Below are 72,089 nucleotides of genomic sequence, written 5' to 3'. Positions count from 1 at the left end.
TTTTGGACAAAATACTCTTTGTCTCCCGGTTGGAGACTTCCACTTGACCGCTTGCTTGTGGATGATAGGGAGTCGTGACTTTATGAGTGACACCATACTTGGTAAGTAAGGTGTCGAAGGCTTTGTTGCAAAAATGTGACCCCCATCACTTATGATAGCCCCCAGAGTACCAAACCTTGTGAAAATATTCTTCTTCAAGAACGCCACCACGCTTCTCACCTCATAGTTGGGTAGAGCAACGGCCTCAACCCATTTGGACACATAACCAACCGCGACCAGGATGTAGGTGTTTCCATAAGAACTCACAAAGGGACCCATGAAGTCAATACCCCACACATCAAAAATATCAATCTCCAAAATGGTGGTGAGGGACTTTTTATTTTTCTTTGAGATTCCACCGGCTCTTTGACATTCATCACATCATTTCACTAGATCACTTGCATCCTTATAAAGAATGGGCCAATAGAAACCGCAACTTAGCACTTTGGACACCGTTCTCGCTCCACCATGGTGACCACCATATGGCGAAGAATGACAAGTCCCAAGAATTTCTCATTGCTCCTCCTCCAGTAACCCCATCCGTAGAAATTCAAAAAAGGTACGGTTCATCCCAGTAATAGTCCTGACAATTGATAAGTAGGGATTCTAACGTGTTTTATGCTCCTACTTGCCTATGCTTTGAATATAAATTGTTACAAAATAGTCCCAAAAGGCTCATCAGTTGTGCTTGATTGTAGGTTTGATCGACAAAGTGACGAAATGTCAAGGATCGGCTCAAAAGGAGTGAAACCTGCTAAGTATCAAAGACCAAGTAAAACAAGCCTAGTGCGGACCGCACAAAATCGAATGCGGCCGCACTAGATGGTTCAGAAAGTTGGCAAAATCAGGCCTCAGACGACGCGATCGCGGTACACATAGCGCGTCCCGCGCTGAAGACTCCGCAGCCGCACTACCTTTTTGTGCGGTCCGCGGACAAGAGATTCAGAGAGATGGAATTATGCCAAGTCCAAGCCATGCGGTCCGCGGTCGTGATTGTGTGGACCACACCAGCCGCCTCCGTGGCCGCCGTCCATTCTACGCGGTCCACGGAGCCCAAGTTCAGAGAGCTCAGAATTGAAGTCAAAGAGCCAGCGCGGCCGCGGTCCATTTGATGCGGCCCGCGCTGACCCCGCAGGGGTATTTTTGTCCAGTTTTTCCAGCCTAGTATAAATAGAACATTTTACCATTTTTAGGTCATTAGTTATTTTCCAGACTTTGAGTTGCGCTCGTGAGACTCATTTTGTAGCCATTTTTGGCATCTTAGCTTCAAATTAACGATAGATTCTTGTACTTTAATTTAGTATTTAATTAATATGTCTTGTTCTTCATCTATTTCTTCATTTTCTCCTTCAAGCATGAGTAGCTAAACCCATTAGCTAGGGTTGTGGCTCAACCCTAGTGTGGGTAATTGATGGGTGTTGCCATCTAGGGTTAGATGACTATGGGTGTTTGCTATTTGGGTTGATTTTATGTTTTAATCTATAAATTGGTGGTTACAAACACTGATTTGTGCTTTGTGGATTTGACTCTTCTTGAGAAAGAGAGTCTAAGTCTCCAAAATTGACCCAACAAGGAATTGGGATGGACTCATGAGAAATGATAGTCCCAATTAACGGGTTAAACCTCGAGAGAGTAATCACCCTACTTGAACCCTAGTTGCTTGACCTAATTTGCCTACCCATTTGGTCTCGAGAGAGTCAAGTGGGCAAAATCACTCTCTCTACCGAGAGGTGTGAGAGTGGATAAAATTATGCAACGGTTATAGCATAAGCCCCAATTATGTCAATCGAACCTTAGTAGCATCTACCCGTCAATTAGCCACCTAGGTGAAGTCATGACCCTAGTGCCCTTCTTCCCATTAGATACAACCTTAGCAATTATTTCATAGCATAATCTAGTTTCAATTAGTAGTTTGATAATAGTAGTTTATAATTGAAAAACCCAAAAATGTTGGAAGTGACATCTAGAACAATTACACGACTCTAGTCTAGATAGATACCCAGCTCCAATTTCTAGCTCTCTGAGGAATTCGATCCCGACCCTCATATCGGGTAAAAGCTATTGCGACCCTCTCTTCCTACTTTATAGTAGTGTGGAGTTAGCAGCGATCACTTTTTGGCGTCGTTGCCGGGGAGCTAACGGTTTTGGCTATCTATTTAGTTAGTTTTGTGTGTTGTTCTTCTTTCCTTCTTATTTACTAATTTATGTGTGTGATTACTACATGTACCTAATGGCTTTAAACGAGAATGACCCTCTTGGAAACGTGCTTGCGGGGGAGGAGGTAGATGAAATTGGAGATGATGAGGTTCCTTTGCACCTCCCAGACGTGGACGAGGCCGCCAGGCCAATGCTAATGACAACGTTCTAGACCCTCCTCCGCCACCTCCAAGAGCGGTTCCTCGGGTGCTACCAAATCAAGGATATGCGAGCGCGATTGTCCCTCCCAGAATCCGGGCGGGCAATTTTCAGATAACTAATGTGATGCTGACCCTACTTGAGCAGCGTGAGTATATCACGGGTGCTGCGGATCAAAATGCCTACAAACATCTAAAAGGGTTCGTGGATACATGTTGGGGTAGCAAGCAGACGAATGTGTCCGAAGATGCTCTTAGGTTGAGACTTTTCCCGTTCTCACTCCGGGGAAAGGCATTAGATTGGCTAGAGAGACTCCCCAATCATTCCATCACAACTTGGGATGAGTTGGCAGATAAATTTATTGCTAAATTCTTCTCACCCGGGCATATGGCGGCACTTCGAGATGAGATATTGGCTTTCAAGCAAGAACCCACGGAACCCTTGCATGAGATTTGGGAGCGGTTTAGAACAATGGTGAAAGAATGCCCAAACAATGATATGACGGAGGCGATGATCCAACAAACCTTCTATCGGGGCATCAATACAACAAATCAATGCATAGTCAATCAATTGGCCGGGGGTAACTTCATGAGGTTGACTTATGACCAAGCTTGTGAGATTCTTGATGAGATGGAGGACACATCTTCCGCATGGCAAAGTAGAGCCAATGTTCCTCAAGGTGACCCTACAGTTATTCATTTGCATAAGGAGTTACATGACCATGGACAAGCTATAGCGGAGTTGACAACTACTATGAACCAAATTGCTAAGGCACAGTTGCAACAAGTCCAAAACCCTCGCCAAGTGAATGCTATGGAAAGTGTTAATTTGCTTACCAACAAGAGAAGGCAAAGGAGGCAACAAAATCAAGGGAATTTCGAGCAATTTGATGATGATTGTGATGGGTTTCAAAATGAGGGCTATGATGAGCAAAATGAAGAGGTACAATATGTTAACAACTATCAAGGCAATAGAGGCAACTCTTCAAACCAACAATGGCGACCTCAAGGTAATTGGGGCAATCAACAACAAGGTGGTGGTAATTGGAACAACAACAACCAAGGCGGTAATTGGGGGAACAACAATCAAGGCAACCAAGGGCATTGGAATGGTAATAACAACAATTGGAACAACAATGGTCAAGGCAATTGGAACAACAATGGAAACCAAGGCAATCGGGGGCAAGGCTTTCAAAGGCCCCCTATGTACCAACAACCGAACAATCCACCCCGTTCCCTTCTCAAGGATCTAGTTCTTCGGGTAATGATATGGGAAGAATAGAAATGATGTTCGAACAAATAATAAAGAAGAACCAAGATTTCGATGCTCAATTGGCTTCCCACAATACCTCCATTCGGAATTTAGAGGTGCAAATAGGCCAAATCTCTCAATCGTTGAATACTCGCCCAAAGGGTGCTCTACCAAGTGATACGGTAGTGAACCCTAAGGGTGGGAACAATCATGTGATGGCGGTTACAACACGAAGTGGGAGAGGCGGTGATGTGCATGCCTCGAAAGATAAGCAAGTTGTAGATGATGATGTTGAGTTGCAAGAAAATGATGTTCCTTTGGTAGTTGAAGATGTGGTTGAGAATGAGGTGAACAATGATGTGAGGATTGACATTAATGAGGCCGAGGTGGAAACTCAAGAGGTCGTGAACCCGTCTAGGAAGCACATAATTGACATGCCGGAGTCGGTGGTGCCAAAAGCCAAGGCACCTTTGCCTAGACCACCTCCGCCTTATCCTCAAAGGCTAGCCAAGCAGAAGAGTGATAATCAATTCAAAAAGTTCATTGACATGATGAAGAGCTTATCCATCAACGTGCCTTTGGTGGAGGCTTTGGAGCAAATGCCTGGGTATGCGAAATTCATGAAAGATTTGGTTACAAAGAAAAGATCAATGGACTGTGAAACTATCAAGATGACCCACCAAGTTAGTGCCATAGTACATTCAATGGCCCCGAAATTAGAGGATCCTGGTGCTTTCACTATCCCTTGCACTATTGGTAGTGCAGACTTTGCCAAGGCTTTATGTGATCTTGGGGCAAGCATCAATTTAATGCCCTTCTCAGTTTTCAAGACTCTAGGTATTGGGCCACCATGGCCAACCTCCATGAGATTACAGATGGCAGATAGATCAATGAAGCGTCCTCTAGGTATAGTAGATGATGTGCTTGTCCGGGTGGACAAATTTATCTTGCCGGTAGACTTTGTGATTTTGGACTGTGAGGTGGACTATGAGGTCCCAATTATTCTAGGGAGACCTTTCCTTGCAACGGGGAAGGCATTAGTTGATGTTGAAGCAGGTGAACTAACTTTCAGGGTAGGTGATGAAAAGATAGTCTTCCATGTTTGCAAATCCATGAAGCAACCCAATAGCACCGAGGTGTGCTCATTTGTGGACATTGTCACAGCTGTGATAGTGGATGACACAAGTTCTATGATTAACGTGGAGGATCCCCTTGAGGCCGTGCTATTAAATCTTGATGTTAATGATGATGCAAATGGAGTGTGTCAATGCTCTACATGGGATGGGCTCTTATTCCTATGAGCCGAGAAAATTGTCTTTGGATCTTGAAAATCGAAAAACTCCACCAACCAAACCATCAATTGAGGAGCCACCAGTGTTGGAGTTGAAGCCACTTCCTCCACACCTCAGGTATGAATTCTTGGGCTCCAATTCAACTTTACCAGTTATTCTTTCTACTTGCCTTACTAACATGCAGGTTGAGGCCACTTTGGCGGTGCTTCAAAGGCGAAAAAGGGCAATTGGATGGACTCTGGCGGATATTCGGGGAATAAGCCCCGCATTTTGTATGCACAAAATTTTCTTGGAGGATGATGAAAGGCCTTTCTTAGAACATCAAAGGAGGCTCAATGAGGCAATGGACTTCTCCGATAGCTCATGGACTTCTCCGGTGCAATGTGTGCCGAAGAAAGGTGGGATGACTGTGGTGACTAATGACAACAATGAACTTATTCCCACTCGGACGGTTACCAAATGGCGGAATGCATGGACTACCGGAAGCTAAACAAGGTGACCCGAAAGGATCATTTCCCTTTGCCATTCCTTGACCAAATGCTTGACCGCCTTGCGGGACGAGCCTTTTATTGTTTTTGGATGGATATTCGGGTTATAATCAAATCTTAATTGCTACGGACGACCAAGAAAAGACAACATTCACCTGCCCATATGGTACATTTGCTTTTTCTCGGATGCCATTCAGGTTGTGCAATGCTCCGGCGACCTTCCAACGATGCATGATGGCTATTTTCACCGACATGGTGGAAGACATTTTGGAGGTCTTTATGGATGATTTTACTGTGTTTGGTGATTCATTTGAAGAATGTTTGAGAAATTTGGATAGAGTCTTGGCCCAATGTGAAGAAACCAATCTAGTTCTTAATTAGGAAAAATGCCATTTATGGTGGAAGAGGGCATAGGGTTGGGTCACAAAATTTCTGAGCATGGGAATGAAGTAGACAAAGCCAAAATCGAGGTGATTTCAAGACTTCCTCCCCCCACTTCTGTCAAAGGGGTGAGAAGTTTCCTTGGACATGCAGGGTTCTACAGGCGATTCAGAAAAGATTTCTCGAAGGTTATCAATCCCCTTTGCAAGTTGCTAGAGAAAGATGTTAAGTTTGTGTTTGATGAAAATGCATGGAGGTCTTTGAACTTCTAAAGCACAAATTGACCACTACCCCGATCATTACCGCACCCAATTAGAGCTTGCCCTTCGAACTAATATGTGATGCAAGTGACGTTGCGGTTGGGGCAGTGTTAGGTCAAAGAGTGAACAAAATGTTTCATCCCGTGTACTATGCAAGCAAGACAATGAATGAAGCTCAAAGGAACTACACGGTGACGGAGAAAGAATTGTTGGCCATTGTATTCGCCATGGAAAAATTTAGGCCATATCTTATGAGGGCCAAAGTCATAGTGCACACCGACCATGCCGCCCTTAGGTATATGATGACCAAGAAAGACTCCAAGGCAAGATTGATGAGATGGGTATTACTTCTTCAAGAGTTTGATTTGGAAATAGTGGAACGGAAAGGTAGTGAGAACCAAGTTGCGGATCATTTGTCCCGCTTGGAAGAGGAAGGAAGGCCGTGTGATGGCTTGGAGATCAACGATACATTCCCCGATGAGCAACTACTTTCTGTGTCAATGTGTGATATGCCATGGTTTACGGATATTGCTAATTTCATTGTGACTGGCATCATCCCGTGTGAGCTCTCTTCTAACCAAAGGAAGAAGCTCAAACGGGATAGTCTGGACTTCTATTGGGATGAGCCATACTTGTTTAAGATTTGCACGGATGGTGTGATTCGAAGGTGTGTCCCGGAGGGAGAGCAAGTGAGTATTTTGGAGGCTTGTCATTCCTCCCCCTATGGTGGCCATCATGGAGGGGTGAGGACGGCTTCGAAAGTTTTGAGTTGTGGTTTTTATTGGCCAACCTTGTTCAAAGATGCAAGTGATTTAGTGAAAAGATGTGATCAATGTCAACGAGCGGGCGGGATTTCCAAGAAAGATGAGATGCCTCTGAACACAATTCTCGAAGTTGATATCTTTGATGTATGGGGTATCGATTTTATGGGCCCTTTTGTTAGCTCGTGTGGGAACACTTACATTCTTGTAGCGGTTGATTATGTGTCAAAATGGGTTGAGGCCATAGCCTTGCCTAACAATGAAGCTAGGAGTGTGGTGTCATTTCTAAAGAAAAGCATTTTCACAAGGTTTGGTACACCCCGGGCAATCATTAGTGATAGAGGATTGCATTTTTGTAATAGAGCTTTTGATACCTTACTTTCCAAGTATGGTGTCAACCACAAAGTCTCTACACCTTTCCATCCTCAAGCAAGTGGCCAGGTTGAAGTGTCTAATAGGGAGATCAAGAGCATTTTATCCAAAACTCTCAATGCCAATAGGACCGATTGGTCTAAAAAGTTATATGATGCTCTATGGGCTTACCGGACTGCTTACAAGACCCCAATTGGAATGTCACCGTATAGGTTGGTGTTTGGGAAAGCATGTCATCTACCAGTGGAGTTGGAGCATAAGGCCATGTGGGCCTTGAGGAAGCTTAATCTTGAGTGGGATGTTGCGGCCAACCTTCGTGTTGAAAAACTCAATGAACTTGACGAATTCCGGTTCCATGCATACCCTAGTTCGTCCTTGTATAAGGACAAGATGAAGTACCTTCATGACAAATATGCTCGTGGAAAGGATTTCAAAGTTGGTGATTTGGTCCTTGTGTTCAATTCTCGTCTAAGGTTGTTTCCGGGAAAGCTGAAATCAAAGTGGAGTGGACCATTTGAAGTTGTGTGTGTGACCCCATTTGGTGCTCTAGATTTGAAGAACAAAAGTGGTGAAATCTTTAGAGTGAATGGCCACCGTGTCAAGCATTATCTTGGGAAGTTTGATGATAGCCATGTGGTGGCTATGGTTCATTTCAAGTGATGTGATGGTAACATGCGTCGTGCCGCGGCGCTAAATCAGGCGCTTCTTGGGAGGCAACCCATGTGTTTTTCTTTTTGTTTTCTTTGATTTTCTTGGTAGTATAGGATTGATTTTTGGGCTAACTGGTTGTGAGATGTTGCAGGGATTGAGTTGATGCAGTGCATGACATAATTGCAGAATTGCACAGTCTCTAATGTTTCCAGTGCGGACGCACTATATTTTGTACGGTCCGCACTGGTGAAGGGTNGTAACTAAGGTCGTTGTGGGCCCTCGACTCGATGTCTTTAGCAATCCTTGAGGGTGTGTGGTGAGAATTAGAATTGTGAGTCCAAGTCCCGAGCCGATGGTCTAGAACTTGCCCCGAATGTTTGTTGAGGCGAAATCCTAGGTGAAATTTGACTTGAGAAGTGATTATAGGCTCTCCTTGATCCAAATGCTAAGTTGAACAACTCCATAGCCTACCAATGAAATGATTCCCTAGTTAACCCTTTTGAGCCTTAAACTTCCTTCTTTCAAGAACCAAAACTACAAGCCTATACCCGTTTTTAATGAGACCCTCTCTTGGCACCCACATCTTCCCTTGAGTAAATGACAAATGTCTAAGTTTGGGGGAGAGGCAAGAAAGGAAACAATGTGGTAAAAGGTACAAAAGCAAAACAAAAGAAAGGCAATGAAAAAGGAAGAAAAGACAAGACAAAAAAAACGACCAAAGTGAATAAGTTCAAAAAGGGGATTCAAAGAAAACAAAGGTGAAAAAGGAAGTGGAAAAAGAAGAAAAAGGAGAAATGTGTTGAATTGCATAAGAAAGAATGACAGTGTGTCTCTCTAACCCCTTGAAAAAGAAGTAAAAACTCAAATGAGTCTAGAAAAGTGTGCCAAAATGAATCAAAAGAAGTGCTTAAGGGAAGATTGAACCCACTTGAACAAAAACATGTCCTATCTTTGCCCAAAAGCCTTTACAATGACTCCACAAAAGCCCTATATGATCTTGAGTTGAACGAAACCTACATTAGTGGATACTTACATAAGGGGCAAGCATATGGTACCTAGAGCCGGATTTGTGACCTTCTTTTTGAGAGAATTGAGTGAAAATCCCATCAACCTCGGTTTGTGTGTCACTACTCTAAAATGTGAGGTTCGCTTAGGGAGAGTTGAGGATGTTTGAGTTTGGGTTCCACAATGACCAGGTATTTGAGAAAAGCTCTTTGATGAAATGTGTCAACCCTTGATGCTCTTGTGGCACACTTAATCCATAGTTTTCAAAAGCCTAAAATGTGTTAATGATGCATTCGTATTGAGGGCAATTGTTAGTCCCAATTGATGCTTGTTGAGGTACTTTAGGATAGCTGGAAATTCTTGGATTGCTCTTTTGGGGTAGGTCTTATTTTGTTTGCTTGAGGACAAGCAAAGGTTTAAGTTTGGGGGAGTTGATAAGTTAGAATTTTAACATGATTATACCCCTACTTGCTATTGCTTTTGTTATGAACTGCCACAAAATAATCCCAAAATCCTTACAAGTTGCGCTTGATTGCAGGTTTGAGCGACAAGATGACAAATGTCAAAGATCGGCTCAAAACGGAGTGAATCCTGTCAAGTGTCAAAGACCAATTGAAGTGGGGAACAAGAAGACCTAGCGCGGACCGCACTGTTTTGCCACGCGGCCGCGCTAGGAGATTCAGAGACTGGTTCATTAAAGGGCAACCTGCGCGGTTCGCGCTCCTTTTTACGCGGTCCGCGTAGATGAGATTCAGAGAGATGGTGTTTTTGCCAAAGTACTGCCACGCGGCCGCGCTCCATTTATACGCGGTCCGCGCCCGTCCTTAAACGCGGCCGCGCTCCATTTCTGCGCGGTCCCAACTTCAGAGAACAGAGTTCAAGAGTCCAAGAGCCAACGCGGTCGCGCTCCCTTTTTGCACGGTCCGTGCCTACCCCACAAGGGCATTTTTGTCCAGATTTTCTAGCTCATATAAATAGATCTTTTTGACATTTTTAGGTCATGTTTGAGCTGCTGAACGAGAGCTGCGCTCGTGAAAAGTATTTTGTAGCCTATTTTGGCAATTTTACTCTTGAATATCATAGATTTTAAGTAGTAATCAATTATTATGTTCATTTCATCATCTATTTCTACTGTTTCTTCTTTAATTATGTCTAGCTAAACCCATTAGCTAGGGTTGTGGCTCAACCCTAGTGTGGGTAGTTAATGGGTGTTGCATTCTAGGGTGAGATTGAGCTTGGGTATTTGTTATTTGGGTTGATTTTGTGTTTCAATCTAGAATTTGTGGTTGCAAACATGAATTCAAGCTTAGTGGGTCTAACTCTTCTTGAGAGAGAGAGTCATATGACCCAAAAAGTTAACCCAACAAGGAATTGGGATGGACCCATGAGAATGGTAGTCCCAATTAACGGGTTAAACCTCGAAAGAGCAACTACCCTACTTGAGCCCTAGTTGCCCGGTCTAATTGGCCTACCTAATTGGTCTCGAGAGAGTCAATTGGGAAAAATCGTTCTCTCTACCGAGAGGTGTGAGAATGAGTGAAATTGTGTAACGGCTATAGCACTAAACCTAGATTTATCAATCTCCCCTTAGTAGCTTCTACCCGTTAGCTATCCACCAAGGTAGTGTCACAGCCCTAGTGCCTTTTTCCTATATTAAGCACAACTTAGCAATATTTCCTTAGCATTATTTAGCTTTAATCCTTAGATTACAAAAGTAGTTTTAAATATAAAAACCCCCAAAAATGTTAGGAGTGCAATTAGAAGTGCAAACGCAATTCTAAACTAAACCGGCAATACAACTCCATTCCAAGCTCCCTGTGGAAATTCTACCCCGATCCGCTATTCGGGTATTAGTTATTGCTACCCACTCTTCCTACCAATGTGTAGTGTTGAGACGGCTGCGATCACTTGCCAGGGAGCACAGGAAACTGCACAAAACACGGGCTTCCAAGGAGTCTGTGAAGGAGATTAGAGCAGAGGTGGACAAGCTGAAGGCAGACCAGCTGCCCTTAGACTTGCTATTTGAGGATCCAGCTCCAGCAGCAGCACCAGCAGCAGAGCCACAGCAGGAGTAGACACAGAGGCTTCCTAGGAAGAAGAGGAAGCTCCCCAGTGCAGATGAGGCGATCATCTAGTTGGCAGACCCACCGGAGGTTTCCTCCAGTCAGCCATAGGATGTTCCTGATATTCAGCCCGTCCAGGTCCAGGCCCTAGTCCCAGTAGCTGAGCAGCAGGAGACCGGGAACCAGTCTGAGGTTCCCACGCATACAGAGGACCCGAGGACCACTCATGATCCTATGCAGACGGACGAGGCTTAGGGAGTCTTCATATCCTTTACTTATTACATTTCGGTGCTTATTTTGTTAGTTGGCATTGGGGACAATGCCAGCTTTTATTCGAGGGGGTGTGCCCTTTATCTATTGATACTATTTTATGCTTTCTTGATTTTTCATTTGGTCTGTATATAACTTTACATTTAGTTACTTTCATCGTACTTTTTATCTTCCTGTGGGTCTGTATATAAAGTTACATTATTGTATATATTCATCCCCCGTTGTATATTCATTCCCCGTTTGTACATATTCATTCTATTTTCTATTTTTCGTAAAAAAAAATTCGTTTTTAGCTTCTTATATAGGCTCGTAGCTTTTTGTTTTGTTTTGTCGTTTTTAATAAGCCTTTGATTTTCTTAATGCCACGGTTCTTTCCAAAGGTGGAGTATTGTGTGAACCGGGTGGCTCTTCCCAATGATAGATGGCGTGACAACCTTCTTAAGGGTTTGAGTCCATTTTTGTTTTTTTTTTTTGTTTTTGGTAGTTTATGGTTAAGGGTACCTCAAGCAAAGCTTCACTTAGGCCTAGCACAGTTGCCTTTGATCCCATGGTCAAAGACAAAATATTGTGTTTAGGATGATGAAAGTTGTGGCCTTGAGACTCTTGCGTTGGCCAATGATCATCAAGTGGTTTTTCGGGACCATTGTGTGCTCAAATCGTATCTAAGGTCGTTGTGGGCCCCCGACTCTATATCTTTAGCAATCCCATAGCTTGTGTGGTGAGAAATCGAATTTCGAGTCCAAGTCCGAGCCATTGGTCTAGAACTTGCCCTGAATGTTTGTTGAGGCAAAATCTTAAGTGAAATTTGACTTGGGAAGTGATTATAGGCTCTCCTTGATCCAAATGATAGTTGAACAAATTCCATAGCCTACCAATGATATGATCCCTAGTTAACCCTTTTGAGCCTTAGACTTTTTTCTTTCAAGAACCATGTTACAAGCCTATACCCGTTCTAAAAGATACCCTCTCTTGGCACCCGATCTTTCCTTGAGCACATGGCAAAAGTATAAGTTTGGGGGGAGAGACGAGGAGTGCAACAAAGTGGTAAAAAGGCACAAATGTGAAGAAAAGGAAAGGCAATGAAAAAGAAAGAAAAGCAAAAAGACAAAAAGAAAGTTCAATGTCAAGAAAGGGGTGGAAAGTTGAAAAAAGGAGAAAAAGGTTTGAAATGCATAAGAAAGAGTGACAATGTGTCTCTCTAACCCCTTGAAAAGAGGTGAAATGACTCAAAGAGTCAAGTGAACTGTGCCAAATGAATCAAAAGAAGTGCTTAAGGGAAGATGGAACCCACTTAGACCAAAACATTTCCTACCCTTAACCAAAAGCCTTCACAATGACTCCACAAAAGCCCTATATGATCTTGAGTTGAATGAAGCTTACATTAGTGGATACTTACATAAGGGGCAAGCATATGGTACCTAGAGCCGGATTTGTGACCTTTCCTTGAGAGAGATGAGAGAATTCTCATTAACCTCGTTTTGTGTGCCACTATTCTAAAGGTGAGGTGTGCTTAGGGAGAGTTGAGGATGTGTGAGTTTGGGTTCCACAATGACCAAAGTAATTGAAAGAGTTCTTTGATCTGTTGAGTCAACTCTTGATGTTCTTGTGTCACACTTAATCCATGGTTGTTCAAGGTTTAAATGCTGTCAATGATTCATTCGTATTGAGGGCAATTGTTAGTCCCAATTGATGCTTGTTGAGGTTACATTAGGATAGCTGGAAATTCTTGGATGTACCTTAAGGGATGGGTCTTATTTTGTTTTCTTGAGGACAAGCAAAGGCTTAAGTTTGGGGGAGTTGATAAGTAGGGATTCTAACGTGTTTTATGCTCCTACTTGCCTATGCTTTGAATATATTATTACAAAATAGTCCCAAAAGGCTCATCAGTTGTGCTTGATTGCAGGTTTGATCGACAAAGTGACGAAATGTCAAGGATCGGCTCAAAAGGAGTGAAACCTGCTTAAGTATCAAAGACCAAGTAAAACAAGCCTAGTGCGGACCGCACAAAATCGAATGCGGCCGCACTAGATGGTTCAGAGAGTTGGAAAAATCAGGCCTCAGGCGACGCGGTCGCGGTACACATAGCGCGTCCCGCGCTGAAGGCTCCGCGGTCGCACTACCTTTTTGTGCGGTCCGTGAACAAGAGATTCAGAGAGATGGAATTATGCCAAGTCCAAGCCATGCGGTCCGCGGTCGTGATTGTGCGGACCGCGCCAGCCGCCTCCGCGGCCGCGGTCCATTCTATGCGGTCCGCGAAGCCCAAGTTCAGAGAGCTTAGAATTGAAGTCAAAGAGCCTAGCGCGGCCGCGGTCCATTTCATGCGGCCCGCGCTGACCCCGCAGGGGTATTTTTGTCCAGTTTTCCAGCCTAGTATAAATAGAATATTTTACCATTTTTAGGTCATTAGTTATTTTCCAGACTTTGAGCTGCGCTCGTGAGACTCATTTTGTAGCCATTTTTGGCATCTTAGCTTCAAATTAACGATAGATTCTTGTACTTTAATTTAGTATTTATTCAATGTCTTGTTCTTCATCTATTCCTTCATTTTCTCCTTCAAGCATGAGTAGCTAAACCCATTAGCTAGGGTTGTGGCTCAACCCTAGTGTGGGTAATTGATGGGTGTTGCCATCTAGGGTTAGATTGACTATGGGTGTTTGCTATTTGGGTTGATTTTATGTTTTAATCTATAAATTGGTGGTTGCAAACACTGATTTGTGCTTTGTGGATTTGACTCTTCTTGAGAAAGAGAGTCTAAGTCTCCAAAATTGACCCAACAAGGAACTGGGATGGACTCATGAGAAATGATAGCCCAATTAACGGGTTAAACCTCGAGAGAGTAATCATCCTACTTGAACCCTAGTTGCTTGACCTAATTTGCCTACCCATTTGGTCTCGAGAGAGTCAAGTGGGCAAAATCACTCTCTCTACCGAGAGGTGTGAGAGTGGGTAAAATTGTGCAACGGTTATAGCATAAGCCCCAATTATGTCAATCGAACCTTAGTAGCATCTACCCGTCAATTAGCCACCTAGGTGAAGTCATGACCCTAGTGCCCTTCTTCCCATTAGATACAACCTTAGCAATTATTTCATAGCATAATCTAGTTTCAATTGGTAGTTTGATAATAGTAGTTTCTAATTGAGAAAACCCAAAAATATTGGAAGTGACATCTAGAACAATTACACGACTCTAGTCTAGATAGATACCCAGGTCCAATTTCTAGCTCTCTGAGGAATTCGATCCCGACCCTCATATCGGGTAAAAGCTATTGCGACCCTCTCTTCCTACTTTATAGTAGTGTGGAGTTGGCAATGATCAACAATCCTTTTGAGCTTCTTCCTTTAGTTTTAAGAGAACTCAACCGGGATGATACCACTCACGAGAAAATTTGCTAGTTCCGCGAACCATGACACCTCTTTCATTGAAATAGCCAAAGGTTTCTCATCGGCGAAGGAGTCATTGATTTCAAGGCCATCATGCAGCCTCCCCTCCTCCTCCAAACGAGACAAGTGGTCCGCCACTTGATTTTTACTTCCTTTTCGATCTTTGATGTCAATATCAAACTCTTGCAACAAAAGCACCCATCTCATCAACCTGGCTTTGGAATATTTCTTGCTCATAAGATAAAAACATGCCGCATGATCCGTGTGGACAATCACTTTTGCACCCATCAAGTACGGGTGGAACTTCTCAATAGCAAACACAATGGAAAGGAGCTCTTTCTCCGTAACGGTATAGTTGACTTGGGCACTATTCATGGTCTTACTAGCATAGTACACCAGATGAAAAATCTTGTTGATGTGTTGCCCCAAAACAGCCCCAACCGCTACATCGCACATGAGCTCAAAAGGAACACTCCAATTTAGAGCGGTGATGATGGTGGGAGTAGTCAAAATGAACTTTAACAATTCAAAGGCTCTCATGCATTCATCATTGAAGTGGAACTTAGCATCTTTCTCCAAAATCTTGCACAGCGGGTTCACCACTTTAGAGAAATCCTTGATGAAACACCGGTAAAACCTCGCGTGGCCTAAGAAACTCTGCACGCCCTTCACCGAAGTTGGAGGTGAAAGTTTAGAAATCACCTTAATCTTTGCCTTGTAGACTTCAACGCCATTGTTTGAGATGTTGTGGCCAAGGACAATGCCTTCCTCGACCTTGAAATGACATTTCTCCCAATAAAGCACCAAATTTGTTTCTTCACATCTTGCAAACACTTTATCCAAGTTTGCGAGACAATCATCAAAGGAACTCCCGACCACCGAGAAGTCATCCATGAAGACTTCAAGGTAATCCTCTACCATATCCGTAAAGATCGCCATCATACACCTTTGAAAAGTCACTGGTGCACTGCACAACCCAAATGGCATCCGCATGGAGGCGAAAGTACCACAAGGACATGTAACGGTAGTTTTCTCTTGATCGTCTGGAGCAATAAGAATTTGGTTGTATGCGGAATACGCATCAAGGAAACAATAGAAAACACGGCCGGCCAATCTATCAAGCATTTGATCTAGGAAGGGAAGTGGAAAATGGTCCTTCCTTGTGACTTTGTTGAGATTACGATAGTCCATACACACTCTCCACCCGGTCACCGTTCTTATAGGAATCAAATTATTATTGTCAATGGTGACCACCGTCATGCCCCCTTTCTTTGGGACACATTGAATCGGAGAAGTCCACGAACTATCGGAAATGAGGTAGACAACCCTGGCATCCAACCACTTGAAGATCTCTTTTTTGACAACCTCTTGCATGGCTTCATTGAGTCTCCTTTGATGTTCAATAGATGGTTTGGCACCTTCTTCCAAATTAATCTTGTGCATGCAAAATGCGGGGCTTATGCCCCGAATTCCACCAATGTCCATCCAATAGCCTTCTTCCTCTTTTGTAGCACCACCAATGTAGAGTCTACCTGCACGTTAGTCAAACAAGAAGAAAGAATAACTGGTAAAGTAGAATAAGGGCCAAGAAATTCATACCGAAGATGTGGAGGCAATGGCCTCAACTCCAAGACAGGAGGCTCTTCAATTAAAGGCTTTGTAGGAGGAGTTGTCCTATTTTCAAGATCCAATGACAATTTGCGGGGTTCATGCGTGTACGGCCTCATTCCTTGCAATGAGTTCACACATTCCACGAAGCCATCCATCTCGTCATCATCAAAGTTGAGCAAGACGGCCTCCAACGTATCATCAACATTTATCACAATACTTGTTTCATCCACAATCACATCGATCACCAAGTCCATGAAAGAGCACACCTCATTGCTATTGGGTTGCGTCAGAGACTTACACACTTGGAAATCCACTTTTTCATCACCAACCCGGAAGGTAAGTTCTCCGAGTTCCACATCAACAAGATCCTTCCCCGTAGCAAGGAAAGGTCAACCAAGAATAATCGGCAGTCTATAATCAACCTCACAATCAAGAATGATAAAATCCGCCAGGAGAATGAACTTATCAACACGAACAAAAACATCCTTAATCACTCCCAAGGGTCTCTTCATAGTTCGATCGATCATTTGCAATCTCATAGAGGTGGGTCTTGGTTGCCCAGTTCCCAAAGTCTTGAAAACCGAATAGGGCATCAAATTTATACTTGCCCCAAGATCACAAAGGGCTTTTAAAAACTCGGCACTTCCAATTGTACAAGGAATCATGAAAGCACCGGGATCTTCCAACTTGGAGGCCATTGAATGCACAATTGCACTCACTTGATGAGTCATTTTTGTAGTTTCAAAATTCATCGACTGTTTCTTTGTCACAAGATCCTTCATGAACTTTTCATAACCGGGCATTTGCTCCAAGGCTTCAACTAATGGAACATTAATTGAGAGACTCTTCATCATGTCAATAAACTTTTTGAATTGATTCTCGCTATTTTTCTTGGCAAGCCTTTGAGGATATGAAGGAGGAGGCTTAGGAATTGGTGCCTTAGCCTTTTGCACTACCAGTTTCGGTATGTCAATAACGTGATCCCTAGACGGGTTCACTTCCTCTTGAGTCTCTTCCACATTGTCATCAATATCAATCCGAACCTCATCTTTGGATTGCTCAACATTATTCGAGATCTCCTCTTATTGCACTACTTGCTCTCACATGTTGCTTTTTGCTTGAGGTGGGTTCATTCCCACCTTTTCCACTCCTTGTAGTAATGGCCATGGCATGCCCTGTATTTTTCCCAGCCTTTGGTTTCACCATCGTGTTAGTTGGTAGTTCCCCCTTAGGACGAGTATTTAGAGCTTGTGAACTTCCAAGTTACGGATTGATGTATTGTGGTAGGCAAGTTGGGCATCGGAATCGACACTCCTCTCCATCATTTTCTTGAACATATTCTCAATACGTCCCATTTCATTGTTGGAAGAACTTGGACCATGGGAAGAATAAGGAGGCGGGTTGCTCGGTTGTTGATACATCGGGGGCCTTTGAAAACCCGACCCCCGATTGCCTTGATTATTGTTCCATTCCTCTTGATTGTTACCTCCTCAATATCCTTGATTGTTACCACTCCAATTGTCTTGGTTATTTCCTTGATTGTTGTTATTATGCCAATTCCCTTGATTGTTGTTATTATGCCAATTCCCTTGATTAATGCTACCACTCCAATTACCTTGGTTATTAGAATTCCAATTACCTTCAGGTCGCCATTGTTGTTGATTCGGGCCTTGAGAGTTGTTTCTTTGCCCTTGAAAGTTGTTCACATATTGAACTTCCTCCTCTTGTTCATTGTAAGATTCATCTTGATCAAAACCACTATCTTCTTGCACATAATTCTCCATTCGGTTTTGAAATTGTGGACCCTTGGTCCTTCTTTTGTTCACCATCATGCTTACTCCCTCCATGGCATTGACTTGCTTAGGACTTTGCACTTGTTGAAGTTGAGCATTTTCTAATTGATTCATTATGACGGTCAATTCGGAAATGGCTTGCCCATGGTCAGGCAACTCTTTATGGAGGTGAATTACGTTCGGATCACCTTGAGGAACATTAGCCCGACTTATCCATGTCGATGAGGTATCCGCCATTTCATGTAAAATCTCACAAGCTTCCGCATACAGCATTGTCATGAAATTTTCACTGGCAAGTTGGTTTAGCACGCACCGATTGGTCGTATTGATCCCCCAATAGAATGCTTGTTGAATCATAGCTTCTGTCATGTCATTATTGGGGCACTCTTTGACCATTGTTCTGTACCGCTCCCATATCTCATGTAACGGCTCATTGGGCTTTTGTTTGAATGCTAGAATCTCGTCTCTAAGAGTAGCCATATGCCTGGGAGAAAAGAACTTGGCAATAAATTTCTCCGCCAACTCATCCCAAGTATGGATAGAATGGTTTGGCAATCTTTCCATCCAATCTAAGGCTTTTCCCGCAGAGAGAAGGGAAATAGCCTTAACCTCAAAACATTCTCGGAGACGTTTGTCTATTTAATCCCCCAACAAGTGTCCACAAATCCCTTCAATTATTTGTATGCATTTTGACTTGGAGCCCCGGTGAAGAATCCTCATTGCTCTAGCAATGTGAGCATTATATTTGTGATTTGAAAGTTGCCCGCCCTAATACAGGGCGGGACTATGGAACGTGCATACCCTTCATTCGGTAACACCCAATGTGGAGCCGCTCTTAGTGGAGGTAGGGGTGCAATTGGGACGTTGTCTTGAGGCCCCCAGCCTCTTCTATTTGCTTGAGATTCAAGAAGAACCTCTACAACTTGGTCATCATCAATGTCCATATCCCCCAAAGGTATGTTTCCGAGTTGATCATTGTTGTTTGCCATTGTTGCACCTATAATTGATTCATAAAAATCAGTAACACGGAAGGAAAAGAAGACAATTCACACACAAAATCCAATATATGGCTAAATCCATTTTTAGCTCCCTGGCAACAGCGCCAAAAATTGATCTCGTCCAATTCACACCTGAAATCAAGGTTATGAAACGGTCAATTGCAATAGTAATACCCAACAAGGAGTCAGGATATATTTCCACAGGAACTAATGGGAGTTAGCAGTATATATTATAGTACTTGAGTTTGAACTATCTCAAATTACACTTCCACAAATTGGGGTTGTTTCTATGTCTATTTTAAACTAGGATTGCAAAGTTAAGAAATGAAACTAAGAAATTATTTTTGTTGTTTTTCAAGTTTTGTAAAAAACCCAGGGTTATGACCATAACCTAGGTGTTTGCCTAATGTGATATAAACCTTAATGCTTGTTTTGTTGATTGGGATGTATTATAGCTATCAACACTCAATTACCCACTCAATACCTCTCGGTCAGAGAGTGATTTTGCCTAATTTGGCTTTCTCAAGTCTAAATGGGTATTGCTCAAGACGATTGATAAAAGCTCAAGTAAGGTTATTACTATCTCTAGATTGAACCCTTTAATTGGGATTATCAATCTCTCGATTGACCCAATTTCTTGTTAGCCAAGTATTTTTTAGACTAAATCTCTTTTTCTCATATAGAGACTAAGTCAAATAGGCATGAACTAATGTTTGCAACCATTAATTCCACAAACTAAAGCATGAACAAGGCTAAATAATAAACACCCAACCATAAACAAGCATTAAATTAGACACCCATAAGGTTTACACACTAGGGTTGGGTCACAACCCTCGTAAAAATCTAGCTACTCATGCTTGAAATTAAAGAAACAGAAGAAGAGATGCTAATTAAACTCATATTGTAAAATCAAAATGATAGTATCTATGTTAAGAATATCCCAAAATATGAAAAACTACTAAAAGAAGTAAAGAGAAACAACTATTATAGTCGCTTCATTTCAAAAGCTAACCTAAAAATGTGAAACGTGTCTATTTATACAGGGCTAGAAATTTTGGAGAAAAATGCCCTTCGGGAGGTTCTACGGCCACACAATTCCATGTGCGGTCCGCAGAATTCTTCAACTAGTCAAGACTGGAAGTCTGTGGCTGCATAATTCTGATCTGCGGCCGCATAGCACTACTTTTACGGCCGCACAATTCTTGTGCGGACAGCACTTTTGATGGACTTGGAATGCACATTATCTGAACTTTGCTCCCGGCCCAGCTTTTGCGGCCGCACAATTCATGTGCGGATCGCACGTTGCACCAAACTCTACTAACTTTTCCTTCATAATCTGCGGCCGCAGATGATATTCTGCGGTCCGCACTTATGAGCTTCCTTGCCTTTTTTGTCCTTGAGTTCAGATTACTCCTTCTTGAGTTGGTTTTCATCTCGGGAGTCCATCTTCCAATATTCCTGTAATTAATCACATTTTATAAGTTTTCGGAACACAATTAAATATTTTTGGACTAAAACAAAAGTAAAAGGCGCTAATGAGTAGCCAAAATCCCCACTTATCAACGGTCTCCTCGACCTCAGTGGTTGATCGGGAGGAAGAAGGAGAATCCTTCTGAGGAACAAATTTTGAGGTTTTTGCTATTGTTATGAAAGAAAAAGCTTGGAAAAGATGAAGAAGATTGAAAGTTGAAAAGTCAAACTTGTTGGCTTGAGTAGAAGATGCGTAAAAGTTCTTTGCAAAGTACTGAAGAACCTTGAGTAACGGAGGTAAAAACGCTAGAAGATTATTGAAATCTTGAAAGTATGAAGGCAGAAGATTTGGTGTAAAGTGAAAAATGAATGAAGGAGGGGTATTCATAGGAGTTCAGCGAGTTTCGCATCTAGGGACATCCGACCGGCGAATGACATGCATTTAATACCATTATGACATGACTGATGAGACGTTTCAGATGTTTTGGTTATGTTACGACGTATCGAAGTAGGAATCGGGAGCTCATGTCGTTTCTCGTCATTTACTCTTCGAGAAATGAGGGGACAATTTGTATACGGGTAATACCGGACTCGTGGTACACCCCGGTCCCCTATATGATAAGCCAAGCTCGAGACTTGATAATAAGGGGCCGAAATCGAGGCAAAGGTCTCATCGAGTCGGAGTCCGGAGGCATGACACCCACCCTCGAGAATATCGGGGTCATGGTTCGGGATCGGTCCTAGACTTGAACGACTTCGAAAAATATTGTCGGGCAATCAAGCACGGCCAATAGAAAGTCGTGTGATCTGTGACTGGCCGGATATCTCGGCGAGGATCTCGGCAAGTATCGATGGGGAACCGACAATCAGTTAATCAAAAGATTTTTTTACTTTTTAGGCAGAATAGCCTAGTAAATACTTGTACTTATTCACGTTTGTCATCCCGGTCCCTTTATTTAACGAAGTTTCATTTAGACACTTATCATTGTTCAAAATCAGTATTTTAAACCCCTTTGACCATTGACCGAGCATATGTGGCAACTTTATTACTGAGGTGTACAAAACGCGTATATTTCACGCGTACAAGGAGCGTGAATATAAAATTTTAGAATAAAAATGATTAAAATAAAACCGAAAAAAAACAAAAGAAATTAAAAAACATACTGTAAGTTTACCCACTCCCTCCCCTATTATTTTTTTCTTTATTCCTCTCCTTCCCGTCTTCAACCCAGCCAATCCCCCATTTAATTTCTTTCTCTTTTTCTTCCCTTCTTCTTCCCCAGCCTTTAATCCATTTCTTCTCGTTCTTCCCGCAGCCCCTTCCCCATTTATTTTTCTTTTTCTTTTCAAAATAGCTTATGTATCTGATTTCCACCATTATTTTTTGCTTTGTCAATGTTTGTTTTCAGTATAAAATCGTGCAATTTGATTGATAGAAATCTTTATTTTTTATTATGTTTGTACGGTTGTAGTTATGTATGGATGAAATTAAATTTACCCAAATATGATGGAGTGTAATATTAGGAATCCTTTCTGAAAGCGAGATTTAATGGAGGAGGGACGGGATTTGAAGCTAGTGAAATCGTGAAGATGGATAGGAAGTGATGAGTGAAGGAATAGAGGCTTCTTCTATGGATCGCGAATCTCTGCCACTTACCGCCCCCATGGACGCTTCCGAACGTCGCGTAAATCTCAATGAAAACTACTACTGTTGTTCTGTTCTATACCTATCAGTCAACATATTCAATTTTAATATTATAATAATAAAATATTGATGAAGTAAGCCTTGTGAATTAAAGGATACATCTTATCTTGCTGGGTGGTTTCTAAAGTTAATCCAGTTTGTAGAGACTCAATTAGGACAGAAGAATCGAGTGGTGTATGTTATTCCTACTCAATTTAATAATTCCACCATAAATGCCTTGATGAACGCCGACAGATTTAGGTAGTGCTGGAAGAAGGTTTTTTTATAGAGGAACTGGAAATGGGAGTGTTCATGGTGTTCACCAAATCTGGTGGCATGACAGTGAGGGAGAAGGTGATGGTATTATTTCTTTTTCATGTAAAATTAAAAAGAAAAGGTGATGTGGCATATTTTATATGACGTGGATTCTAACATCATGTGATTGAGAGACACGCGATGACGAAGGGATTTAAAATATTGATTTTGAACAACTATAAGTGTCTCGATGAAACTTTATTGAATATAAGGACCAGCATGACAAAGTGGCACAAGTATAAGTGCTATTTAGGCCATTCTGCCTACTTTTTATAGAGTTGTACCTAGAATGGGACTCCCCTACTATATAAAGGGGGTTAGATAAGTTCAAAACAAACATTATAACACGCATTCCAAGGCAATATATTATTATTTTTCTCTGTTATTAACTCTTTTTCTTGCTCATCACTGTTGGCCATTGCGAGCTTGGATTGATGGTGAATATTTAACTGAGACTGGAACTATCCTCCTCATGTGGTTTGAATTCATCTTATCTTCGTTTATTCAATCTAACTCAATTTATCGCTTTGTATCAAATTATCCCGCGTATCCTTAAAACCACTTACAAACTTAATTGTTATCCGATTTCGAGGGTAAACAATCTTAGTTTTAGTTTATAACTTAATTTAAAAGTATTGATTAGTAATCTAAAATAAGTAATAAGTAACTTACTATAATGAGTAAATTACGATGATAATGTTAGAAACTATTATATTGTATGTTTATATATCTACTTTATTTATTTATAAAAAGTTTATATATCTTACATCCTGAATTAATTACATGTAAGGCTGCATGTCGATCAATTGCAATATAATGCGTTTGATATCACGTGTGAAAACACGTATACCTGGGCGAATTTTCCTAATAAACTAATCAGTCGTTAGCTTTGAATGTTATAATAAGACGTACTATTGCAAGTGGGCAACTACAAAATTTTGACATAATGCCGGTAGTCATTGGTAAAGTCACTTTCAGTCTAGCTTTATTCCACAAAATACAAAATCATACCACCATTCATGTGCATGTTAGCCACCTTTACATTTTACACATGCATGCAACTAATGGCTTTAATATGTTCACTCTACAATTAGTAATTGTTTTTGGGTAATCGTACTTTAATCATTCTCCATTTCTACCGTTGCTTATATTCATACGAGTAAATAGTGAAACTTGGGGTCGAGAATGAAATTATAATTAATCTAGTGTACTTATATTGCAAATAAATCAAAATATCACTGAAAAGACAATAAAATAAGAAATTTGGACACTTACTATTCTACTTAGTGGAAGGGCTAAATATTCACTTTTCAAATAACTTGGCGTCTTCCTGTTCTACGTATATATAGAAGGGCTAAGTATTCAGAATCCCCAAGGTTGCGCCGCTGCCATACTAACGATAAAATTTTCAATTTTCCTCGTAAAAAGTACATTAATTCCCTTATTTATTGTTTTTCATACAAGAAACGAAAGCACATTTACTGACTGAAATCAGAGGACTACTACTACGTAAAGCAAGCATTTTGCATTCTCTCAAATTTACAGTTATCATGTATACATACAGAGGCGGAGTCAGGATTTATGGTTTATGGATTTGATATTGTAGTTCTTTTAAGTTATTGAGTTCAAAATTAATAATTTATATATATTTAATGGATTTCTTAAGACAAATACAAAATTTGAACCAAAACTACTAGATTCGGCCGAACCCGTATCACATGCTAGCTCCACCCCAGTATTATATGTATATGTATGGATTTAATTTATATATAGCATAATTTTATGTGTTCGTACTTTTCATGTGAATAAGTTACCTGTTTTTTCACAAGAATAGTAGAGCATGTTAACACGGCGTGGGATTGTGCGAGTACATGGTACAATGACACGGGCAAAATATTAGAGAAATCACGACATCCGCTAGTCTTGTAACATTAGGAGGGAAGACCAAACTAGCTGGTGGGGATGTGGGAAATAAGGTAAGGTTAGATAGATAAAAGAAAAAGGTAACAAACAGCCTTATGGGCGTCAAAACTGATCCCACCTCGGGATTGAAGCCCACATTAGGGGTCAAACTCAACACAGCATCTCTTTTCCCTTTACTTTTTCTATATCTACGCCTTCATGCATATGTCTCTCTCATGTTCCACCGTTTTAAATTATGTGAACCTGTTTAATTAAGTACAAAGTTAAAAATAAAAAAAAAATTTAAACTTGTGGTATAAAATGAGCAAATTGTTATATAGAGTAAATTGTTTTCAAATATGACACGAACTAAAAAAACATAGGTTCACATAAACTGAAATAGGGGGAGTATAGAAAACGTATATTTAAATATATGTGAATGTATATTTAGTCAATTATTTGAGAATCTTTAAAACTAAATTCGATTAGATTATTTTACTATTTTAGAATTAAAATTTAAATATTTGAAAATTATATGAAAAATATTATAATTTGTAATTCTTCTCATATCAGTATAGTAAAAATATTACATATTAAAATATTGGTGAAAGTTCATGTAGTTTGAATTTCGAAAAAGTAAAAACAAAGTCTTTTTAAAAATAATCTTTTTATTCAAATTATAACTGATCTGCAGAGTCGTTATATGGTAAAAACTGGTCCATTTGATTGGAAATAAGGATATCCAAATGTCATAAAGAATGCTTTGTGCCGGTCGTTAACATGTGCCTCACCAACTCGACAACAAGTATAATTGAAAATTTTGTCCTTATATTACATGCTTATGCAGAACCCACTTCCAATAATATAATATATAGTACTATTTTATTATCATGTCACGTCATTTAATATTTACTACTACCATATAGTATTACATTAACGCACCGGCCGGCCGGTCATTACTCTTTACTCATTATATCAAATGATTATATAGGGGAATTGCAATAAAAGCTACCATCCCTTAAATTTATAAAGAGTTCGTTACATCAACTGATTTTGAATTTAATTTAGATGTCACTGCCAAAAGAATTATAATAACACAAACATGTTTTCACAGCATACCATTTAAGATCATGAACAAAATCAATATAGGAAAGAGTGTAAGTGACCAGAAACGTGGTCCAAGTACTAACCAACAATAAATACACATCATATATATAGAATGAAAAAGTTCAAAAAATTCAGAAAAACAAAAATCCATCAACCAAGAATTTAATTTTACTCCTCCGAGTGCTTGAAAATGCACTTTTGTGTATAAAGATGTCACTGTCCATAACAGCTGGGCAACAACAAAGAGACTATCTAGCTAGGGTTTCCATTCTCAGTTCTAGATATCTCTTTATTCTGTTTAAAAAGCATAAACCAAAAAAAAAATTACAGATTTAACAATTACAGCCATTAGCATCCAAAAAGAGAGAGAAGGACAAAAGAACCTGCATTTTGCAGGTACTATATATGCTTAGGCGGCAAAGTAAATTGTTCTTGCTTAAGGATATTTCTGAATTAACTTTGCCATGTTTTGTGATTCTGAGACTGGTTCTCATTTGTAGTAGTATTAACTAGACCAGCTATGTTGAAAATATCGCTCTGAGAAAGTGGTCTTAAACCCAAGAAATCTTTAGTCATATCATCATTACCATCGTTGTTTTTCTTCGAACTCAAAATGCCAATGCCACCAAATTCATCTTCGAAATTTGGCCCTTCAAATCCAGTAGTATTAGCAGAAGAAAACGAAGTCATTATAAAAGAAGTGGGAGATGGTGATGGTGCACTCGTTAATGGACCTGTTACAGGGACTGTAGCAGCAGTAACAGTAGCAGCTTTATTCCCATATGAAGCTAAGCTATTGAAAAAACCAGTAGTGAAGTCTTCACGTGAGGACAAATTAAGTCCAACATCAGTTGTGTTGTTGCTAACAGACTCAACAGCTGCAGCAGACACGTGAAACTGGTGGGGTCTCATTAGCATGGTTGGGCTTGGGCCTGTGGCTGCTGCAGAGACAGTACTGGATTTGTTACTCATGGTCGCACCCATCTGTGCTGCCTTCTGCAGCAACGCTGTTGCAGAAATATGCGGAGAGCCTAGTCCTCCTGTTGAATTGAAATTAGGACTAGGATTAGGGTTTAAGTCTTGGCCATGGCTCGGCGTACTGTAGTCCTGATCGAACCTAGTGGGTTGGAAAATCGACGAGCTTAGGTCAATGGGTTGCGGTGGTAGCGGACCAGGACCTGGACCACCGCCGGCTAATGGCTGGCAAGTCATTAGCCATGCCGGAATCTCAGGCCTCAAATTGAAACCACCGGTTTGTTGCTCTTTCTTCAGTGAAAATGCAGCTGGAAATTCATGGCTATTAAACTGAGATTGTTGAAACTGAAGGTTCATGTGAGAAGAAGAACCAGTTTGAGATGAGAGCATTGGATTTCCTGTTATTGCTCTTGCGCTCTCTTCAGCTAATGCATCACAAAATGCTCTGTGTGTGATGAAACTATCCCTCCTAAACAAACAAAAAATAGAAAAAAGATAAAATAACAAATATACTAAATACTACTGAAATATATGCAAAAATATTAATAATGCTACTCAATTGATGACTCTTTATGAATCATGTTCAAACGCCTATGCTTTAGACCCCTAAAAGATTTAGAGAAAAAAATATAAATTACTAAAGAGAATGAAGATGAAGAAAGAAATAAAGACAATTTTTGCATTGTAAAGCTATATGAATATTACTACTATATGACTAGACTCTACGGTGTGCTTTTTTTTAAAAATAGACTTTTTTTCATGACTTTAAAAAATACAGTATGATATATTCCATGTTTAGTTACCTTGAGAAAAGAGTTCCACAATCACATCTATACTCTTTAGTACCACAAGTCTTAGAGTGAGCTTTCCAGTCAGATTGAACTGCATATTTCTTTGAACATTTCTCACATTTCCACTTTTTCTCACCATGTTTTCTGCAAAAGTGTTTCTTGATTCCAGTGAGATCTCCAAGTGCTCTAGATGGGTCATGGTGCACACAACTTGGCTCAGGACAAACATAAACTTTCTTCCTTATCTCTTTGCTTGTTCTCTGCTTGAGTTTCCATGGTAAATTGTGTCCTCTTCTGTGTAGCTGCAAATTCTGATCTCTTTGAAATCCTTTGTTGCAAATTTCACAAACAAATCTATTTGTTGCCATTAGTGTTTTTGGTGACAAAGCTATCACTTCAGCACCAGGGTCTGTTCCAAGAAAAAGGAAAAAAGTTAAAGAGATTTTGTGAGTAAAAATAATGAAAGTAAGCATCGTTAAATTTACCGACCTGGATTGCCTGGTTGGTTTCTCTTTTTCTTGATTTGATGTTGAGCCTGAATTTGTTGATTTGTAGGAGCAAAGTTATACTGAGGGGGATAGATTCCTCCGGCAGTATTATTATTATTATTATTATTATTATCATTTCTGTTGCAAGAAGATACACTTGCTGCTTCACCAGATGCAGATGTTAAATTGGACATGTTTTCCTCTACAACAACAGGTTGATTTTGTTGATTCATAAAACCTTTTATCATCTTCTTCTTAGCTTTTCCTTCTTCAAGGTAAAATCTACCTGTTGATTGTGAAATTTAATATGAGTACAAAGATCTTTCCTTAAAATCAGTATAAATATGTTTGAGATCTAAAGACAAAAACAAACATGGAAAAAGATAAAAAGTATTAGGTGATATATAATGGACAAAATAGAGGAAAAAGAACACAAAATTGGTTACTTTGAGTTGTTTGAACCTGAAAAATAACTTCAACTACCTTGTGGTTTCTTCTTCCTTTGGCATCAACCCAACAGACAAGTCTTGTTTTTTGTTCAAACCCCAAAAAAAATATAAAAACAAAGAGAAGAAGCAAGCTTAATAGTTAGAGGGAGAGAACACTATTCTTATTCAAGTTTTCAATGGATATAGTCTTGCTAAAATCAAGAAAATCCAATAATAACCATGCATATAAGAACAAATGAACTGGACCAAATTTCTTACAACTGTTAAGAAAGAGAAAGAAAGAGAGAGAGAGAGGAGAGAGATATGGATGAGAAGAGGGAATCCTCTCTGTAATCCTCTCCACCCGATGAAAGAAGGAGACCACTCTACGGCTAACTCTGACGTGCACTTTCTGTCTTTTCTTTTGTTCTATTCTTAAACCCAGAAAAAATCTCTTCTTTCTTTATTTTATTTCTACCTTTTAAAAAAGTTTAAAAAAAAAAAACTTTAAACTTTTTACAGAGTAGTGTATTAGTATGGATGAGATATTTGCACATTCTAACTTGAAATTTCGAGTTGAGTCTTAACGACAACAACAACAATAAATCCAGTATAATCCTATATATAGTAGGGTTGGGAGAGGGTAGTGCTATGCAGCCTTATTTCTACCTTGAGGAGGTAGAAATGGTGTTTCAAATAGACGCTCGGCTCAAAGAAGCATAAGCACTACATTATAAAAGAGAAAAACAAGAATCGTAATAGAGAAAAAAGCTATATAAAAGTAGCATAAATCACAACAAATAATGAGGAGACCCCAATGAAAGAAATGACATGTAGATCATAGAAATTTAATGCCAATAGAAAACTAAAGTATGTGCTAATACTACCGGTATGACGGGGAGAACACTAAACTAGCTACCCTACTATCCTAATCTTCAACCTCCACACCTTCCTATCAAGGGTCTTGAGAACAAAAAAAATTCTCAATAGGAATATATACTTCGTCCGTAAATAGCTTACGAGGCGCGAATCTGAATTAATTGGGACCGGTGAGTTCTGAATAGCATATGGTTTTAAAAAAACTATGTCAAGAACACTTTTGCTTATTGAACCACCTTTCCCTTATCTCATAAAGTTAAGTGGAAAAAGCAAACCATATAAAAAGAGAGTTTGATTTGTATAAATGGAGATTGAGATTTTGAAATAAGAGAAAAGTAAGGACAGAGAGATGGAGATGTTGATTTTGCATACAATAATATACATTTTAAATCATTGGTATGAGTAGACCCCTCCTCTCAATGCAACTTTCTCTTATTTACATTGACATGATTGAGTTATTGATTAACTCTTAATACTACTAACATGCACACTGTTGCTTAAAAGTTTACTTATTTTTCTTCTTTTTAAGTAGCTTCCACTTTCTACCTTTCACTTCATTATCATTCATCCTTAATTTTATTTTTTTTCAAAAGACAAACGTTGCAGAAATTTCTGACATACTACAGTCCATTTAGAGTATTTTTAAAAAAAATAAATGGATATGGTAGCTAGCTGCCTAACTTTGGTTAAATATAAACACGAGTAAAACATCGGATATGAGATAAATATATATCGTCTACCTTTATCCTCCTAATTAGTTACCTTAATTCTTATACTTAAATTTTTAATACTACTGATTGTTTTTTTGGTTTCGATTACCTTATTATCTTACTGTTGCTATTACTTTTTTTTTCATTATCGTATTTTTTTCAACAATATTATAACTATATGTTTTTACAGAGCCGAGAGTCTATCGGAAAAAACCTCTCTGCCTTCACAAGATATGGATAAAATCTGCGTACACATTATACTCCAAAGACCTTACTTGTGAAATTTCACTGAGTTTGTTATTTTTGCTGTTATCTACCTTTACCCTCTTTCCTCTTTCCCGACTTAAATCCTAAAACTGTAAGATAATTAAGCATTTAAGCTAGGGACATTTTAGCATTTCTTTCTTCTAGATTAATTTCAAAGATCCCCATAATATTAGCAAGAACATTTTCGAAACCAGTGTATGTATTGAAATACGTCTATAATTATTATTTTTACTTCACGGATCCCGACGGAAGTAAAACAGCTATCGACCTGGAAAACTGAATAACTTTCACGAGGTAAAAAGACTTCACACTGAAAAATCTACTGTGGTTTGATGACTAATAATGTACTATATCATCAGTTTAAGTAAACATGCACTATATAACCACCGGTAAAACAAAAAAAAATAGAGTGAATTATCTGTTATAACGGATTACACTATATATATTATACTTCTCCTGTCCCAATTTATGCGGAGGAATTCAAATTTAAAGAGTCAAAGACCGTAAATTCGGACATAAAATCTTTAGATTTTTTGAAATAAAATTTATATATTTGGAAACTACGTAAAAAGTACTATAAGTCACAATAATTAACAAATTAATATATCTAGAAGACATATGAAAAGATCACAACCAAAAAAAAAAACTCGCTTAACTCTCGAAATTGAACTCTGCCACATAAATTGGGACGGAGGGACTGAGAATTATTCCACAATCTCAAAAGCCGGGACTATCTGTTTAGGGATAATCCATGTAATTAAGGATTAGTTGGGACAATTACCAAAAATGAAAGAAGACACATATGCTAGCATATATATGAAGTAAACCCAACATAAAACAGCATGAATTATCATCTGTAGACATTCAACATGAAGTTTCATGTATAGACACTTTTATCAGTTAGATATATGAATCTCCACTGACTATGTAGCTCTGTATGCTAATAGTATACAAAATAATAACAACAACAACAAACTCAGTGTAATTTCATAAATGAGGTCTGAGGAGGGTACTGTGTACGTAGACCTTACCCCTACCTTATAGAGATAAAGAGGTTGTTTCCGATAGATCCTCGGCTCAAAGAACAGTGGAGATAAAGCAACCAAATAGCAAATAATAGTAACAACAATGTAATAGGCACTAATGACACAACATGTAATTATAAAGAATCGTGAATAAAAAATACAAAAATATTCCTAGTATTATTGGCCAATAGTATACAAAATTTTTAAAAAAAAATTAGAAATGCTCTATATTGTCTACTGGTTTATCTTTACAATGATTTTGTGAGAATTCTATGGTCAGGCACACATGGTAAAACTCGGTGTGGTAAATTCAGTATCTAAGATTATTTTATAAAATAAAGACCGTCTATTGTATACAGATCCTACTTTCTTTAATTAGAGATATACTAATTAGCATCTACAGAAGTTATGAGTGGAAATGAGCCTAATAACTGTACTACTGGAAAAAAAAAAAGCAGTTTGGTGTACTAAGTTCTCGCTATGCGTAAGTTCGAGAAAGGGCCGGATCACAGGAGTTTCCGCCGCCTCACCCTGCATTCCCGCAAGAGGTTGTTTCCACGGTTCGAACCTGTGACTCTTGGTTATATGACAACAACTTTACTAGTTACGCCAATTTTCCACCGTAGTACTTGTATAATTGTAATTTATAAATATCATCTTCGAGTTTTCAGGATTAACACTTAAAAAAGCAAAGTAAATAAAAAAACAATTAATATTTATTAAAAAATGAAACACAAGATTGTCTTATTAGGTAGTGTTCAAATTTAAAAATATGAACCACAGTTTACGAGGAAAAAAGTAAGGTAAAGTCGAATAAAATAATGGTATTGGTTTGTCATTATCTTGTTTATTCCTCAATGATTTAGTTTTGGAAATGGGATCTTGCTCTACCCAAAGTCTCAGACATGCTCTCCCAGCTCATTTCTCACTTTTAAATAGTAATATTCTGTATCTGCTTTATTTTTTAAATAAATAAATATTGTTTAAAAGGTGATCAGAAAACATAAACTAAGAGAAAAAGCTCTAATTATGTGAGCTCCCAGAGTGCTGCTCGTGTTGTTCTCCACACAAGTTTAATAGATTCCATAACTAATTTACTATCAGAGTGGACATCTCTTAAACAATTTATGTGCGTAGATTGAAAACAGAAAAAAAAAAAAAAAAAAAAAAAAAAAAAAAAAAAAGAAGAAGTCGGGTTCGATGTATTTGCATAGAGGTATTTTAAGTTATACAACAATAATACAATTAATATTTACATTTTCATTAGGTCTCCTAAAAGATATCTATTAGTAATTGTTATTTAAAAAATATGGCAAGTTACCTACTACCGCAAGTAAAAGTGATTTGACATTATAAAAAATTTTCGCCATCGGGAATATTAGATAAACTAAAAAATGAAGCCAGAGACAAGACAAGTGAGTATTCACTTAATTAGCTAGGAATTATCAAGGGGTGTGATAAGATGAATATGATTCCTCCATTATCAATCAAAGATTTATAGTTTGAGCTCTAGAAATGAAGAAATTCTTAATAGGGGCAATGCTTCCCCACAAGAGACCCTGAGGGCCCAATTGAGAATTAATCAGGTTAGTAAGCAGGGATGGAGCTAGAGTTTAGGTTACATATTCAGTCGAACATATAGCCCGTTTGGCCAAGCTGCAAAAATCAGCTTATTTTGAGAAGTGCGTTTTTTCAAAAGTGCTTTTCTCAAAAGTACTTTTGGTGAGAAACAGTTTGTGTTTGGCTAATTAGTTTGAAAAGCACTTCTGAGCAGCAATTAGTGTTTGGCCAAGCTTTAAAAAACTGCTTCTAAGTGTATTTTTCTCAAAAGTGCTTCTCAAAAAAGTGTTTTTGGGGAGAAGCTACTTTTTTCTGCTTCTCCAAAACTGTTTCTGCTTCTCCTCAAAAGCACTTTTTTTCCTTCCAAAAGCTTGGCCAAACACCTTAATTTTTGGCCAAAAGTGCTTTTGGCCAAAAACAATAGCACTTTTGGCCAAAAAGAAGCTTGGCCAAACAGGCTAATAGTAGCTTTAGGCCAAACTCTTTTTAAAGAAAGAACTCAAAGAAACTAGAATTCCGAATGTCGACTCTACTTTTGTTGGTAAATTTTAAATGTCAGAAAAAAAAAAAAAAAAAAAAAAAAAAAAAAAAAAGAGCAGCTCGGTACACAAGGACGCACACGTAGGGGTTGGGGAAGGGCCGCATCCCAAGAAGTGTGGTGTTGAAAGCCTACCTTAATGCAAATAATAGTGGTTATTTCCACCGGTCGAAACACTAACTGTATGGATCGAAATTAGGTCGAGTTTAGTGAATACAAACAGACGATATGAGGCCTAGCTCGAAACCAAGCACGGTCCAGTGGCGAGGAGTCGCCCAGAGAGAGAGGCCAGTGCCAAGGTCGAGTAGAGAACAAACAGCAGTAACGGTTAGATATTCCCAGGACTATGAATAGGAATATTCAAATAGAATATTCCCCCAATTATACTATTTTAGGGTTTTCTAGGAATATCCCTTATAAATAGGTAGAGAGAGAGAACATTTTGGGGAGCTTCCGGACTTTTATGAGGGAACATCTTGTAAAGGGTTGACTATCAAGAATATACAAAAAAGCTTGTCTTGTCTCCTCTGTTTGATTCCATTACTATACATTCCTCTTCTATTCACAAGATCCAAGAATACTTTGTTCATTTCTATAGTCTGTTGTCACACGCTATAGTCAGAAGAAGGAATCATCCATCTCATTCAACATTTGGGTGACAAATTCCTTCTTATTACATATAATGCCATTTGTCACATTTATTGCATGCTTTCATTCTCATATTTATTAATAGTCATTGAGCATTAACTTGGCATTCGTTGACTTGAATACGGTACCATCAAAGTTATTGAACTTCAGATCTGGGATTTATTATATTTAACTAGGATTCATCCTTTATCTATTTATTAAATTGATTTAACAAAAAGAACTTAAAAGTTTTTGGTCAAATAATTTGGCGCCGTCTGTGAGGAGGTCCTAGTTAAAAAGTTTAGTTTCTTCTAGATCTAAAAAAAATAACAACAAAAGCTTCCTTTTTCTTGTTTGCACAAGCTAACAATGGCAGGAAAAGGAGAGAAAAGACTGAAAGCAGTGATGGGTGTCACCACTAACCTCCTAGGCACCATCAACGAGGTGGACAGGGAAGACGAGGAGAATATGACGCCGAGTGCCTCACCCAGGCGAAGTGACTCACCTCCTCCTCAAGGGAGTGTAACCGCTTCACATGAGAAGGGAGACTCCACGTCCACGACAGAGGAAGCGCCTCCCGCAATAAAAAAGTTATTGGAGGCGTGGCTGACAAGTACCCTAAACAATATACTCGACAAACCCGCTCAAGGGGCGAGTAGGAACTCCGCACGAGTCGACAACCCAATAACCATCAACGAGCAACACGCTCCTCCCCCAACAGGTAACGCTCACACCGTTGTTAATGCAGGTAACGACACCATCGTAGCTATTCTGAAGAAAATGGAAGAAATGGAGAATGAGAATAAAGCGCTCCGCGACCAAATGAGAGAGCACCAAGAAAGGGTTGATAAGATACCAGGCGCCCCAAAACTTCTGCCAAAACGGGACGTCTGCCGGTTCGTGGAACAACCATACAGCGAGTAGGCAGCCTCACATGCCATACCCAAAACCTTCAAAGTGCCACCATATTTGAAAATATACGATGGCACAACGGACCCTGAAGACCATATTATTCATTACGTCACGGCGGTAAAAGGTACCGACCTCTCGAAAGTGCAGTTCCCGTCAATGCTGCTGAAGAAGTTCGGCGAAACCCTAACAGGGGGAGCCTTAACATGATACTCAGAATTAGCAGCACGTTCCATAATGACGTTCGAGGAAATGGCCGAGAAGTTCATCACCGCCCATGCCGAGGCCAAGAAAGCAGAAGCCAGAGTGAATGACATATTCGCCATCAAACAATCGCCTGGCGAAGGACTCGTAACTTCCTCGCCCGGTTCAACAGAGTAAGAATGAGCCTGCTAAACGTGTCAGAGGGGATGGAGGTAGCGGCCTTACAAAACGGGTTAAACAGGAACGGGTCGAGGGCGACCAGAAAATTATTAAGCAGACTAATGAAATACCCTCCCACTACCTGGGAAGAAATTCACAACGCTTACGGTGACGAGGTGAGAGCAGACGAAGACAACCTCAATGGTCCAACCCAACGGCTAACGACAGTACAAATGGAATCAAGGAAAGATCGTCGGGATGATGGCCGAAGAGATTACGCAGTTCCACGCCTCAATTGGAAAAGGCACCAACCGTACATTAGAATGGCCATCCCACTACCTCCCCGCCAAGCCGAAGGGACGTCCAGGCCATAAACGGGGACTCACTGAAACAAAAGAGGTATGCCTCCACTTTTATCTGCTCACAATTTTTGTGTTTCTCCTTCAGAAATAGTTTACGCCCTAGAGAAGCTCGGTCCCAAGGTAAAATGGCCACAAAAGATAAAGTCGGACCCGAATTCCAGAAAGTCGAATTCCCTCTGCGAGTTCCATTAGGAACGAGGCCACAAGACCGAGGATTGCATAGCCCTACGACAAGAAGTAGTAAACATGCTCCACAAAGGACATTTAAAGGAGCTGATGAGCGACCGAGGGAGAGCCAATTTCGCCCGTGGATGAGAACAACAAGGCCCCCCAAATTCACCCTCCCCCGCCCGCACCATCCAAATGATCATCGGCGGAGGTGACGAAGCAACAATCAACCATGTGAAGTTCACCACCACACACAAATTAAAGCGGTCGATCACCCAAGAACGTTATGATGACCTCGAAGACTGTATTATCTTCGATAAGTCAGATACCCACGGTTTGACCTTTCCTCATTTCGACGCTCTTGTCATTACTGTATGAATTTCAGATACCGATGTGAAAAGAATAATGGTAGACGACGGGAGCGGCGCGTGTATTATCCACCCTAGAGTTCTCACACAAATAAGACTCGAGGATAAGATAGTACCACGCTGCATAACACTAACAGGTTTTAACAATGCAGTTGAATGAACCTCCGGAGAGATAACATTGCCCGTTCTGGCCGGGGGCGTCACCCCTGGAAACAGCATTCCATGTCATGAACCAAGACACAGCCTACAACGCTATTATAGGGCGACCCTGGATACACGCCATGAGGGTCATCCTGTCCAGTTTATATCAGGTCATCAAGTTCCCTACCCCATGGGGAATATTCAGCATTCGCGGTGAACAACGCACAGCTCAAGAATGCTACCGTATCGCCCAAGACTGCACATACACTCAACAATTAAGAAGGAAGGACTCGGGAGCATAGCAATTACCAAAGTCGGGGCCCGAGTCTAAAGAACAAACAGACGTCGTCAAAGGCCCCGACGTCATGGAAGCCATAGGGTCAACAGTGGAAGACCTCAATCTCATCCAGCGAAACAAAAACGACCACAACACGAAACCCTACATCGGTTACAAACTCACATAACCATGTAAGTTCCATAAATTTTTAACTGACAATGCCGATCTGTTTGCTTTCTCCCATGCAGACATGCCAGGTATCCCGAAAGACATTGCAACACACAAGCTGAATGTCGATCCACTCTACCCTCCGGTACGACAAATCAGAAGAAATTTCAATACTGCAATCAACGAGGCCGTCCGCGAAGAGATAGAAAAATTGCTCGCCAGCGGTTCCATTCGAGAGTCAAAGTACCCCCAATGGGTCGCTAACATGGTCATGGTGAAAAAGAAAAATGGGAAATGGCGCATGTGCGTAGACTTCAAGGACCTGAACAAAGCATGCCCGAAAGACTCCTTCCCGTTGCCCCACATCGACCAGCTCATCGACGCAACAGCAGGGCACGAGTTATTAAGCTTCTTGGACGCCTACTCAGGCTACAATGAAATCCCCATGGAGGAGGAGGACCAGGAAAAGACCACCTTCATGCCGTTCGGGTTGAAAAATGCAGGTACGGCATGAAGTTGAACCCCAAAAAGTGTGCTTTCAACGTGACCTCGGGAAAGTTCCTCGGTTTTTTGATGTCGCAGAGAGGCATCGAGGTCAATCCTGACCAAATCAGGGCTATAGAGGGAATACCTGAAATTTTTACCAGCAAGAAACAGGTGTAGAAGCTGACCGGCCGTATAGCATCCCTGTCAAGGTTTATCTCACGATCCTCTGACAAATGCCACAAATTCTTTAACGTACTCAAAAAATACAACGGACTCCAGTGGAATTCTGAATGCATCAATGCCCTAAGAGAATTAAAGGCATACTTGTTCTCGCCCCCGTTACTTGCCAAGGAAGAACCTAGCGAACGTCTCTTAATCTACCTGGTCGTATCCGACGTCGCAGTAAGCGCAGTCTTGGTCCGTGAAAACAAAGGTACGCAATTCCCAATCTATTACATTAGCAAAACCCTGGTCGATGCCGAAACGAGGTATCCCCACCTCAAAAAACTGGCTCTAGTATTAGTCGTAGCTTCACAAAAGCTTAGACCCTATTTTCAATGCCACCCTATCTCGGTGGTCACTACCTTCCCCCTAAGCAGCATCCTACATAAACCCGAGCTATCGAGTATATTGGCCAAGTGGTCCATCGAATTAAGCTAGCACGATATAACATATCAGCCGCGAACAATGATAAAGTCGCAAATACTCGCCGACTTCGTAGCTGACTTCACCGCCAAAATAATGCCTGAGGCCGAGCAGGAAGCCTCCCGTACCTCCCCCAAGTTATCCGACCTATGGGTCCTATACACCGATGTTGCCTCCAACGCGTCAGGATCTGGAATGGGACCCGTTCTCGAGGTCCCAACAGGCGAAGTCATCTGCCAACCCATACGGTGTCCCGACATGACTAAAAATGAGGCCGAGTATGAGGCCGTAATTGCAGTATGGAGCACGGCGAGTCATCCTCCGATGTGACTCACAACTCGTCGTCAACCAAGCCACAGGGACTTTCCAAATCAAAGAACAGAGGCTACAAAAATATCAGGCAAAAATTCATATGCTACTTCCCGAGTTCGACGAGTGCCAACTCGACCAGATACCTCGAGTACAAAACATAGAAGCAGACTGTCTTTCCAAATTAGCAGCGACCATCAAGAACATAAGCGGAAAAGAAAACGTGGTCACCCTCTTCCATTCGTCAATAGACCAAATTAAGGTACGCAGTATAAACTTGACTTGGGACAGGCGCAATCGTATTATGTCATATTTGCAGGACGGAGTGCTCCCACCCGATAAAAAAGAAGCCAAGAAGCTTCGAATGCAGGTGGCCAGATACAGCATCATCAACCATGACTTGTATAAAAGAGCGTTTGGCGGTCCCTTGACGAAATGCCTAAGACCAAACCAGACTAGGCACATCCTCGAAGAAGTACACGAAGGCCATTGTGGAGCCCATACCGGCAATTGAGCCCTCGTTAGATGCCTCATACGAGAAGGCTATTACTGGCCCACCATGAAAAAGGAAGCTGCCGATGTAAGGCCCCGTAAAATTCTTCCTAAAACCGGAATATCGTGGTGCCAAGTTAGGAGAAAATGTTCGCAAAGTATGCATTTCAGCGGCTCATTATGCGGCCGCATAATCACTCTACGGGCCGCATAATGGCCGCAGAGTGAGGCAGTCTTTTGGGGTAATATCTGATATCATTTCGCGACCCCATTACGCGATCGCATACCCATTTCGTGGGCCGCACATTGATCGCATATTCGCCTTTGAGATTTGTATGTGGGAGTTCTGCAGCGCATTACGTGGCCGCAGAACAGGTCTGCGGACCGCAGACTGGTAGCAGACCGAGGAAGATAAATGCCAGGGGTTGAGGCCAATTATGCGACCCATTTGTGGACCGCAGAAGCATTACGCGGTCGCATATGCAACCGCATATCTGTGTCGGAGCTCCTATTTTCTTACTTTTAAACCCGACCCTACTCCGTTAAAACACCCATTTTTGACCATTTTGAACACATTTTCTGATATTTCTAGAGTGAGAGAGAGAGAGAGATAGAGAGTCCTAGAGGAGGGCCTAATCTTCATCAAATTGTTCTTCAATTATTACTTAAAACTTTGAAGATATTCAAGTGAAGCACCTAAGTATTCTTCCTAAGAGGTAATACTTCATCACCCCAGCTCTTAATTCCAAACATAGCTATAATGGGCCATTAGTGAGATAATTCATGGGGATGAGGGTGATTACATTGCATGCATGTGTTCTTAGAAGATGAGGGGGAATTGTAAATCAAAGATAGAGAGTTATGGGGAATGGGTTGGTGTAATCTTCCATAAAAGGACCATAAAACCTTAATGAACACATAATGTTTGATAAAATGCTCAAGTGAACTAGGATTATGATCATTTTCCTAATTATGGGTTCAATTGTGCTACATTGCTAAAATATATTGAAGTTGCGAACATTCCGAGACATTGTAGGAATTAAGGAAAGCTCAATTGAGGTATGTATGGCTAAACCCCCTTCTTCTTAGAATCGAACCCCTAGTGTTCATGTAATTGGTGTAAGTCCCTAAATTGATCATACTAGAATCGTTTGCCCTAATGTGTTGTATTGAAAGATTCATGTTAAATGATTGTTCTAAATGTTTATCATGTCGTTATACTATTCGAGAATGTGTTTAAAATGTGGAATATATGTGTTGAGAAAGGTCAAGAATTCATGTCAAGAATCGAATAAAGCTTGCTGTGCTAATTTGTATATAAAGCCTCCGTGTGATTAAGATTTTCCACGCTTTCCCCTTATGTATGCAATGCCTCATATGAGAGGCCTTATTGATGTGGATGATAATGTTATTCGAATGTATAATTTGAATTGTAAGATATGGCCAAGTGCCAAGAACAATTTAATAAATGAGGCTACTCGTGCCATGTAATGAAAGATGGGAAGGAAATGTGAATTGAGATGAACGATTGAAAGGATGATGTCTCAAGTAAGATGGCTTAGCCGATCGGGCCGTGATCGCACACCATGCCGCACACATGGTGGTAATTGTGCTGGATTGATTGATTGAAATTGTGGATATGGTTGATGTCTCAAATGAGATGACCTAGCCAATCGGGGTCAAGATCGGACACCGTGTAGGAACACGGTGGTATTGTGGATTGTGGTACATGGCACTGAGATTATCAACCTAATAAGATGGAAATTTAATCGGAAACTATGTGATCCGTACTTGAGGATTTTTGTATTTGTTTGAAGCTCTTATTGTACATCATGACTGTTTCCTCTATGTTTCATTGTTCATTCTATTAAGATTGATGTTTAGCTCTACATACTACTACTATTCGACAGTACTAGCGGCCCCTTTGCCGGGGGCGCTACATCTTTAAATGGATGTAGGTGGTTCCGTACCAGATAGTGTTGATCGCAGCTAGTGGCGTCCTCTTTCCAGCTGACTTGGTGAGCCCCACATTATTTCGGGGTCCTATACCTTTTGTATCTTATGTTCACCTTCTTATCATATTTTGAGGTACAGTCGGGGCCTTGTAGCCGACACTTTTGTAGCACTTTCTTTTGTATCTACTTAGAGGCTCCATAGACATTTATGTGGGTTGTATATGGGTGTTGGGAAGGTCAATGAATTATGTTGTGCTTTGGATTCCTATTCCACTAAATCGTAAGGTGTATGTGCTTTAAAACTTAACAATGATGTACCTAACGAATTGGCTTAGTAATGTACATGTATGATGTCCTATTGTCTAATTGATGAAATCATGTCTTCTCTTGATCGTAAGTGAGTCGGGTAGAAAGTGTCTAATAGGCTTGCTCGGCCGGGTTCACTCGGTTGAGCGCCGGTCACGCTCCCCGAGCTTGGGGCGTAACAGCCGACTTCGTTAGAAAGTGCGAACAATGCCAAAAATACACTCCAATGATCCACCAGGTGGGCGAGCACCTCCACTCAGTCACATCGCCTTGGCCATTCATCAAATGGGGGATGGACATCGTCGGACCCCTTCCAGCAGGACGAGGTAATATACGATTTATTTTGGTTTTATCTGACTATTTTTTCAAGTGGGTAGAAGCAGGTGCATTCGCCCAAATAGGCGAACAGGAAGTTATCACATTCATATGGAGGAACATCATATGATACTTCGGCATCCCCAAAGAAATCAGTTGTGACAACGGACCCCAATTCACCGGGAAAAAGACCGCCGAATTCTTCAAGAAATGGCACATCAAGCGAATACTCTCCACGCCTTATCATCTCGCGGGCAACAGTCAGGAGGAGTCCTCAATACTGAATATCATGAAGAAGAAGCTTGAGGACGCCAAGGGACTGTGGCCGGAAATGCTACCGGAAGTGGTATGGGCATAGCGCACCACGCCAAAAACAAGCACAGGAAAAACGCCATATTCACTAGTCTATGGGACTGACGCAGTAATACCAGTCGAAGTCGGGGAACCAAGTTTGAGGTACTCCAACGAGAGCGGACCAAGTAACGATGAAAGCAGAAAGCAAGACCTCGACGAAACAGATGAGCGAAGAGACATGGCCTATGTAAGAATGATAGCTCAAAAACAACAAGCAGAATGGTACTACAACAAAAAAGCCAAAGTCAGACCACTCAAGGTAGGGGACTATGTACTCAAAGCCAAAACACAAGCCAGCAAAGACCCACGGGAAGGCAAACTGGGAAACAATTGGGACGGACCATACAAAATCACGGCAACAACAAACAAAGGATCATTCCTACTACAAATAATGGATGGAAAACTACTACCGAACAAATGGAACGTCGCCCACCTCAAATACTTCAACTTCTGAAGACGGACGTCCTCCAAGTCATACTCTTTTTCCCTCACCCGAGTTTTGTCCCAATTGGGTTTTCTCAGGGAGGTTTTTAATGAGGCAACGAAGAGGGCGTCTCGAAGTTTAGGTATTAAGTTCATCGCCCTGCCTATCGACTACTTCTCTAGGCCGAGCGATGAAGGGACTAGATAGACTGGGACTCCCCAAATGTATGTACGGACCGAACAGAAATATGTAATATTCTCCAATGAATAAGCAAAGCAGTATGACATTCTTACACAACCCCAGCAAATTTACACATCATGCCAACGCAAAGGAAATGTACATTCGATTTCACTCGAATTACTTTCTAAGTCTACATCCGACTCACTCGAGTTATTTTCTAAGTCTACTTTCGACTTCGCTCGAATTAACTTACATTCGACCTTGTTCGAATCGATCTACATTCGACCTCGTTCGAACCAATCTACATTCAACCTCGCTCGAATTAACTTACATTCGACCTCGCTCGAATCAACTTAAATTCAACCTCGTTCAAATCGATCTACATTCGACCTCGTTCGAATCAATCTACATTCGACCTTGCTCGAATTAACCTACATTCGATCTCCCTCGAATTAACTTACACTCGACCTTGTTCGAATCGATCTACATTCGACTGACCGAATGCCAAGGACTTTCTCACAAAAAAGAAAAAAGAAAGAAGAGCCGAAAATACACAGCAAAAGACAACTGTTCCATTTCTATCATTCCATTCCAATACATTTTACAAAGGGCTTGAAAGACGCCCCCACAAAAAGAAAATAGAAAAACACAAAAAAAAGCAAAAACCAAGCACAAAGACTTCACACCGCATCGTACCCCCCCCCCCAATCACAAACGTCACCGGCATACTCATCGTTCTACCAAGGGTCAGAGGCAAGCCCATCTAAGGCATCTTTATCATCATCCCCACCGGGCGTACCAGGATCATAACCACAGGGTTCACGAGCTGCACGTGCCTTGACACGAACATCCTCAAATTCTGCCTCGAAAATCTTTCAAGCCGTATTTAGAGACCTGTATATGTCAAGTTGGGCATTAGAATGAATCCACATTTCATACAACTCCCGTGACATACCGGGATCAGCAGAAGTATGAGAAGTAGACGGCTGGGCCTGTTGTTGCGCCTTCTCGGCTCTTAGGGCGACAACCTGCTCATTCAGCTCAGACAGCTCTACCTTCAATCCCCCAATCCGCTCCTCAAACCCTGCCTCCTTGAGCGCCGAAGTTTCCGCCTTAGTAGCTCGCTCAGACCTGCAAACACGGAGGGTGCCCCCTAGGGCTGCCGCCTCCGCCACAGCGGCCATTCTGGCTTTCTCAGCTCAGCCCAACTCTTCGACCCCGGTGCTCAACTCACCCATCAAATTGATGGCCCTTGTTTCACTCTGCTTGATCTCGACCCTTAAAGACGCTACCTGCGCCTGAAGATCAGTATTCTCGGCCATCACTCCCTTGCTCACCTCGAGCTCATCCTCCTTAGCCCTCAGCGCCCCCTCAAGCACGCTGCATCTGCCGATGGCCCTCATAAGCTCCTCGTCCTTCTCCCTCATCTCCTCATCCTTCTGCTTGATCCCATCGCGAAGCATCTGAAACTGGCCGTCCCTGCTAAGCAAGTTGACTAGCGTTCGGTGCTTAGAACGGTACTCTATGTACTTGGATACCATTTTCTTGGAGAGGGCCGTCCTTCGCTCTTCCCGCCGATCACGCTCAATCACCATGATGAGGGTCTGACACGCAAAAGAAGACGGGTCAGCGGAAGTAACTACACATACGAAATGAACTAACTTAACATGGGAAAATCAAGCTTACTCTCAAGGCCATGCCAGATATACCCAACGACAAATCCACATCCTTCAGCGTCTGAAGTGTCTTGTTCTCAGAATCCGCGCACAGAGGAGCGAAGGCCAACACCGCCCGTTCCGAGTTGGCCAAGAGGTCATAATCTATAGGGATGACTATATGCCGATCAGGCCCATTCGTCCATATCTCCACTCGGGTGAACCTATCCTCAAAAGCTCGTACCTCCTCAGGGTCGACATCGGAGCCCGATCCATCATCTTCTACGAGGATGGTTTTATCCCTTCCGTCCGCTGATGATGAACCGACCCTGGCTATTCGTGAAAGCTCCCCTCTATCGTAGGTCCCTTCAACCTCTGACGGCCTTTCCTCCGTGACGGTAGCCGGCGTGGGAGAATTCTCAATGCCTAGTAAGGGCGCCGCCTCCGCATCCCAAAACAATAGGCCTTTCCGGCTCGGCATCAGTAGAACCGACCTTCCAATCTCCACCCTCTGCCTTTTCCTAGGTACCGCCTCCTCCTCGTCATGAGATGACTCGTCAATTAGGTGCAAGACGCGGTGATCCGAGGTCTCAGCCGACATAACAGCTGCCTGTGGGGCGGAATCGCCCAACGGCGGAGCTAGAGTTTGACCCTCTCGTACAGACTCAGCCAGTACAAATTGCATTCCAGCCGAAGCGACTGCCTGGCGGAATGCGGGCACCGGAGCCTTCGCTTTCTTGGAATCTCGCCGACCTAGCGCAAAAAGAAAATCATGTTAAAAAAAATGACAAAACGGTGATAAGCTATAACGAAAACGAAAGGGTTATGGAAATAAGAATCAGACTTACTAGTCGAAGGCATGGACCCGAACTGCCTGTTAAAGGATGCCCAGTCACAAATTCCCACAGTATGAGGCAAGACGCAAGTTACCCAGTCTTCGATATCAAGAAGAACCAAGGAAAATGGACGCCTATCAACTGAAAGTAGAAAGACATGAGCAAGTCAGAAATAAAAAGAGGGGGGGATAAACAAAATATATGACAGACGGTAAAAGACCCTTACGGTTGAAGTTCCACTGCTCGGGGAACCGGGCTGGGTCCGCCACTACGTGCTCGGTCTTGACGAAGAAGTAACTGCACCAGAAACGGCGATTCGCCTTATCATCCACCCTCGTCACTAATCCTTTAGTCCCACGGTGACGGAGATAAATCAGCGTTCCTCTGTAGAAACTAGGCGAGAAGAGATGCAGCAGATGACGGATGGAGACTTCGCAGCTGGCCGGCTCTGCGAACTTCGCCAACATCAAAAAGACTTTCTATAAGTAAGGGGAAAGCTGTGCCGGGCAGACACCATAAAAGCGGCAGAACTCCTCAGCTAGTGGGGGAAGAGGAAGAGAGTAACCCACCAAAAGTGGGTAGGCGTAAAAAGCGCAACACCTAGGCCGGTGAACTTGTATCGCGTCGTTCCCCGCCGGAACAATATCGACGTGAGCAGGAATACAAAATTTAGATCGTAAGGCAGATATTTGTTTCGACCCCATGACTGATATTACCTGCTCAGGAGCAGGGGCGAGCTTTTTTGGGAAGTCATTTCTGACCGACGGGTTTCGAGGAACAACCTCCTCCACGGTGGAAAAACTTTCGTCTTCCGCAACCGTGGGTTCACCGCCACCGGAAGGCATGGCTACCAATAAAGGGGTGGCATCGGAGACTATGTCAGAAGTGTGAGGGGAGTTTGTCATTTCTGCAGTAACGTGTATACAGTAGAGCCAGAAGGAGAGTATCAACAGGAAAAGAAACCAGAAGCTAGAACTGAAAAGTAGGAGGAAATCGGAGACAAGGGTTAGAGAAGAAGCAGAAGAACAAGCAAAGTGCAAATGGAATATGAAATGCGAAAAGTTTCATTTTTTAATCTCCCTTCCTCTGATTATAAGATATTGTGGCGTCAAAATCGATGCAAGAAGCTTTCATTAACACCAAAATCAAAGCAACAGATGCACTGGAAACAACGTATTGCATCGGAAAGATGCGTACTAATGACGCGCGTGGACATGACATCATCCTATGTTAGCCACGCCAACCACCACCTTTGAGCCGATTCGTCAGCAATTCGACATCGACCAATTCAGCTCATTCACCATGGCGGAATGTCTTGTGATTAGATGTAGATAAAATACCCTCATCGAGGGCTCCCAAGAAGACGACCTCAACAAGCGGAGGGACTAACTGTCTGGGTCGAAATTAGGTCGAGTTTAGTGAATACAAACGGACGAGCTGAGGCCGAGGTCGAAATCAAGCACGGTATAATAGCGAGGAGTCGCCTAGAGAGAGAGGCCAGTGCCAAGGTCGAGTAGAGAACAAACAGCAGCAACGGTTATAATATTCCAAGGACTATGAATAGGAATATTCCATTGAATATTCGGTCAATTGTACTTTTTTAGGGTTTTCTAGGAATATCCCTTATAAATAGGTATAGAGAGAGAACATTTGGGGGAGCTTCCGGACTTTTATGAGAGAACATCTTGTAAAGGGTTGACTATCAAGAATATACAAAAAAGCTTGTCTTGTCTCCTCTATTTGATTCCATTACTAAACATTCCTCTTTTATTCACAAGATCCAGGAACACTTTGTTCATTTCTCTAGTCTGATGTCACACGCTATAGTCAGAAGAAGGAATCATCCATCTCATTCAACATTTGGGCGACAAATTCTTTCTTATTACATATAATGCCATTTGTCACATTTATTGCATGCTTTCATTCTCATATTTATTAATAGTCACTGAGTATTAACTTGACATTCGTAGACTTGAACACGGTCTCGTACCATCAAAGTTATTGAACTTTAGATCTGGGATTTATTACATTTAACTAGGATTCACCCTTTATTCATTTATTAAATTGGTTTAACAAAAAGGACTTAAAACTGTTTGGTCAAACAGTAACCCTATAAGTTATACAGAGATAATTTTACCATTGCTTCAAAGCTGACAAATTTCAAATATCTGGTGATTAAAGAAAATAGAGATGTAGGGAAATCACGAAGGGAGTTCACGAGGAGGCAAAGGGAAAAGAAATGGGTCCATAGCTAAATTATTGAGGAATTACAGGACCCACGAAACAGAGCTGTATATAAATCATATTATGCATGACAGCAAGAGATGATAGAATAGAAGAGATGAGTGTCAATTTGAGAGACAATTCGGGTTACGCAGAAAGAGTTAGGAAACAACTGCATAGAGACAATCCAAGAACCCCGATAACGATGTGCACATGAGCTTTCCCATTTTACTGTCCACAATTTTTGGGGAATAGCATAATTCGGGTATATAATATAAGAGGAAATTATTGCAAATAACATATGGGTATTGACACAAGAGGAAATTACATGTAGATGCAAGCAAATTTTTGTTTCCCTTCAATTCCATTTAATACCACTAGCGGAGTCGAAAATTTATACAAAGAGATCAAAAAAATACTTGAATTGTCACACTTGGAATCTACTTAAGCAATTTTTGAATTTCATTCACCATTAGTTCTTAAACACGCTTCATCTTTATGAGAGGGTGGTAATAAAAAAAGAAAATAAAATTCAAATTTCTTCGTATCTGTCTAAGTTTTGGTGGACAGAGTTATATGGTACTCTGAGACAAATCTATGTGTAACCTTGCGGGGTCACTAGACCTCCTAAACTTCGGTAGAAATCCTGTATATGTATATGTGTTTAACTAACCCCCTAAATTTCGGTAGAAATCCTGTATATGTATATGTGTTTACCTTGAAAATGGTTAATATAAATTACTTAACACCATGAACAGTAAAAGCCTTTAGGGTATACTTATTGAGTAGGATACTAGCGTCCCCGTCGCATTAAAATTTTGAATCCGCCTCTATCGGTACTTATGATGATGGAAGATAATATGTATCACGTAAAATTAGTTGAGATACGTACAAACGGTGAGGACAATACAATTATAAAAATAAAATAAAATAAAACTTCGAAGCGTGTGGGTGATGATAAAAGGAAATTGCAGACCGTCATATGGGTGAAATGAAAGAAATGCAGTGAGACGACTTTCAACACAAAATTAAGTTTTTCGTAAAAGGGAGGGTCCGATGATGTGGACTAATGAGCAGACTGGACAGTACACGTAGTAGCGCGTGGGCCGCGTGCAGTATTCCCGTTTCAAACCTCATGCAAATTGCGTCCGTATAGGCTGTCTTTTTCTCGGCTTAGTTTCCTTCTCTTTTTTCCTTTTTTGGTTAAGCAAAAATAAAATTTGAATTGTTTTAAATTAAGTTTAATAGAACACTTCAATCATGAACTAGTAGAAATTAACTAAATGAATTCTCACTATTTATGTTGTTTTATTTAAATTTTTCGTAGTCCAATAATATAAAATGTTAGTTTGTCAAGCAATAAACGTTTTCTACATTTTTTTGTAGCGTATAATTCTTCGACACACTATAGACTGATAGCAAATGTTGAACCTTAAGCAAACCTACTAACATGATGAAAATATAATTTCAACTATTTCATGTAACCAGTATAAATGTTTTCCTTCTGTTGTAGTATATCCTATTTTATTTGGTTTGCATGGATTATAAGAAATGGTAAGTAATTGAAAATTTTCTTCCATGTGAGTATAAGCTTACTTGGTCCCTGTTTAAATAAATCACTTCACGGTTTCTCATTTTATCTTCTATGGTGCACAAAGCATTTCGCATTCACGCAGGATCCGAAAAACAGCCGTATCCGTAGGGGTGTGATATAGGTAACCTACTTTAATACAAGCATAATGGCTGATTACACGGTTTAAACCACAATCTACTAGTGAAAATATATGGAGTTTGAAATAAGGTCAAGTACTGCATCATTCTAGGTAGAGAGCAGGGCATAAGAGAACAGAAGAGCTTTTACAGGTACAGGCCACAATGGGGATGAAGTTAGCGCACAGACCCCTCAAGTTGACCACTTTGCACCCCATGCTTATCGAAAAAGGGAAGTACCAATACTCAATAATTCCGTCTAAGATGTTGACTCCAACTTGTCGTGTTTAGAGATAAGAAAAATTGTCATTTGCCCTGGCTGCTCATTTTGAACTTTCCACACCCTCCATTTGTTTTTCTAATATTAATATTTTGTAATAAGCGTGCACCTCGATTATTTTCACGTGGCACCTGCTATATCCTATCAACACAAGTATTAGATAACTTTGTTCAACCAAAGCTTTAACATATGGGAAGAAAAACATCTAATAGTATTTTTTACCTCCATGGTATTTAAATTTGAAACATCATGATTTTCGACTCATTTTATTGACAGCTAGACCACATCTTGAAGATTCCACACCGTCCATTTGTTATTTTCTTCTTTAGTCCTTTTCTTCACCTCCAATTATCTATATATTACTCTCTTTTCAATTTTCAAGCTATGTTAAACTTGTATTCACGTTTCAAAATACCAGGATTTGATAATTCCAAAATCTGCAACTTTACTTATGACCCTTTCATCATTACTAAACAAAACCCCCAGACTCTAAATCGCTGCTTAAATAGAGTTAAAAATACCAACAATTGAGAAAAGAAAGATAATTGCATAATGTCAGTATGTCATGGAAGAAGACACATCGGAGTCAAGACCATGTTGTATGCTGACGAATAAAAGAGACAAAACGAATATGAAGGAATTCCAAATTATGAAGAGGCGGAGCCATGATTTGAAGTTAATGTGTTCGGCATCCATTGGATGCAAATGTATATTGCTCCCGATAGACTTAAAAATCCTAAATCAATCTTTCGATACAAGTAACATCTCCAATTTGTGCTTGTAAATTGTTTTGGTAAGCAAAGGCCAACTGTTGTCCTGCTATACCATTGAAACTAAAATATGATATTCATAGGCACGAATTGGCGAGACTTCACATCAGCCCCAAAAATTGTGATGCAAACTCCTGAATGATCGATTTATTCAGAAAGAATAGCCAGGTTTGTCGAGTAAGACCTAAAAGCCTACAAGCTCACTGGCACTCGAAGCCCATCGTAGCTAAGCTGCACATCAATACCTTCCGTCTCCCTTAGTTTCAGTAGCCTTTCATTTACTACTTCATGATCCATGAGATGCATCATGCCTACACATGATATTAAAACAGGCGCTCCTTAGCTATGAAGTTCTTACTTCTTAATGTGCATCAAGAATCAATTATAATATTATTATTAGTCATTCATCAAGTAATTTATATAACCATAGTATAATGTCTCAAAGACATTCCAAAACTCCAGTATTAGAAGATAAGTAAGGTCTAGAATCCACAAACACAAGGAAACGAGTATATGAAGGACCAGCAGTTAAGAAGATAAAAATAAAATAGAAAACGGAAGAGCCGACTTACAACTGCATATCTACTGAAAAGGAAAAAGGAAAGATGAAATAGAAACAGAAAGAGCCAACATACCAGTGAAAAGTGTTCGTTTCGGTTTGATTTTCCGCACTTCCTCCAGAGCCTTCAAATGTTATCGTGGAAATGTCAATGAGAAGAAATGTAATCAGTCAACTGTTAAAATCTCTACTGACCACTGTCCGCAGAAAAGAAAAGGATACAAAAGATTAGAGCTCACCCTTGGAAGTCCAAAGTGTGTGGAGGATGATCTATCTGGCCGCAAAGCATCCTAAAAATGTCGGGAAACATTGCTTAGTTAGTTTAGCATTTATCCTTAACCAATTGCTGGCTAAAGGAAAGCAGAGTTCAAAGGAAGAGAGAGAAAGACCAACCATGATAAGGAGTTCACAATCCTTTAGAAGTGGGTAAGTTTCTTCTGGTATATCGCTTACATCACTAGAAAAGCCAAAGCAGGGTAGGGAGAAAGAAAACATTAGTGGCTAATATTGCTGCCTGCTGCTAAAAACTTCAAAGCAAGAGAATAAGGTTTACCTGATATAACAGGTATCCCCAAATCGAAAGCCTAAAGAACGATAACCAGAGCCATGCCACACCGGCAAAGGAATTATCTGCTAGGGAAACCAATTGAAACCATTAAGCATAATAATGAAGAAAGCCATGATAACTAGCCATTTCAACTTATTATGAGCAAAATGTTTTAGTAAAAATAAAAAGGGATGCTATTAGAGAAAAATTATTAGTGAATGCAACTATAAATCAACTAGTAGAGTGAAAGTAAAGAGCCCCAACCTCAAGATCGTGTACAATGAATGGATCTTCCTTTATGATGTTAAATTGCAACTCTGAGACTGCAGCTCCCGGTATGATACCACTTTTGTCTACCAAATAATAGTGGGTTTTCTTCATCACCTAATGAATGAAAGAAATTTGTGCACATTCTGAGCTAATAAAAATAACAATTTCTGAAGCAAGTTACATCAAATCAAGCATGTCACTATCTCAAAGTGGCAGAACACTACTGGCGAACTTTAAGTAAAATGTAATAACTTTTGAGAAATTCTATCCAGTAGCTGAAAAAAATATCTTTACAGCAAACAGATATGCCGTCCAGCATTAATTTTTTTTTTTTGTTTGGTTTTCCACCTGATGCCCGGTAATCGATTGGGGCCAGACTGATCTGTATTTGTGCCACGTATGGCCCATTGAGGGGGAAGCGATCCCTACAAGGAATTTTTCCATTCCCAGGGCTCGACCCCGAGACCTCAGGCTAAGGGTGGAGGGATCCCATCCATTTCACTACAGCCCTTGGTGATCCAGCATTTAATGTTTGTTGCACAGTCCCTACAACCAATCTTTAAGTAGTTTGAACAATTTCAACTAGTACTTGAATAACTATAAATCAATTGTGCATTTTTGCAATCTAGTCATATATATAGAACCTTCAGGAGAAGTTCTCTGTTTAATATTTTATGAGTTTCCTTGAACTTGCACTGCTCTAATTTGCTTGCTTGTACACAGTATTATCAAGGAAATGAAAAAGGATGAATGAATTCAATTCAGTAATCACTCAGCTTACTGAGGGATGCTAACAATGTAAAGATGCATTATCATTTCGTAGCACAAATGTTCATTGTATAATAATAGAAATCAAGAACTGCATCTTATGAATTTCAGAAGAACTGACCTCAAAGTCACGACTGGCCACATAAATAGGAATGGAAGGTTGGACATTGTTAGTCCAATCGCGAAGATCATCCAAACCTGCATAATAATTATCTTCATTTATTGGAGCACATGCAATTTGCATAGATATAGAGAAAGGAGGACCTTGGGGAGGGGGTTATGCAGGGAATGTACAGGAAAAGGCATATCCACATTGCACTAAGCATCACAAGTGATTTTATCAGAGACCTCCAATTGCATCAGCATGAGAATGAGTTATAATGACCGCGTCAACTGTTCTTATCCTGACACAGAAGAACTAGTCACGAGTAAGGCATACGGATCATAAGCAAAAAGTTATGAACATTCTTTTTTCTTCATTAGAAGGCAGATGAGTTAATACTATCAGATATCCAATAAATGAAAGGAAACAGCAGAAGGAAACAATTAATCCTAGAAGAATAATACTGAAATTCTGTTGTCTAGACAAGTTAACTCAGTGAGTCCAAAATGTTCTTCAAACTATATCTTGAAACAAGCTTATATCGTTGCTTATATGCAATCAGGTTCACTATCACAAATTTATAAGTCCTTCCATGATATACTTAGGACGAAATAGACATTTTGTTCTATATGAAATACTAAGCAAATGAAATAATAGCACTATCACATTGTTTCCAGCATCACCTACTAATGCTCGCATGTACTCTTCATGCACACAATAGGTCATGAAAAGCTTCTATCAAATATCTTAAGCAATAGTGATAGAAATATGACACGAGAAGAGTTCATATCCAAAGTTTTCAGCACTTCCATTAGCAAATGTGACACACAAAGTCTTCCTAGCTACAAGGTTTTCTTACATGGCAGGGAACAATAAGAGTTATTTTAAGACATTCCTTTTTTCTCTTTGATAAACAAAAGAACTAGATATGAAATCTTATAAGAGTGTTATAAACCTTTTAATTGACACATATTGAGCCAAAAGGCAATAAAATCCCATCTTGACATGCTAGAAGAAGCAAACTGTGTCATCACTCAAGAATAATGACAGATTCAACAAAAGAACCATAGTTTATGGTAACTGATTGAGCGGGATTTATGACATGCTGATCCATTGATGTGATTAGGAATAGAACTGTCTATGTGGTGACACAGAGCAGCATCAAGATAATCACAATTATCTATAACATGTGTCGGTTCTAAGGGTGAAGCTTTTGCTATAAAGATCCTACCTATCTACTTTCCCAACAAGGTCCAAAATGAAGTACTCCTAACAAAAAGCAGAAGAATGAGTCACCCAAGACTGGAATCTAGGAGGTTGACGCATGTAGCCTTAACCCTTTATGCAAAAAGATTCTTTTGCTGTTTCATACTAGTAGCTGATGAAGTTTATCCACTTAACACAGATAATATCAGTCATCACATACATTCACAAAGTAATAGATGAGGCCAAGTGCAAGAGACTTACCCATATGCAGGAAACCATCTCAGAGCACTATGGTAGAAGAACCTGGATTGCACAAAGAGAAACTGCTCTTAGACAACAACACTCAGAACCAATAGATTTTTGTTTTTCCCACAATTTTATCTGTTTTTCCGGATAACTTTAGGGTTAGACAAGATGATGCTATGTAAGCATGTAGTTGAATCAAGGTTGACCAAGTTGACTGAACAACTTAGTTCAAAATACTACCTCCACTCCAAATTAAACATCAACCACAACAACAACTAAGCCTCAGTCCCAAACAAGTTGGGCCCTGCTATATGCATCCTTACTAACCATGTTACTCCATATAAACTCATCTCATGCCAAGATTATACAAAATAAAATTAATAGTAGAGTAAAAATAAGAAGTACTAGAAGTTCTTATACTTTCTACTAATGTACAAATCTCTGAAAGGATAAACAATCCTAGAAAAGCATAGGACGTAAAGTTCAAGTGCTAACATGATTAAATTCCAAATTTAACATGAACAATAAAATTATGAATTATCTCAAAATGGAAAAACCATTGAAACACTAAAGAATTTACAAGCTATCATGATTCAAAATTGATCTCAATCACCATTCCTAACTATTGCACTTTAAAGTCTCTCTGACATACTTGCCAACATCGATAAGGATGTTACAGTTTCCAGAGGGCCTGGTGTGACGAATAAGGATGCCGGTGTTCAGTCTCCTATTTCTGTTACCCGGTTCATTAGCTTTTGCGCACACCTGTAATAGGACATTAAGAAGTTCATATAAATCAACCACTTATTTTAATTCAGCAAATACTTTTAACCCTCTAAGATGCTACATAAGCAAAAAGTAGTTTTTGCAGTCTTACAGGGCATGTCTTCAAGGGATTAGTGAGGCAGCTCACACGTGGAATTCCTTCACTTGTTCCTGTTCCTATAAATATTATTTCAGATTTGTGTGTAGATACCTCAGTTCCAGTTTGAGAACTTGCAGTACCTGTAACGTGAAAAAAAATTACTGTCAAGTGAGAGGATTCTTATTACTACAATTCAGTTATAATTAAAGCTCAATTTCAGTGAAACAAATTTTCTCGGTTTGCTTCTCTTTATGGAAGATCAGCAGAAAAAAATAACTACGGTAATCAAACAAACGCTCAAGGAGTTATTGAAATTAACCATAGTCTATATTTATAGAAAAAAATACTTACTAGAGTGAAGAGAAGCTGTGAGGACGCGTTTGAATTGAGAAACCCCTTGCTTTGATATTAAGATTGACTTGTTATTGGTGAAGGAAAATTGGCGGGTGGAACGGGCGATAGAGAGAAGTGTATAGGGAGGAGGACAAACAATTCCTAGAAAGACCGCCATCTACACTTAATAGGAAGTAGTAACCCGCTGCTTATGCTTTTGAGATTCCGATGTAATGCCGGCAACTAAACTCCCCGCACCGGCTTCGGTTCCGTTCCACTGTTTGTTTGATTTGTAAGAAAAAATACGTTCCAAACGAACAAAATATGTTGGGCCCTGTAGAATATGGGCTTCATCGATGCGTTTCTGGGGTAAATTTTAAAAATAGCCAGATTTACAACTGATCGTTCAAAAATAGCCCAATTTCAAAAGTAATCGAAATTTAGCCACTTTTTATATAAAGATAAATCTGAGCGAAAACACTGTTCAAAACCCGGAAATACTCCAGTATATTATGCTGGAGTTCCAGCATAAGTATACTTGAACTCCAGCATATTATACTGGAGTTCCAGACTAAGTATGCTGGAACTCCAGCATAATATGATGGAGTTCCAGCATAAGTACACTAGAACTCCAGCATAATATACTGGAGTTCCAGCAAGTATATTGGTCCAGTATAATATACTAGAGTTTGGAGCACCGGCGCTCCAGTCTCCAGTATATTATACTGGAGCCTGCAAAGTATACCAGTCCAGCATAATATGCTGGAGTTCATACACAAGTGCACCGAACTCCAGTATATTATGCTGGACCGGTCTCTATTGCAGCAAAATAGTGGCTATTTTTCATTGACTTGGTAAACGCTGGCTATTTTTGATTGACCAGTCCGAAAACTGGCTATACCGTGCTATTTTTACGCGTTTCTGGTCAGCCCTAATGACAAGATAGCCCGTTCTGAGCCAGGCCTAATGATAAAGTTATTCAAGTAATTTTGGGGGATTTGCATCTATACCCGATTTTTGGGTCACGTTTTAACTTGTGCCCGCTTTGCAAAAAAATTTGCAAGCGTACCCACTTTTTCACATAACTTCAGCGTACGCGGCTGAAGTAGCAAAGGCAATCACGCAAAACTTTAGCATTCTAGTAGACGGGCCTGAAGCTTTTTTGTCCTGGATAAGATGCTGAAGTTATTTAGTTCATTTGTAAAAACTTCAGCACTAAAATAGCTGAAGTTTTTTGTTGTCCTGGATTCATTAGTTTTGTCAGAAAACTTTTTCAAAAACTTCAGCAGAAGATGCTGAAGTTATTTAGTTCATTTGTAAAAACTTCAGCACTATATAAGCTGAAGTTTTTTTGTCCTGAATACATTAGTTTTGTCATAAATCTTTTTCAAAAACTTCAGCAGAAGATGCTGAAGTTATTTAGTTCATTTGTAAAAACTTCAGCACTATATAAGCTGAAGTTTTTGAAAAAGCTTTCTAACATACTAGATAAATAATTACCTTATTCTTTCATAGTGTATTACTACTATAAAATAATCAGATTGCCAACAATATCGAAATCATAAATTTTGGAAAACAATAAGCGTGAAAAGTACATAATTACGTAGAAATTTTCACAAATTATTGTCTACTAACTTAAGTAATTATTTATAATTTGTTTTTAAATAATCTGATAAACATACTTATGGCAGTCATCCCATGAACTGAAGTTTCATAGCAGCACCAACAGCAGCAGCAGCAGCAGAAGAAGGAGAAGAAGAAGAAGAAGAAGAAGAAGAAGAAGAAGAAGAAGAAGAAGAAAAAGAAAACGAAGGAGGAGAAGGAAGAGGAGAAAGGGGGCTGAAGTTGTTTAAAAAGTGGGTACAAGTTAAAACTTTTTTAAAAAAATGGGTAAAGGTTAAATGGGGGCGACCAAATAGGGTGCCCCGTGCAATTATTACAATAATTTTCGCCGGTTTATAGTAAAAGTTGCATGGGGTGTCCTATTTGGTCGCCCTTTTTAACTTGTACCCATTTTATTTTTTTCGTTTGCATCTGTATCCTTTGTTTTGTTAAAAGCATTTTAAAAAGATAATTTTGCCCTTCTTTAATAAAAGATTACTTTCAGCAAAATAGACTGAAGTTTCGGATAAAACTTATGACAAAACTGTAGACTGCAGGATAAAACTTCAGCAAGTTTTGTTATAGAGTTTTAGCAAATGAACTAAATAACATCAGCATGCATTAGCAAAAACTCATTAAAAATTACATATTGCAAGACAAAACTTAAGCATGTTCAGTATGAAGTTTTAGCAAATGAACTAAAATACTTCAACTTTTTTAGACTGAAGTTTTGGATAAAACTCATGACAAAACTGTAGACTACAGGACAAAACTTCAGCATATTTTGGTATGAAGTTTTAGCAAATGACTAAATAACTTCAGCATGCATTAGCAAAAACTCATTAGAAAATTACATACTGCAGGACAAAAACTTAAGCATGTTTAGTATGAAGTTTAGCAAATGAATTAAAAACATCACCATATTTAGACTGAAAATTCGAATAAAAGTCATGGCAAAACTTCAGCATGTTTTGGTATGAAGTTTTAGCAAATGAACTAAATAACTTCAGCATGCATTAGCATGAAGTTTCAGATTCAATGTGAAACAACTTCATGCTATATTAGCATGAAGTTTTAGCTTCAACGTGAAACAACTTCATGCTAGATTAGCATGAAGTTTTATCTTTAACGTGAAACAACTTCATACTACATTAGCATGAAGTTTTATCTTGTATTTGATTAAAACTTCAGACTTCAACGTGAAACAACTTTTTTCTATATCCTTCACGCATTAAATTTAAAATTTTGAAAAGTTTTTGAAGATTTGTGTCACGACCCATTTTCTGAACAAGTTGGGACCGGCACTCGATCACTAAACATGACCGAGCGAACCATCTTTGCTTATCAAATCTATTATAACTCCAAACTTTATATGCAATAAGGCAATACTCTAACCAAATACTTTTGATTAATTTAAAAATTTAAATAAATCAACTCCAAAACTTTATTCATAGTAACCAATAAAATACTGCTAAGTTATTATAAAAAAAAATATCTGAATCTTAACCCAACAACTATGTCTATGAAGCCTCTACTGATAAACTGACGCACTGCTCAGGACATGAGATTTCCTGGCTAGTTCTCTAAGTAACAAAGAAATAACTAAATAAAGATGACTCTAAAGAATACTCCACGAACAAAAGCGGAGCTCACCAATAGCACTGGAAGAGAAGGAAGTCCTAACTCGTAGCCGGCTCGCCTGCAAATTCGGTTCCTACGTTGTACAGCAGACCAACGTAGGTTCCCAAAAAAGAACGTGAGTACCATCAATTGTACTCAGTGAGTCTCAACAACAGGGGTGAAACTTTAATAACATATACATTATGAGCAAAGGTTCTAAATGCATGTAAAACATAAAGCTTATAAGAATAATTCTAAATAATTGCATAATAGCAATTTACGAATATTCTAAAAGAAATTCTTTTCTTTTTCTTTCTTAAAAAAAAATACTTCACTTTATACTTTGGGAGTTCCAACTATCCTGACCTGTTTCTGTCTTAGTCACTGTGTGATCGGCACGGGTTCGATCCCAACCCGATCGAATAGGCCCAATCCACGAGGTGCCACTCGCTTCATGGTTCTCAGCGCTCATGTATCATACCTTAGCATGGCTAAGTAAATTCTCAGCAACGAGACCCTCGGCTCGTGTGCTCCCCACTTTGGCACAAGTAGTTTCAGGAAGTCAACGCCTTGGTCAGGACCCTAGGCCTGGACGATGACCCCTTCTCAGAATAAAGGATACTCCCAAAAAAAAACTTTCCTTTCTAAAACTTCACAAGTTCTTGCTCTTAGTCAGCGTGACTGACAAAGATACTGCTAAAAATGCAAGCTATTTGCCCTCCTTTAAATATCACCAAGAAATACTAGAGCTTATGTTGAATATCCAAGTTATCTTCATTTAAGATTATCGTTTTAGACAAGATTCTGACGGAATGATATCCAACTGGTATAATAGTCAAAACAACTTCAAATCAGAACACTTTACACATAGCAAAACACAAGTGATTAACCAAGATCACGGGTCTTTGAAAATCCTTAGCTTAAAATTCAATCAAGTATCAAAATATCTAGTAGAGCATTGCAATTGCTAGACAATTTTTTTTCCAGTGCTATGCAGCTGCTTGCCTAGTACTACTCCAATTAAATATATATTAACTCCTTTATGCAATTCAACAAGCATCTTGTATGCGTGCTTCTATGAGTTAAACCACTTTAGTAAAGGGTTATATCAACTCACCTCAAAACTTCTCGAGCCAATACGTAGCCCCAGTCCAATTGACACCAGTTAAACAATCGATTCTACAATAACCAGTACATTTTAATCAATTTTAAAGTACTACACCTATATATGAAATTTATTGTTGATATAGAGGAAGAAGGGAATTAACTACTCAATTCTTAGCTAATATTACTGTAGGGTAATTGACAATAAAAAATTTTATATACCTGAGTTCAAGAATTAGCGACTTGTAAAGAAACCTAAATTTCCCGTTGCCTGCGTGAGTATTGAGCAGCAAGTCTCTGTCTCACGATTCTGCGTTTGTACGTGAACGAGGGCTTTTTTTTAATTCTGCGTTTCAGATTGTGCGTATTCTGTTTCTTAGTCCAAACCCCTTTTTACTTCTTTTGCAGTCCACAACCCTTTATGGGTTAGGACTTTTCACGTTTTCCTTTTTTTTTTATTTGTTTTCCCTTTTTCTTTTTTTTCTTTTTTTTTTTTTGGGTTTTAACTTAACTAGTATTAACTTATACATACTTTTAATATTTAATAATAACAAAATTATTAATATTCTCCTAATTGTATATCCAACTACTTAAGTGTGTGTGTATATATATATATATATATATATATATATATATATATATATATATATATATATATATATATATATATATATATATTCACTATAGGCAAGAAAAATAATAATAATACTAATTAAATTCTATAAATAGCGTGTCTCGAAACTTTTATAAATTTGAGGAGTGTTACAATCTGTAAGTGAAAACTTCGTGCTATATTCGTCAGACAACATATTACGATTTTTTTATCAACTACTACCAAATCAATAATTTAAAAATAGGTTACAGGTTAGTTTTCCCTTAAGTAGTATATGGCCCTCTTTATATTTCTCTTGGCAATTTATGTTTCTCTTAAACCACGATCTAAATACATATTTTTGGTAAACTGAAAATCTTATGAGAATATGGTTGCACTATAGTCTAAAATAGTACAATAAGTTATTGTAAATATTAGACATAATCTAGTATTTTGACCGTAAGGTTGATCAAATTGAAAATTATGAGCAAACATTAGACACTGAGTCTAACATTGTACAGAAGGGGAACTATAATTTTTTTAAATGGGAACTAAATATAAACAAATGGACTTAAAAGGGACCTTCGCGTAAATTAGCCAAGCTAGGGGTATCAAGTTATTGAGTCACACTATGAAGGTTTGGTAGAGGGTGGTGGAGGCCAGGGTGAGGAGGTGCGTGTCTATTTCCGAGAATCAGTTTGGATTCATGTCGGGGCGATCGACTACGGAAGTGATTCATCTGGTAAGGAGATTAGTGGAGCAGTACAGGGAGAGGAAGAAGGATTGCATATGGTGTTTATTGACCTTGAGAAGGCATACGATAAAGTTCCGGGGGAGGTCCTGTGGAGGTGTTTGGAGGTTAGGGGCGTTCCGGTAGCGTACATTAGGGTGATTAAGGATACTTATGATGATGCTAAGACTCGGGTGAGGACTGTGGGTGGTGACTCGGAGCATTTCCCCGTGGTGATGAGGTTGCACCAGGGATCGGCTCTTAGCCCATTTTTATTTGCCTTGGCGATGGATGTACTGTCGCGTCACATCCAAGGGGAGGTGCCTTGGTGCATGCTATTTTCCGATAATATAGTGTTGATTGACGAGACGCGTAGCGGAGTTAACGCGAGGTTGGAGGTTTGGAGACAGACCTTGGAGTCTAAAGGTTTCAAACTGAGTAGAACCAAGATAGAATACTTGGAGTGCAAATTCAGTGACGGGACCCATGATTTTGACTTAGAGGTTAAGCTTGATGCTCAAGTTATCCCCAAGAGAGCGAGTTTTAAGTATCTCAGGTCTATTATCCAGGATAACGGGGAGATTGACGAAGATATCGCACATCGCATCGGAGCGGGATGGATGAAGTGGAGGCTCGCTTCCGGTGTTTTATGTGATAGAAATGTGCCGCTAAGACTTAAGGGTAAGTTTTATCGAGTGGTGGTTCGACCGGCTATGCTGTATGGGGCTGAGTGTTGGCCAGTCAAGAACTCCCACGTGCAGAAGATGAGAGTAGCAGAGATGAGGATGTTGAGATGGATGTGTGGGTGTACCAGGAGAGATGGGATTAAGAATGAAGCTATCCGGGACAGAGTGGGAGTAGCCTCCGTGGAGGACAAGATGCGGGAGTCAAGGCTGAGATGGTTCGGACATGTTAAGAGAAGAAGCATTGATGCTCCCGTCAGGAGGTGTGAGAGGTTGGCCACAGAGAGTTTGAGAAGAGGTCGAGGTAGGCCTAAGAAGTACTGGGGAGAGGTGATTAGGCAAGACATGGCGCTGCTTCAGCTCACTGAGGACATGAACCTTGATAGGAGGGTGTGGAGGTCGAGGATTAAGGTAGAAGGTTAGTAGGTAGTTTGTAGTTGTTCACCGATAGTCTTAGTAGCATGCATGTCTCTTCATATGCTTAGATTTTTTTTATTACATTATGTGGTTTTGTTCGCCTCAGGTATTGTATTCTCTGATGCTATTATTTGGTACGACTTATCCTTTATATCTCCCTTTTCTTTTCTCTTACATCTTTATTCCTTTCTTGCTTTCCTCTTCTTCTTCTTGCCCTTCTTGAGCTGAGGGTCTATTGAAAACAGCCTCTCTACCTGCATTAGGTAGGGGTAAGGTCTACATACAGACTACCCTCCCTAGACCCCTCCTGTTGGGATCAAATTGGGTTTGTTGTTGTTGTTGTTGTTATTCTTAACATTTGTTGTGTCTCATTTATATGAATGAATAATGAACATGAATGACTTATGAACTATGTTAGTGATAAGGAATTGAAATGCGTAGAAGATTCATATTCTTTTTTATATCACTATATTTTGTCGAACACGTATTCAGAAAAAATATGTTTACATAATTAAATAAAAGATAACATATATTATAAATGGCAAAGTCTAATCATTTTTGTTCTACATTACTAATAAATAAGTTAAAAGAATTATTATAAATAAAATAAAATAAATGTAATATCTGTTTAACCTAAAATTCGAGTAACAATTAAACTTATATTGTGGTTTTAAGGATATGTGATTCAATCCAATACCAGTTGATAAACAAGGAATTAAATAAATAAATTAGGAGATAGGATAGAACAAACCAGTATGCGAGTGGAGTTTCGACCTCGATCCAAGAGAGTCTTGAGATAGAGCAATAATAATAACAGTAAAGAAATGAAACAACAATGATGAACAATAACGAATGATAAGCAAGGTAAAAGAGCACTGGATGTGAGTATTCTTATTAGTCAGTAATCATGCTTACAAATGAATGGGATTCCTCCTTATATAATAGAGGAGTTCTAAATAAGGTACACTTCTAATTATAGTAGGAAATCATATTGACAACTGATTAACCGCTGAAGATCAATCCATTCCGAAATTCACGCCATGATCTTCGATCCGTCACAAATATCTCGCTCTTTCCGTTTGTCGAACTATACCGGCATCATTTCGAAGTATGCCCTTTCCTGACCTCGATTAGTGATGTCGACCTAAGTCTTCGAAAGCAACTTCGATCCCGGACTCGACGTCCTGGCCTTTCGACGTGGTATCTCTTTTTCAATCAAAGAACGAAATCGGGTAACCCCGATTTCCACCGTATACAGATAGTCCCCGCGTTTCTTAGAATAGAATGATAAGAACAACTTGAGCCTCGATTCCTGGAGACCTCGATCATGATGTCTTCCTTATGACGTAAGCGACAGACGTGACCGAAGCGTCCCGTCGGTACAGTTCCCCAAACCATTAATGCTTGCTAGTGACGGCCGGCCACTAGCACCACCGAACCGTCGCCGTGAATCTATAAATTCAGGCTCTTTGGTTGAATCAAATTTTACTTTCACCTCCACCAAGTTTTCTAAGTCCCTTACTCTCTCCATCTCTTCTCTTTTACCACCCATTGAGTCAAGCCCATATGTTCTCAAAAGGATATTTACCTGTTCGTCCAGCTCGGCCTCTTCCTTACGAGCCTGAGCCAAGTTTGCTCGAAGGCCCTTAAGCTCTTCATCCTTTTGACTGCAAAGGAGCTTCAATGCATTCCTCTCCTACGAGGTCTTCTAGAGATCGGCCTTGCATTGGCTCAGGTCGGCCCGAGACTTGGTAAAAGCCTACGTAAAAAGAAAGATATAAGTTATGTTAAAGGGAGAAGAAGGAAAAGAAAATTGCAGCAACGAGGATTAGTACTAACTCGAGATAAAAGGCGTTGGGCCTCTTCAAAAAGGGTAGATGCGTCATTGAGATCAGCGGCATCGTCAACCTCGATAAAGCAATCCCGAAAGGGATCCTCTTCACAGGGGACTCCTTCTATGTCGGGGATCTGTACAGCACGAGCATCTCTTATAGACTCCTCAGAAAAGGCCGGTAGAGAAAGAGAGTGACCTATTGTCACAGCCCCGAACGGATCACTCGGGGCGCTCTTTTCAGCCCTTGGGGTCTCATAACCGGGCCCCTCCGGCATGCTTGTTGATGGCAGAGGGATAACCTCAACCTCGGGCGATTCAGGGGTTTTGCTCGAATCTTTCTTCGAAGCCTCTTCATCATGAGGCAGGGTCTCGATAATCGCCTCCGACTTGGAAGGCTTGGCGACCTCGAACGGCTTCCTTGCTCGAACCACCAGCGCCGAATCATCGCCCTCATCTTCCTCTTCTTCTTCCCCCAGCTGGTGGACTGACTCTATAGTCACAGGGATGAGATTTCTCCTGCGTCTTCGAACAAGAGCCCTTTTAGGTTGGGGGTCCTCGGACTCCGAGACCCTCTTCCTCTTGTTATCTTTCCTCGACTTCGGGATCGGGGAATCAGCCTCTTCCCCGGGCGTGGCCGACTTCATTTCAGCAACATCTCCAAGTCCAGCATAAAAGAGAGTCAAGTATAAATAAAGAGAAACGTTACATAAAGGGCATCGGAAGCTTACAGGATAAACTTACCATGATTCTTGGCTTCCCATCTGGCCTTTGCCAAGTCACGCCAGCAGCGCTCGGCATGGGAGGAAGTCGAGGCCAACTTTTGATCCCAGTCTTCGAGGTCAGGGAACGCGTGAGGCATCCAAGCAACCGCTGCATAATAGATGAAGGCATTACATTCCAAGATTGAGGTCGACATCACTAATCGAGGTCAGGAAGGCATACTTCGAAATGATGCCGGTATAGTTCGATAACGGAAAGAGCGAGATATCCGTGACAGATCGAAGATCATGGAGTGAATTTCGGAATGGATTGATCTTCGGCGGTTAATCAGTTGTCAATATGATTTCCTACCATAATTAGAAGTGTACCTTGTTTAGAACTCCTCTATTATATAAGGAGGAATCCCATTCATTTGTAAACATGATTACTGACTAATGAGAATACACACATCCACTGCTCTTTTACCTTGTTTATCGTTCATTACTGTCCATCATTGTTGTTTCATTTATTTACTATTATTATTATTGATCTATCTCAAGACCGTCTTGGATCGAGGTCGAAACTCCACTCTCATACTGGTTTGATCTATCTTATCTCCTAATTTATTTATTTAATTCCTTGTTTATCAATCGGTATCGAATTGAATCACATATCCTTAAAACCACAATATAAGTTCAATTATTACTTGAATTTTAGGGTAAACAGTTTGGCGCCCACCGTGGAGCTAAGGATAATAGTGATTGTTCAGTGTTGATTCTGATAACACATATTATTTCACGCGTGTTCTTGTCAAGTATTTTTGCTTTCAGGTTAAAACATGTCAAACTCACAAAACGCACCCGCACATGGTGATAATGGCCTCGGGTTTCACGGGGAGAATGACAATGTAATTGCTCCAGACCGAGTTGCCACCGGTTAATCTCGGGGAAGTACTAGCTAGGCGCGGACTTCGAAGGTAGTTTACGTAGGGAAGGCCGATCCGGTCGCCGAGGTACACAGGGCAGAGGAGACGGAGGAGTTAGTCTCCATGTGATATTCGAGATGCTACAGGCTCAACAGGCCAATATTGCTCAACTTCAAAATCAACATAGAACTCCGAGTGGGGTTGAGCCGGAAATCACTCGTCGTACCGATCCAGTGCCAGAGAGGTCGAATGGTAATGGATCGGGGACCGATCCTGCAGTAATGAAAATGCTCGAGGAGCTTACCAAGAGAATCGAGTCAGGAGAGAAGAAAATCGAAGCTAATGATAATAAAGTGGAGACATACAACTCTCGAGTTGATCAGATACCAGGGGCACCGCCAATCTTGAAAGGGATGGATTCGAAGAAGTTTATACAAAAGTTGTTTCCTCAAAGTGCGGCTCCGAAGCTTATTCCAAAGAAGTTTCGTATGCCAGACATACCCAAATATAACGGGACCACCGATCCCAACGAGCATATTACTTCATATACATGCGCCATCAAGGGTAACGATTTAGAAGATGATGAAATCGAATTTGTGCTGTTGAAAAGTTCGGAGAGACCCTTTCAAAGAGAGCAATGATTTCGTATCACAACCTGCCACCAAATTCCATCGACTTATTTTCCATTTTAGTAGATTCTTTCGTAAAGGCACACGCCGGGGCCATAAAAGCCGCAACAAGAAAATCGGACCTTTTCAAGGTAAGACAAAGGGATAATGAAATGTTGAGGGAGTTTGTGTCTCTATTTCAAATGGAACGCATAGAGTTGCCACCGGTCACAGATGATTGGGCCGTTAAAGCTTTCACCCAAGGGTTGAACGAGCGAAGTTTGATAGCATCACGTCAATTGAAATAAAATTTGATCGAGTATCCAGTTGTAACTTGCGCAGATGTGCACAATCGATATCAATTGAAGATCAGGGTTGAGGATGACCAACTAGGAGCCCCTTCCGGTTCAGTACAACTAAACAGGTCGACGGTTAAAGCCCAGAGGGACGTCGATATGGAGCCAAGGTCGAACAGAGAACGATATCAACCATATACCACAGATCAAAGGAACAGTGGTTCAGGATGCAGTTCCACCCCGAATGATCGAAGAAGTGATCGAAGACAGAATTCTTGGGGACTTATGAGCAAAAGTGGTTTTGATAAGTATGTCGATTCCACAGAGGCACCTCAATTATCGGAATATAACTTTAGTATCGATGCCTCGGGCATTGTATCGGCAATCGGAAAGATCAAGATACTAGGTGGCCAAACTCATACAGACCGATCCTTCCCAAAGAAACCTAAATTAGATGTGCAAGTATCATGGCATGCATGGTTACAGGGTCGAGGATTGAAGGCAATTAAGGGAGGAGGTAGCCCGTCTATTCAATGAGTACCGTCATCAAGAGTTCTTTAGCGATCTGGCCAAGAATCATTTTGGAGAAAGGGACGCCAACAGGAAAAATGGACAGGAGTAACCCCAACATGTCATTTATATGATCGTCGGTGGAGTCGACATTCCACGGGGACCCATATTCAAACGCACTAAGGTATCAATCACTAGGGAAAAACGAACCCGAGATTATGTGCCCGAAGGCTCCTTATCATTCAACGACGAAGAAGCAGAAGGCATTTCTCTGCCCCACAACGACGCTATGGTAATTTCTATCTTATTAAATGAAGTTCAAGTTAAGCGTGTTTTAGTGGATCCAGGTATCTCGGCGAATATCATCTGATCGAGGGTCGTGGAGCAGCTCGGCCTACAAGAACAAATCATGCCCGCAACTCGAGTCTTAAACGGCTTCAATATGGCCAGTGAAACAACTAAAGAGGAGATTATTTTACTGGTGAACGTGGCTGGAACCATTCAAGATACCAAGTTCCACGTGATCGAGGGCGACATGAGGTACAATGCCCTACTCGGAAGACCTTGGATCCACAATATAAGGGCAGACCCTTCGACTCTCCACCAAATGATGAAATTCCCGACGTCGGACGATATAAAAACAGTATACGGGGAGAAACATTCTGCAAAAGAAATTTTTGCGGTCGATGAGGTAACACCGATATCGACGTTATCAACCTCGGAAAGGTCGAGCATCAAAGGTAAAAAGGAAGCCAAATAGCAATCAGAGCCACCAGACTTGACCGAATCGGGGAAGTAGGAGATAGAAGAAGGAGAAGAGGATTTTCTAACCCCTCGAACTTTTATTGTTCCCGAATATTCCGACGTCACCAAATCAACGGTCAAAGAGCTGGAACAGGTTATATTGATCGAGTACCTGCCCGAGCGAAAGGTATACCTGGGAACGGTTTAGCCCAAACTCAGGAAAAAGCTTATTCAATTTCTTATTGATGACATAGATTGTTTTGCTTTGTCTCATTTATACATGACAGGGATCCCACCGGAGATAACGACGCATCGGCTAAGCTTGGACCCTAGGGTCAAACCGGTGAAGAAAAAAAGAAGACCCCGGGCTGCGGTAAAGCACACATTCATAAATGACAAGGTAACTAAACTTCTCAAAATAGGGTCCATTCGGGAGGTGAGATATCCCGAATGGTAGCCAATGTATCGTAGTCCCTAAGAAAGGGAACAAATTTAGAATGTGTGTAGATTATAAAGATTTAAACAAGGCATGCCCCAAAGATTCTTTTCCACTGCCTAACATCGATCGCATGATCGACGCCACGGCTGGCCACGAGATCCTTACCTTTCTCTATGCCTATTTCGGGTACAATCAAATTAAAATGAACCCGGAAGACCAGGAAAAGACTTCATTTATCACCAAGTATGGGACATATAGCTATAATGTAATGCCCTTCGGGCTAAAAAATGCAGCAGCTACTTACAAACGTCTAGTAAATAAAATGTTCGAAGAACAAATAAGTAAGTCAATGGAAGTTTATATCGATAGCATGCTAGTTAAGTCTCTGCGTGCAGAGGGCCATTTGGCTCATTTGCAGGAAACGTTCGAGATTTTGAGGAAATATAACATGAAGCTCAACCCCGAGAAATGTGCTTTCGGGGTCGGTTCGGGCAAATTCATGGGCTTCTTGGTGTCGAATCGGGGGATCGAGATCAACCCCGATAAAATCAAGGCCATTGAAGCCATCACCATCGTGGACAGTGTAAAAGCCGTGCAGAGGATGATTGGACGGATAGCCTCTTTAGGCCGATTCATCTCGAGGTCATCGGATCGAAGCCACAGATTTTTCTCTCTACTCAAAAAGAAGAATGATTTCACCTGGACCCCGGAATGCCAACAGGCATTAGAGGAATTAAAGCGATACCTGTCGAGCCCATCACTGCTTCACACTCCAAAGGCAGATGAGAAACTTTACTTGTACTTGGCAGTATCTGAATCGCGGTAAGTGGTGTCCTAGTTCTAGAAGAGCAAGGTACGCAATTTCTCGTTTATTATGTACGTCGAACCTTAGGAGAAGCAGTAACTAGATATCCACACTTATAGAAATTGGCACTTGCACTGATAAGCACTTCTAGAAAGTTAAAACCATACTTTCAATGTCACCCCATATGCGTGTTAACCACTTGCCCACTTCGTAATATTTTTCACAAGCCCGAACTATCCGGCCGATTGGCCAAATGGACCGTCGAACTCAGTGGGTACGATATCGAGTATCAACCCCGAACGTCCATCAAGTCTCAAATTTTGGCGGACTTCGTGGTCGATTTCACGCCAACCCTCGTACCCAAAGTTGAAAAAGAACTCTTTTTAAAATCAGGCACGTCATCGGGGGTATGGACCCTTTTCACAGACGATGCTTCCAATGTGAAGGGATCCGAGCTAGGCATCATTTTGAATCCGCCCACGGTGGGCGCTAAACTGTTTACCCTAAAATTCGAGTAATAATTAAACTTATATTATGGTTTTAAGAATATGTGATTCAATTCAATACCAATTGATAAATAAGGAATTAAATAAATAAATTAGGAGATAGGATAGATCAAACCAGTATGCGAGTGGAGTTTCGACCTCGATCCAAGAGAGTCTCGAGATAGAGCAATAATAATAATAGTAAAGAAATGAAACAACAATGATGAACAATAACGAACGATAAGCAAAGTAAAAGACCGGTGGATGTGTGTATTCTTATTAGTCAGTAATCATGCTTACAAATGAATGGATTCCTCCTTATATAATAGAGGAGTTCTAAACAAGGTACACTTCTAGTTATTATAGGAAATCATATTGACAATTGATTAACTGCCGAAGATCAATCCATTCCGAAATTCACGCCATGATCTCCCATTAGTCACGGATATCTCGCTCTTTCCATTATCGAACTATACCGGCATCATTTCGAAATATGCCCTTTTTCTGACCTCGATTAGTGATCTCGACCTCAACCTTGGAAAGAAACTTTGATTTTGGACTCGACATCCTGGCCTTTCCACGTGGTATCTCTTTTTCAATCAAGGAATGAAAACGGATATCCTGATTTCCACCGTATACAATATCATAAATCATAAAAGAAGATAATGTTATGAAACCAAATCTAAAGAGAGGTCTCTTACATTACTCCAAGTTCTAAATTTTGAAGTTTATCACTTCTAATATTTGCTTTATAGTCCTCAGATTTTTGTTTCATGCATTAAATAAATCCGGTTGTGGTGGCCCTATAAGGCCAGAAAGGCCAGAAATGGTGAGAGATGAGCTATTTTTTTTCTTTTTTTGTCTGATTTATCATCTAATATTACAGGAGTATCATTTTATCTCGTAAGAATTGCATGGGGCGCCCTATTTGGTCGTCCCCTTTTAACTTATACCCGTTTTGTTTTTTCGTTTGCATCCGTACCCATTTTTTTTGTTAAAAGCGTTTTAAAAAAAAGATTTTGTCCTTCTTTAATGAAAGACTATTGACAAACTGCAGGACAAAAACTTAAGCATGTTTAGGCTGAAGTTTTATCAAATGAACTAAAAAACTTCAGTTTGTTGGAAGTTTCGGATAACACTCAGGACAAAACTGTAGACTGCGTTACAAAACTTCAGCATGTTTTGGTATGAAGTTTTAGCAAATGAACGACATAACTACAACATGTATTAGCAAAATCTCATTAGAAAATTACATACTGCAAGACAAAAACTTAAGCATGTTTAGTCTGAAGTTTTAGCAAATGAACTAAAAACTTAAGCATGTTTAGTCTGAAGCTTTAGCAAATGGACTAAGTAACTTCAGCATATTTTGTCTGAAGTTTTAGCAAATGAACTAAATAACTTAGCAAAAAACTCATTAGAAAATTACATATTGCAAGACAAAAACTTAAGTATGTTTAGTCTGATATTTTAGCAAATGAACTAAAAAACTTAAGCATGTTTAGTCTGAAGTTTTAGCAAATGAACTAAGAAACTTAAGCATGTTTAGTCTAAAGTTTTAGCAAATGAACTAAATAACTTCAGCATGTTTAGACTGAAGTTTCGGATAAAACTCATGACAAAACTATAGACTGCAGGATATATAACTTCAGCATGCATTAGCATGAAGTTTTAGCTTTAGTTAGCATGAAGTTTTAGCTTCAACGTGAAACAACTTCATGCAAGTGTGATTCTGAAGACGAATCTGGATAAGTTTCTAATTTTTTGATAAAGCTGCTGAGAGGAGAGTAGGAGATCATTTTTCACGAATGAGGTTGCAGATCACACGATAATGCGTGATGCAGGTTTTATATCTTTTGCCAGGGATGTAATTGTCATATTATTACGGAGTTTTTGTCAGCTGGCTACCAAATCAATAATTTTTAAAAATAGGGTACGGCTACAAATCAGCCTTTTATCTCCTCAATCAAAAAAAGATTTGAGGAAATCTTTTTGGTTAGTGAGTGTAAATTGTTTTTGTGAGTCAGTCATCTGTAACAAAGTCTTCTGATATGGCTATTTGTGAAAATTTCCCCTTTATTAGCTTTCCCTACATTGTTGTTCAATAAGATGAGGACAATCGCATAACTAATTCTAAATTCATTAATGGACTCCTTTTGATCATAGAATTTCTACCTCATCATTAGATCAAACAAATGATATCTCTTACATTTTGATGAGATCTAAGGAGAAATATTTAAAAGCACTTTGAGTTCAAATAATTTTTAACAATAGTATCCGCAAACACAAATAGGAGTAGGATCCACAGAACTCTGCATACAGGCTCCAGCAATGTATTTATCTTGGTATTTCTCTATGCATGTCGGTATACAGTCATCGTTCACCTTGCATTGTAAACTGTGAATGGAATCAGAACATTGCAACGCACTTACTTGGTGGGCAATTGACGAGTTGAATACTACAATAATAAAGAGGAACAATCTATTTGTTAAATTCAGTTATTAAAGAAATGATTGAGGAAGAAAATGATCACGTAAGTCAAGGAAAAAGAGAGCTTAGATTAGACGTAGAAAATAAAGAAAATCGATCCTTTTTCTTTTAAAACGTCAAAAAGATTTTGGAGAAGATTACGTGGAACCAGACACAAAAATACAATAAAATGACACGAAATTTTGGAGGACTTTTGTAGATCCAAAACGTGTAATGGTCCTCATGTCTGCAAGAATTAAACATTGTTTTGTCTGATGATACGCTTTTGACGATATTACCTACCAAATAAAAGTAGTACTATATGATTGATTCTTATGAAAATCTTTTATTAATTTAAAAAGATTGATTGAAGAATCATGATTAAAGAAAAAGTTGCTTAACTTTTCAGCTAAATTACGTAAATAAATTCTAATCAGAAAATATTTTTAGAGGAAAAAGGAGAGTTCGATGCACAAACCCGTCATATACGTGATGATAAGGAGGATGTAGTATGAGACTGAAACTTTTGTCATATTTGATTATGTCTGTGCTTTTAAGAGAATGCTATAAATTTCTCTTGGTATGGTTGCAATATATGCAAGAGTCGAAAATTATGCTAATCTAGTGAATTTATTTTCAAGATAATAAGCCCTCTTAACAAACTTGGTACTTGACTATGCATGTGATTTTGAGACAACAATCTTAATTGCTTTTAGCATAGTTGCAATATATGTAAGAGTCAAAGATTAATCTGATAATACAGTGAATTTATATTATTTTTACAAGATAAGAACTTCTTAACATACTTCAAAGGTTACACTAGATAAGTCTATGTTAACTACATCAAATTTCATTTTTTAAGAGATAAGCCTTTTTGAATTAAAATTTCCCACATGACCTTGAAAATTTAATATGTTAGTTTGACTTTATATAATTGTAACATAGGTGGTTGAAACAAATTCCTTAAAAAATATCCAATAATAAATTATGAAATTCTAATCCATTTCATATAATATAAATATTCAGCTACTAATATATTAAATACAGTAAAGTTATTTTTCCACTTATTAATTTATAAATTTATCTAATTTTTAAATCTAAGATAGGTGATGTATTTGATAAAGAAAGGAATGATCTTTCATGAGGAAAAACTCTAGTGAAGGCCGGCAATATTGGTTCCGTAATAATATTTGACCT

General features: G+C 39.9%; 3 protein-coding genes across 5 annotated transcripts; all 3 read right to left on the bottom strand.

Moving 5' to 3' along the window:
• Positions 1 to 25,528: 25,528 nt before the first annotated feature.
• LOC109240117 (protein indeterminate-domain 7-like) lies at positions 25,529 to 28,563 on the bottom strand. 2 transcript variants are annotated; one of them, XM_019406743.1, is made up of 4 exons: positions 28,166 to 28,563; positions 27,705 to 27,989; positions 27,228 to 27,624; positions 25,529 to 26,893 (listed from the first exon to the last, which is right to left on the bottom strand). In XM_019406743.1, exons 2-4 carry the CDS (start codon positions 27,949 to 27,951, stop codon positions 25,903 to 25,905), a joined length of 1,635 nt encoding a protein of 544 aa, XP_019262288.1. In that variant the 5' UTR covers positions 27,952 to 27,989; positions 28,166 to 28,563; the 3' UTR covers positions 25,529 to 25,902. The 2 variants fall into 2 exon arrangements, with proteins under 2 accessions (XP_019262288.1, XP_019262287.1); XM_019406742.1 differs by having other exon boundaries at positions 28,187 to 28,563.
• A 20,728-nt stretch (positions 28,564 to 49,291) lies between these two features.
• Positions 49,292 to 54,619, bottom strand: LOC109240116 (putative hydrolase C777.06c). 2 transcript variants are annotated; one of them, XM_019406740.1, is made up of 12 exons: positions 54,349 to 54,619; positions 54,010 to 54,137; positions 53,785 to 53,897; positions 53,148 to 53,189; positions 51,926 to 51,981; positions 51,699 to 51,775; positions 50,804 to 50,923; positions 50,546 to 50,625; positions 50,386 to 50,449; positions 50,232 to 50,282; positions 50,069 to 50,117; positions 49,292 to 49,744 (listed from the first exon to the last, which is right to left on the bottom strand). In XM_019406740.1, the coding sequence occupies exons 1-12, from the start codon at positions 54,506 to 54,508 to the stop codon at positions 49,626 to 49,628; spliced, it is 1,059 nt and encodes a 352-aa protein (XP_019262285.1). In that variant the 5' UTR covers positions 54,509 to 54,619; the 3' UTR covers positions 49,292 to 49,625. The 2 variants fall into 2 exon arrangements, with proteins under 2 accessions (XP_019262285.1, XP_019262286.1); XM_019406741.1 differs by having other exon boundaries at positions 50,546 to 50,622.
• A 7,798-nt stretch (positions 54,620 to 62,417) lies between these two features.
• On the bottom strand, positions 62,418 to 63,828 carry LOC109240108. Its single transcript, XM_019406732.1, has 3 exons — positions 63,654 to 63,828; positions 62,918 to 63,567; positions 62,418 to 62,738 (listed from the first exon to the last, which is right to left on the bottom strand). Exons 1-3 carry the CDS (start codon positions 63,826 to 63,828, stop codon positions 62,418 to 62,420), a joined length of 1,146 nt encoding a protein of 381 aa, XP_019262277.1.
• Between the last annotated feature and the right edge of the window lie 8,261 nt (positions 63,829 to 72,089).

The sequence above is a fragment of the Nicotiana attenuata genome, unplaced genomic scaffold (genome assembly GCF_001879085.1).
Source record: "Nicotiana attenuata strain UT unplaced genomic scaffold, NIATTr2, whole genome shotgun sequence".
NCBI lineage: Eukaryota > Viridiplantae > Streptophyta > Magnoliopsida > Solanales > Solanaceae > Nicotiana > Nicotiana attenuata.
The sequence above is the reverse complement of the archived record's forward strand: the minus strand, read 5'-3'. Positions and strand labels throughout refer to the sequence as shown.

Excerpts from the sequence above, each read along its gene's own strand:
- LOC109240117 (XM_019406743.1), bottom strand. The coding sequence starts at position 27,951 with ATGATAAAAGGTTTTATGAATCAACAAAATCAACCTGTTGTTGTAGAG. Across the intron at positions 27,625-27,704 it reads AAACCAACCAGGCAATCCAG|ACCCTGGTGCTGAAGTGATA; the intron begins GTCGGTAAATTT and ends TTCTTGGAACAG. Across the intron at positions 26,894-27,227 it reads TGTGGAACTCTTTTCTCAAG|GAGGGATAGTTTCATCACAC; the intron begins GTAACTAAACAT and ends TTGTTTGTTTAG.
- LOC109240116 (XM_019406740.1), bottom strand. The coding sequence starts at position 54,508 with ATGGCGGTCTTTCTAGGAATTGTTTGTCCTCCTCCCTATACACTTCTC. Across the intron at positions 53,190-53,784 it reads ATCCTTATCGATGTTGGCAA|GTTCTTCTACCATAGTGCTC; the intron begins GTATGTCAGAGA and ends TGTGCAATCCAG. Across the intron at positions 51,982-53,147 it reads AGATGGTTTCCTGCATATGG|GATAAGAACAGTTGACGCGG; the intron begins GTAAGTCTCTTG and ends CTTCTGTGTCAG.
- LOC109240108 (XM_019406732.1), bottom strand. The coding sequence starts at position 63,828 with ATGTCGACCTCAATCTTGGAATGTAATGCCTTCATCTATTATGCAGCG. Across the intron at positions 63,568-63,653 it reads ATGGGAAGCCAAGAATCATG|ATGTTGCTGAAATGAAGTCG; the intron begins GTAAGTTTATCC and ends CTGGACTTGGAG. Across the intron at positions 62,739-62,917 it reads CCCAACGCCTTTTATCTCGA|GATGAAGAGCTTAAGGGCCT; the intron begins GTTAGTACTAAT and ends TGCAGTCAAAAG.